The sequence below is a fragment of the Phoenix dactylifera genome, chromosome 14 (assembly GCF_051530095.1).
Source record: "Phoenix dactylifera cultivar Ajwa chromosome 14, Ajwa_hap1_PhDact_Kaust_v1.1, whole genome shotgun sequence".
In the NCBI taxonomy this organism is placed as follows: Eukaryota; Viridiplantae; Streptophyta; class Magnoliopsida; order Arecales; family Arecaceae; genus Phoenix; species Phoenix dactylifera.
In genome coordinates, this window is record NC_143203.1 from 2,911,547 (window position 1) to 2,972,494 (window position 60,948).

Here is a 60,948-nt window from a genome sequence, read left to right on the forward strand (position 1 = left end):
CATCCTGATAATAGGTTCCACCCAAATTTCTCATACAAGCAGAATGAACCTATTCAGCATCAAGGTGGTCCACCAGGTTTTCAGAACAACTTCCCCAGGATAGGTCCATCACAAATGAACCAACCATTGGTTCCATCTGTACCTCCTTATAATGCCCCTATCTCACAGCAACCTTTACAATTAGAAACCATGATGGCTAATATGATGAAACAACAATAAGATTTTATCAAGCAACAACAACAGACCAATACAGCCCAAGCCCAGACTAACCAATTCCATGCGCAAGCGATTGCAAAACTTGAGGTTAGTCTAAGCCAAATAGCAAACTCTCTAGGGGATAGAAAGAAAGGTGAACTACCTAGTCAACCAGTGCCTAACCCTAGTAGACAACAAAATCAAGGTCAGAGAGGTCAGTATCAAATCGATTATAATGAAAATCCGACCTATGAAGTCCAAGCAATTACTACTTTAAGGTCTGGCAAGCAAGTGGACAATAAAGTCCAACTTCCTGAACATGAAAAAGAAAATAAAAATGAATCCGATAAGAACCCTATTCAAAAGAGAGGTCAAGAACAGGATAAATCAGAAAAAAAAAGAAGAACCCATAGAAACATACAAACCTAAGGTTCCCTTTCCCAGTAGACTTCGGGACTCCAAGAAACAATCTAACTTTGATGAAATAATGGAAGTCTTTAAAACTATTCAAATAAATATACCTTTCCTCGATGCCATACGACAAATTCCCTCTTATACAAAATTCTTGAAAGACCTCACCATGGTCAAAAGAAAAACCAGCATTCCTAGGCAAGCTGTTATGGCTGCACAAGCCTCATCTCTCATTCAACAACAGATTGCCCTAAAATTCAAAGACCCTGGTTGCCCCACCATTGAAATAAAAATAGGAGAGACGATCATCCAGAGAGCCCTATTAGATTTAGGAGCCAGTGTGAACTTACTTCCCTACTATATGTACCAAAAGTTAGGTTTGGGGAAATTAAAACCCACAAATCTTACCCTTTCCTTAGCAGATAGGACAATGAAGTACCCCAAGGGGATTGTAGAGGCTGTAATAGTGAAGGTAAATGAGTTTTACTATCCTGTGGATTTCGTTATCCTTGAGACCGAACCTGTAATACATCCAGACATTCACACACTTATAATTTTAGGAAGACCTTTCTTAGCCACAGCAAATGCTGTGATCAATTGTCGAAATGGGATGCTGAAGTTATCTTTTGGCAACATGAAAGTCGAGCTTAATGTCTTTAACATAAGTAAACAACCACCAGACGATGAAGAAATCAATGAAGTTGACATGATTGAAAGTTTGGTTCAGAAGACTTTCTTTCAAACTTATAGTAAGGACCCTTTCGAAGCTTACCTTGCCCATTCCGATGAAGGGGTCGAGCATGCGCTCCCTAATTCTTTTCCCCTCATGAGCATAGATCGTCATCAGCCAACTGTTCTTCCTCGGACTCTTCCAAAACCATTCTTAGATAATGGTTAAAAAAAAATGAATCCACATTTTGTCTGGCTGAAGACATAAAACTTAGCGCTCTTGGGAGGCAACACAACATGTAAATATTATAAAAAAATCATAAAAAAATATAAATAAATAAATAAATTTACTAACATGCAGGTTTGGAGGTTTTTGGCCCCAATTGTCACTTTACCCACCCATATCAGGTAACTTCTCCTCTGTCCTATTACTGCTTTAAATCTTCTTTAACATTGAGGATAATGATAGATTTAGGTATGGGGGTGAGAATATTTTTGATTTTTATGCCAAAAAAAATTAAAATTAAAATTTTAAAAAAAGAAGTTCAAATTTTTAACTCAAACTCTAATCTTTTTGGCTGTACAAACTAGGAATTGCTTTGACAATAGCTTTGAGTTAAGGAATATGATAGCAGTTCTAGCTTAAGTTTTCGTCCCACCTATCTTCTGTTAACATGATACAAGATGATTTAGCACCAACACGTAAGCACATGAATAGTGGGGTATGTATACTTGCAACTAATATGAATACTTTTAATCTTTGGGATAATTTAAAGTTATATGTGTGATGAACACCCTAATCAAAAAAAAAAGAAAAAAAAAGATAAAATAAAATAAAAATAATGAGTTTATTTTAAGTCTTCTCACTGAGTAGCCGGGCCTCTTGCCTGGCAAGCAGCGAGTGCTCGCGTAAAAAGATGAGGATGATTGAGATTAAACTCTGAGTGACTAATTTGGCTTTGAAGCCTAGTTAACTTGAGTTATTAAGCCTGTTAGGGTGTCTCTACAACTAGTGCCCTGAGCCATCTGGATCGGAAGTCATTGGCCTAACACTCGCTACATGGGTCAGCTAGAAAACTTAATAAGGCTAGATATTGCACAAGTCATTCTTCTTAGCATTCAGTCAGATAAATAAAAAATAAAATAAATAAATAAATAAATATGGGGTATTTATTATCATTTAACTCTAGAAAGTCTTGAAAATTAGAGTGATCATGTTGGAAGTAAGTGAAAGCCACTCATTTATATGATACTATCTTGCACCTCACTACATTCTTGACTTGTTAGCAGATAGATGGGGAGTAATGGAACTTGAGTTAGAGTCTGCTTAAATATGATAGCAATAAATCTTTATTGTCCTTGCAATTCTAAGTTCATACAGTAATACTTGTTCAAATTTCGAGTTAAAAATTGGAAATCCCTGACTGATGAAGTTTGTGGGTAACTTCACTGCAAACCCTCACGAGATAACACTCGTCCACTAGGATAACCTAGGAGTTTAAAGGCTTGTTGCACGTGCTAAGTGCAATCGTGACTCCCTACGAAAATGGGTACATATATTAGTTTGTGTATTTAGCTTCAATTTATAAAAAAAAAGAAGGAAAAAGTCATAAGTTAGACTACATCTTTTTGTACCCTCATTTTATCGTTTGCTTGTTAATTGCTAGAGACTAGCAATAAGCTAGTTGGGGGGTGTGATGAGAGCACAAAAGTGCGACCTACATGTCACTAAAATTAGTGTTATTGCTAACGGATAATAATAAATTCACTAGATTAATATTATATTTGGGTTTGACACAGATTATCATAAATTAGAGATAAAATGCACATTGAGTACAAATTTGACTTCAGAAGGATCCCTTCCCAGATTCGACCCGGTTGAAGATCGGGTCGGGTCCGAGTCGGGGTTGGGTCCGAATCGGGTCCAATTTCTTTGTGCTTTTGGAAAAGAATTTTGGGCAAATCTAATTTGGCCATATCATAACTATGAGGTGCTGGGTGACCCATGACTTAAAAGACTTGCAATTGACCTCCAGTCAGAACAGATGACCCGTGACGAACTAAGTCCGTCCATCTACAAGCCAAATTTCATATCACACTATTTATTTTATCTATATGACTGATTGGACGGAACTTGGTGTCTCCCAGCTCCCATCTCAGGAGGGCAAAAGACATCCCAGCTCTTCCCGGATCCAAGCATCATCCCACAATCAGCCCCTCCTCCGCATTCTTCTCCTAGCAACCGTCCACGAAGCTTTCGCCCGTGATCCAGCTCCTTCCATCCGACGCAGCATCCACGTCTTCTTCCTCCCGTCGATCACGTTCCCAGCCGGCCGTGATCAGCGATCCAGCCTCCTCCCAGCGCCCGGATCTCTTCCGTGATCGGCTCCTCACAGCAGCATCTCCTCCGCCTCAGCCCGCATCTCCTTCCTTCCGCGATCGCACCAGCCTGACCCGAAGAAGCAAGGCCACGTCCTCCTCACAGCCGTGGCATCCATCCCAGCTCCTTCCACATCCTCCGCAATCCACCCAGCCGTCTGCACCCGTGATCCAAGCAACCCGGACGATCGCCTCCTCCCAGCGATCCCGCGTCCGTTACCTCCTCCCGGCGTTTTCATGGATGACGCGTCCGGATCCGCCCCACAGATCACGCTCGCCCGTTTCTCCTCCTCTCCATGTTGTGGCGTCTATAAATAGGGGAGAACGAAAGGAGGAGAGGCACACTGGAGGTGGTGGCCGGCGGGTCCAAGGAGGAGAAGGTGTGCTCGGCGGGTTCAAAAGAAAAACAGAGGAGGAGCTCTGTTTTGGGGAAGAAGAAAGAAAAAAAAAGAAGGGGAATGAGTATTTTATGTTCCACCATGAGAGAGAGAGGGAAAAGAGAAGTAATTTATTTTTTGTTTTCTTTTCTTTATTTTATTTGCAAAATAGAAGGAGTATTAGGCCTCTAATCTCCATTTTTATTGGTAATCAGTTTTTCTTTTTATGAAATCCATCAATTTTCTTTCATGCAATCCCTGTTCTAGATTCAAGTTAATTTCTATTTTTTTTAATGCAATCCTTTAATTTTTCTTTTATGCAATACATGTTTAAGTTTTAATTTAATATTCTATAATTTATTATATGCATTCTAGAATTCTTAATTTTAAGATAATCTTGGAATAAATCTTTGCAGTTCGATTGACGATTTTAATTTATATTATGTCTTTAGAAATCGACTCCTACTCTGCATCAAATTTCAATTACAAGTTTTCTTTCTTTCCTTTATTTATTTTCAAATAGAAAATATTCTCTAATAGACTGGAGAATCATTCCACATCCCCGAAGTAATGTTTTTCCTTTATCATTCAAAAATCGGTTTCAAATCCGAGTGGACGTTCTAATTTTTATGCAACTCCAATCGCCTTCCTGTGGATCGACCTCTTACGATCACTATTCTTTGAGTAGAGAAGGTAAGAGTAAAATTAAATTAAACTTTGTTTGTCGGTTCTAACAACGATCTGTTTAGCGTATTTTTAGGTAAACAGGAATCCGACAACAACGGTGATTGATCCGATCAGTGCACACATTGCTTTCCTTATGGATGGACGAGACTCGAGTCCACAGTGTGGCGACACTGAAGTAATAGTGCAGGTGCTTGTTAAGAACAAGAGTACTGAGCGTGACCAAAACAAGAAATCACTTGGATGTCTATCCACTCGTCAGTGACTTGCTTGATGTTGTAGTAGTGTGACTGGTCCTTTGACCTGCGATGCTTCGGCTACTTACAGTAAGATTATTGTAGTTTGACTGCACATATACATGGTCTCTAGCCATATGGGTCCATGCAGTGTAGATTGGCTGTAGTAGGTTCACTGTAGGAGTAGGGTATGCACCTATACTATCGACCTTGATAGATAAGGAGAGATCCTATATGATTTATAAGACTGAGTTCGTAAGACCTCGGCCGGGGCAGATTGTATAGTGGAGAAAGAGTTTTCCACTCTCGAGCTTAAGTCGAATGAATCTTGACATATGACAGACGATGGGGTTTGACGAGTTGTCCATGACCTCCGTCCTGTAGGGATCCACGATAGTAGGACTATATCACACGATAACTGCACCTAGAGGTTCATCATTCTATGGTGAGACTCACAGGGATTATTTTGATGATCGATAAACCCTAATGAGTAGAGTTAGAATCGTTCTGACCCATTGAAAGGAGTTTTCAATGACATTGTGATAGAGATCACAATATATCTCACTACCAGTCAGAATAGAACCTATGGGGTCACACACACTAGAAGTATTGACCGATCCGATGGTTGAAAAGTGATTATGAATCACGAGTAATCAATTCGATTGATAATAAATTGAAGAAGGAACAATGGAAATTAATTAATTGAACTTAAACACGAAACCTACTTGGAGTAGGATTTCTGGAGTCCTAATTGGATTAGGACTGGAAGTCCTACTTGGAGTAGGACTGGGATTCCTACTTGAAGTAGGATTCCTACAATCCTAATTAGATTAGAATTTTGAATTCAATTTGGATTTCTACTTAGAATAGGATTCCTAGAAGTCCTAATTGGATTAGGACTTCGGATTCAAATTAGAGTCCTAATTGGATTAGGACTAAAATTGAATAAATCCTAATTGGATTAGAATTTCTTAAGTCCTAATTAATTATTAATCTAATAAATTAACAAGGCTCCTAATTGGATTAGGATTGAAGAGTTCAATTGAGTCAAAATTGATTTAAGTTCTAATTGGATTAGGACTTACCTAGATTAGACCCAAAATTGGTTTACCCTTGGACTAAGCCTAATTAGATTAGGGCTTAGCCACATTAGGGCATCCTAATCCTCCTTAGAGGAGGATTAGGGCTAACCAAGAGGGAGGGGCGCAAAGGAGGATTAGGGCTAACCAAGAGGGAGGGGCTTGCGCCCCTCCCCTTTTTCCTCCTTGGTGCGGCAAGAAAAGAGGGGCCGGCGCCCCTCTTGGAAATAAGTCAAGGGCTCCTAACTTGTAGGAGCCCTTCATGCCTTTAAAAGGAGAAGTGGGCGGCACCCTAGGGCATTCATTGAAGCCCTATTCCTCTCCAACTTGTGGCCCCCTTCCTCCCTTTGGTCTTCAGCTGCAAGCAAGGAAGAACAAGAAGAAGGCCTTGGCGGCCTCCTCCCCTTCCCTTCCTTCTTCCAACGTAGGAAAAAGAAAAGGTTGTGTCTAGCCTTTGGTTCTTCTTCAAAGATCCTTTCTTCTTCTTCCTCCTTCCAAGCATAATCAAGAGTTGATTAAAAGGGAAGAAATCAGCCATCAAAAGAAGTCTCTGCAAGGAAGCTAGCACCTCGGGGAGACAAGAAAATCTTGATCGGTCCTCTACTTCGTGTGGATACCCGTAGAGGCCGGACGCTTGTGCGGCTTCAAGCGAACCCTCTTCCAAAACCACGATCATCAGGTTGCGGTGATCACCTACCCGCACAAAGGTGAAGATCTGATCTTCCTAATGTTTCAAAAGTATTTAATCCTTATCTAACTACGAACGGTTTTTGAACAACGTTCATGCAATGAACGGTTGATCCCGCACATGCCTCTTCTACTGCGTCTGAATTTTTAAAATTTTTTCTGCGGCATGGGCGGGTTCTAACAACTGTTAAATCAATCCTAAAGAAAACTCCTTATGAGCTTTTGAAAAACAAGGAACCAAATCTTTCATATTTTCATGTTTTTGGTTGCAAATATTTTGTTCTAAATAATGGTAAAGACAACTTGGGTAAGTTTGATTCCAAATCAGATGAAGCTATTTTTCTTGGATATTTTTCATCAAGCAAAGCATATAGAATATTCAACAAGAGAACTCTAGTCGTTGAAGAATCAATACATATTATTTTTGATGAATCTAATGATCTTTCTTCAAGAAAGGATGTAGACCTCGATGATGATGCAGGAGAACTCAACAAGAAAATCAAAGAGTTAACCCTAAAGGATGTTATTGCATCTAAAAATTCAGAACATGATAAGGATTAGGAAGAAGATGATCAAATGCATAAAGGTAAAACTAGCCTATCAAAAGAATGGAAGTATGCAACCAATCACCCTAGAGACTTAATAATTAGTAATCCTTCTTCACATGGCATTAGGACTAGATCGACTATTAGAGATGCTTGTAATCATCTTGCATTTGTCTCTCAAATAGAACCAAAATCTTTTGAAGAAGCTGAAAAAGATAACAATTGGTTAATGGCTATGCAAGAAGAATTAAATCAATTTGAAAGAAACAATATTTGGAATTTAGTTAAAAGACCTGAAAATATTTTTGTAATTGGAACAAAATGGGTTTTCAAAAATAAATCAAAAGAAGAAGGCATTGTAATTAGAAACAAAGCTAGATTAGTTGCCAAAAGATATAATCAAGAAGAAGAAATTGATTTTGATGAAACTTTTGCACTTGTAGCTAGACTTGAAGCTATTAGGCTATTACTTGAATTTGCATGCTTTATGGACTTCAAATTATTTTAAATGGATGTCAAAAGTGCATTTCTAAATAGTTTTATTATTGAAGAAGTTTATATAGAACAACCACCCGACTTTGAAAATCATGAACTTTTAGATCATATTTTTAAATTGAACAAAACACTTTATGGCTTAAAGCAAGCTCCTAGAGCTTGGTATGATAGATTAAGAGAAAATATTGATAAAACTCTGTTTATTAAAAAAAAATGTTGATATCTTAATTGTTCAAATATATGTTGATGACATTATATTTGATGCTACTAATGAAAGTTTATGTGAAGAATTTGCTAAGCTCATGCAAAGTGAGTTCGAGATGAGTTTCATGGGTAAACTCAACTTTTTTCTTGGACTCTAAATCAAGCAAACAAGAGATGGAAGCTTCATCTGCCAAAGCAAATATACAAAGAAAATCTTAAAGAAGTTTGGCAAGGAAGATTCAAAACCATTAGGTACTCCTATGAGCCTCTCTTGTAAATTAGAAAAAGATGAGCAAGATAAATCTTTTAATTCAAAGCTGTATAGATGAATGATTGGATCTTTACTTTATCTTACAGCATAAAGACCTGATATAATGCATAGTATTTGCATGTGTGCAAGATATCAAGTTAATCCTAAAGAATCACATTTTATTGCTGTTAAAAGAATTCTAAGATACTTGCTAGGAACTCAATATTTAGGTTTATGTATTCTAAAGCATCTACAATTGACTTAATTGGTTATTTAGATGTTGATTTTGCTGGTTGTAGATTAGATAGAAAAAGTACAAGTAGAACTTATCAATTTTTTGGAACAAATTTAATCTTTTAGTTTAGCAAGAAGCAAAATTCTGTAGCACTATCAACAGCTGAGGCTGAATACATTGCTGCTGGAAGTTGTTGTGCCCAAATCTTATGAATTAAACAACAACTTAAGGACTATGGCATAAAACAAAGTAAAATTTTCATAAGATGTGACAATACTAGTGTCATAAATCTAACTAAAAATCCTATATAACACTCAAGATCTAAACATATAGAAATCAGACATCATTTCATAAGAGATCATGTTCAAAATGGAGATATAAAAATGAAATTTATAAGTACTGATAAATAAATTGCAGATATTTTCACTAAACCTCTTAATGAAGAAGTCTTTTATAAATTTAGAGGAGAACTATGCATTTGTGATCCATTTTGATTGACTGATTATTAATGTTACATTGCATATTTTGATTGATTATTAATGATGGAATTTTGATTGATTTGATATGTGGTTTGCATTTGATTTTAAAATTTTATTTAAAAGTATTTTATCTCTTGAACTGTTTGAGGAGACGACTCATGTAAATGAGGAGTCGACTCATGTAGTAAGGGACGACTCTTTACTTTCATGAGTCGACTTCTGACCTACGTGAGACGACTCATAAATTAAATGAGTCGGCCAATGTGATACTATTTGAAATGCTTTTTAAAACGTTCTCTCTCTGAAATGTTGGAACTGAAACGTCTCCTTCCGTTTTAAAGCGTTTCCAATCTTCAAACCCCCTTTCAAACAAAAAAATCCTCCAAAACCTAGAAAACCTTTCTGAGGTCCTAATTGATCTTCCAATGGCAAGAAGAATGCAATTCACATCCGGACCAAAGAGAAAGAGTATGACTATTCAAACTGAGAGAAAAACAAAAGCTAGGGCAGATCGAATTGTGGATCCTCCTAGTCAAGAAACGCCGCCACCTCAACCAGATTCGACTCCTTCATCACCTCTGTCTTCAACTCTGAAGTAAGGATCTCTCTCCACCAGAACCGTCTCCATCGGAAAGAGAGTTGATTTCGAGTTTCTGGAGAAGGAGAACTTCCATTTAGGTCAAAATCTGAAGGAGATGGGGCGGGAATACTTGTGCTCATTAAACCTTCCAACTTATTCGGACTTAGTACGGGAGTTCTACAGCAACGCCAGATTTGGGCAAGGTCAGATCTCGTCCAAAGTCAAAGAGACTTCTCTCCAAATCTCAAAAGAAATATTAGGGATGCTCTTCGGATTCCAACTGGTGGAGAGTGGAGATCATATGGAAAATAGGAAAGAAGGAGTAAGTTCCATTCTGAACAAGGAAGTCACAGAAGATTGGACAGAAGTCTATGCCAATCAATGGAATGCTGAGATGCGTCTGCTGCACAAAATGCTATTCCCGAAGACTGGAAAATTTGACTGTCTCGGAGAGAGATATACTGATCATGCACCATGTCATTCAAGGATTACCACTGAACCTACCCTACATGATGATCAGATACATAGAAACTCAAGAACAAAGAAAGGGAGCTTCACTTCCTTATGGTATGGTATTGACACTAGTCTTTATTTACTTCAATGTGAATCTAGAAGAGGAGACCAAAAAGGAACTACTGAGTTCAGATGTCTACAATGACAAATCACTGAAGAGAATGAGATTTGTTAAAGCTGAGGCTAAATGGATTCATAAAAGAAAAGGATTTCAAGAGAAAAGTGGTCAAGAGACTCCAAGACCACTAAAAGAAAAAAGAATCCCTATTGAAGCCTCTCAGAAAGAACATAAAGTCAGTCAACCTCCTCCAATCCAAAGACCTTCAGATCTACCACTCAGACTTGAGAAATGGCAGCTGAAATTTATTGGTGACAACATCATTAAAGCACTGTTCAACTCTAGAGTCTGCTGGAATTCAATGATTGATCTCACTGATTTAGTAAAAGAAGTAAAAGTAGAGCTTCAAGGACTAAGGACACTTGCAGCCAATCAACAAAGAAGAATTACTGATATTGAAAAATACTTGAGGAAGTAAGAAAATTTTCTTCAAGATTCTCTGCAAGAGCTGAAAGAAGAACATTCTCACCTCTCTGCCTCTCTCTCTGCACTGCAAACAAAAATGGACAAGCTGATGGCAGACAAGAAGGAAGATCAGTCTGGACCTTCATCCTCTTCAAAACCTTAAACCTAGACTGAATCCATCCTTCACTGTTTTAAACGTTTCATTTTTTTTAAGTTGGTTTTCATACCTTTTTGGCACATTTGTATGATGATTGGCCGTATCAATTATATTTTGATTTATAGATGTGTACTTCACTCTTATTGCAATGAATACTTACCTTTCTTAAAATGGACATTTTTGTTGTTCTGATACATTAAATCTATACTGGTTCTGATACCTTTTCTCTTTAAGAAAATTATTAACCCTTGATTAATCTTTAATGCTTAAGATCCCCAAAAAAGGGGAGATGGAAATTATTTTCTTCCTTCCTTTTGTTGATGACAAAAAGGGAGAGATGGAAATGGAGAACGAAGAAGATGGAGATGGAGATGGCATTAACAATAAAATATAGGGGGAGATCACTATAATTGTCAACTAGTAAGAAAAGAAAAGAATTAATTAAAGAAGAAGGAAAAGAATCCTAAGAGAAGAAGAAGACAAAGAATTCTGCATAATTTAATTATTTGTAATTGATAGGGAAAGATTCTCTTCTCAACTTATTGAAATTTTGCATATATCTCTGAATGTCATATCTGTTCTGAGCTTCATTATAAAATTCTTATAATTGTTCTAAATCTTATTACAAAATATTTTTAGGCTCAATAGTTTTATCATCATCAAAAAGGAGGAGATTGTCAACCCTAAAGGATGAATTTTGATGATTACAAAATACTTGAGTTAATATTGTGTACTAATGATGTTGGCTTGACTGTAAAGTTCTATAAGTTAGAAAAAATCAGAAGAAATGAAGCACTGCAAAATCTTTATCCTTAACACTTCAAAAACACTTTATTGGATATATTTTAAAAGAAAAATTACCTTAATCCAATCCATGAAGATCAAAGAAAAAGTCTAAATAATTCTGTCTGAGGCACTTGAGTTGACCCCTGACAAAAAGGATAAGTTTGAGTCGACTCTGGCACGTTTTCTTCAAGTGGCACAGTCAATAGTTGACCCCCGCAAGACGTGAGTCGACCCTTGTGTAGTTCAAATTAAACAGAGGACTTTTACCGTCTGAGGCAAGATTTAATGAGTCGACCCTTGCCTCTAATGAGTCGACTTCCGACATTGAAGAGTTGACCCTTATGTTTGAAGAATCGACCCCAGCTCAGTCTCAGCGTTGGTCAGAAAGATTGTTTAATGAGTCGACCCTTGTATTTGAAGAGGCGACCCCTGAAGAAGATGAGTCGACCCTTATGTTTGAAGAGTCGACCCCAGCTGAGTCACAGCATTGGTTAGAAAGATTGTTTAATGAGTCGACCCTTGTGTTTGAAGAGGCGACCCTTAAGTTTAAAGAGTCGACCCTTTGAAGTTACAGCAGCAAGAGCCGTCTCAATATATTGAAGTGCCGACCCAGGATAAACATGAGTCGACCCCTGGACTGCATGAGTCGATCCCTGTACAGCTGGCACCACAATGGAAACCTTGTAACAAATTTTGTCCTTTTTTGTAACAGAAAAGATTCCTATCAGAATGGCAAGAAAGAAAATTGAATCCCTCTGAAGAACTGGTCTATAAATTCAAGAGAACCTTAGAAAGAAAATAGAACAAGGAAGATATACATTCAATTAAGAAAAGAAGATTCCACAAGAAGAAGAATCAAAAAGAGAAGAAAAAAGCAAAAAGTTCATCATCCTCACTGGCATTCTTCAGAAACTTGCTTCTATGAGGAAATCAGTCAAAGCTTCTCATCCATTGCATCAAGAAGAGTTGGTGCTTAGCATTGGAATTCTCATCAACGGCCAACCTCTTCATCGGCTTCTGCATTGCTTCTATTGATTCATACTATATTTCTTAAAGCTTTAGTTTTCTGGTTACAACAATCATTTATTTCGATTACTTATTGCTGTAACAGTTTCATCATCTAAAACTTGTAAAGGTACTTCCAAGCCTTAATTGGAAGTTGCTGAATCGGGAGAATTCAGCAAGAAAAAAGTTTTTGGTCGGTTTATTTGAAAACCAACTGGGTTGTTTGTGAGCCCGAAAAACAAACTGTGTAAAGGTTCTTTGTTGGTTGCTTGGGAAAACCAACTGGGTTGTTTGTGAGCCCGAAAAAACAAATGGTGATAGGTTTTCGGTTGGTTGCCTAGGAAAACCAACTGGATTTTTGATTGTGAGCCCGGAAAATAATCAAGCTGTAATTTACTAAATTATAGTGATGTCTCAAGCTTGGCTTGGAAAGTGGATGTAGGTGCTGGAAGTGCACCGAACCACTATAAATCTCTATGTTTGTGTGTGGCTTGTCTCTCTCTCTCTATACCGCATTCTTCTAACTGTTTTCCTCACCTTACTTACTACATTATTTGTGCTGGTTTAATTCCATTGCTAGCTCCCTGAGTCTACAAAAGTATTTTAGTGGGTTAATAAGTCATTTAGTTCATTATTTTTTAAAAGACCCAATTCACCCCGCCTCTTGGGCTGCGCCTCTGGGCAACACATAGCTTCTCCCTAAAAGTGTTTTCTTGACAATGTGAGTAAGCTCTTTTGGTTTTAATAAATTTTTTTTGGTGACCAAAATACCCGCCAACAAATCTCATAATTATATCTTATATTATATCATTTCATAATATATTATTATATTATAAATATAATATAACATAATATAATAGGAAATTAATAAATATTATATTATATTATGTGATTATAATAGCATAATATATTATATTATTGTAGTAATACATAAGATAACATATTATTGCAATCATAATATTATAATATACTATTAATAATATAACAACATAAAATATTAGATTATATTACATGATTATGTTATAATAATATTATATTATTATAATAGAAACATATAATATAATATAATTATATTACAATAATACAATCTAATATAATAATATTTAATAATGTATTATATTATACTATAATATAATATAATCTATTATTAGATTAGATTCTAATCCATTATATTATATTATATTGTTATATTATATTACAATATTACATATAATATTATATTATATATTATATCATAATTATAAAAATATTATATTATATTATATTGTAGTAATATTGTACTATTAATAATATATTATTGTATCATATTATATCATATTGTGTTATATTATGATGCTATAGTATTTCAATATCATATTATACTAAATTATAGCAATATTATACAAAATAATAATAATTTAATATGTGATAATATGTAATATAATATTATATTATACTTCGCTACATAATACTATGCGATATTTTTTATTATTATTTTATTATACGAAAAGTACTTTTTTAATTTAGTTATCAAATATATGTTAAAGCTTTATAATATTTTAATAATATAGTTATAAAATAGCAAATATTTTTTTATATAATTTTATTTTTAAAAATTTTACTCTCTTTTTTTTTGCTAAAGCGGGTGGATCATTCATGACGAGTACGGATGCATCCAATAAAATCAAAAAACAAAATACTTCTGAGTGCCAGGAGCAACTCTCCATCTTCAGCCCATAGGGTACTACCGGAGTGACTGGTTATATAAGCAATCATCCAGTCCGCAGCCCTGTTAGCTTCATGAAAAACATGCTTGGCCTAGAAGGCCCCTCCATCCCTCACTACTGCCTAGATATCTCAGAATAATGGGTGGACACAACCATTACCTCTAGGGCTCCCCCGGATCCAACTGATGACCCCGAGTCTCCTTTCAGGACAATGGAACTGGCCCGTAACACACACCGAGTGTGACGAAGACCCGCCCATGCGGCCCTCAGTTCCGCACCTGGAACCGATATATCAAAAAGTTGACTGGCCCCTGTAGCTACGACCCTAGCAGATGGGTCCCGAATAACAAAACCCGTGCCACCCCTCGAACCTCCGTCCAATACAGACCCATCGAAATTGACCTTGAGGAAACTCGGAGGTAAGGGCTCCTAGGTGAAAAACACCGTATGGGATACTGCCGAAGCAAAATAGAAACCCCAGATGTCCCGAGCTGTCAAGGTCCCTACATCAGGTATGATGTGACTGAGCTCCGCTGCCTGCACACGAGCACTCTCCACCACAAATCTTGGGGACGCAATGCGCTTGCCAAAGGTTCGCGCATTCCTAGCCAACCAGATCTGGTAAGACGTGCAAATCGCTCGAGCCGCCTCCTAGCGAAACAATGGGGACTTCGAACATCGACGCATGGCCTGTAAGAACTGGTCTCTCCGGCCCCGAACCTCCCGCGAGATCCCTGCCAGTCGCCAAGTCGCCCTAGCCCACGTGCACTGAAACAAGGCATGGTTCACCGTCTCGTCCACACCATAGTCCCCACATACTAGGGAAATCCTCAGTCCTCGACCACCTTTCAGAGGAATAGTGCTATCCTCGGGTGGAGTCCCAAGCGCCAGATTCAAGCGCAGTCTGGCCCAAGCTCGTACTGCTGCCAGAGAATGCAGGAGAGGTCGCCCATCCTGACGCTGGTCCTAGTAGAGGTGCTCCAGACCCACACGTCCGGACCTGCACACCTAGGTAACGGGAGGGAACAGACCCTCTCAGCCAGATGCTCCCCAAAAACTGGACCAGCCTAGACTCGTCCCAAGCAGCACCCCCGGGGCTAAGGAGATAACAGACCCACAGGTCCTCCGCTGCCTCAACACTAACCAAAGTCAGCCAATGCTGCAAGAGGAGGGCATCTACCCACAGGTCCTCAGCCACATCAATACTACGCCCATCACCTATCAACCATCTAGTGTGCATCAACGCTGTAGGCAGGTACTTCGCAATCCCTCGCAATAGAAAGAAACATCTCTGCCCGCGTGCTAGTGCCTCAGGGCCCACTCGCCTATAGCGAGCTACCATGGTCCGGCTCCAGAACCCCTGTGGCTCCAAAAGGAATCAAACTGCATGCCGGGCAATGAGCACCTCCCATCTCTCCAAGAGAAACAGAACTCCAAGGCCACCTTCATTAAATGGGAGGCAGATGCTCTCCCATACTACTAAATGTACCTCCTGACCACCACTATGTGAGCTCATAAAAAAGCCCTGAGTAGCCGTTCAATCTTCAATAGCACTATCCTTAGCACCACCGTATTTGCCATGAGATTGATGGGCATGGAACCAAATATAGATCTGATCAGCGTCAATTTATTCATCATAAATAGAGATCTAGCCCGCCATTCCTCCGGTCTGCTGTGGACCCATCAAACCAGCTCGTTTTAAAATAGCAACGACAATTCCAAACTCTGCCGAATAGCTACAATGTTGGTGGGAGTATATTAAAAATATTATTAGGATTCTATAGATTTTTTTTCCAACATTGCAACTGTACGATGGGTGGGAGTTTGCCCCAGGCGGGGGGCTGAGAAAAGTTCTCAGGCTTGATCCGAGCGTAACATGCAACGCGGGCGAAGAGCTTCCACGTGACACCGCCACGCTTCTTTTCTTCTCCTCTCCCAGCGGCGGCGCGCATATAGGCGCACCTCCGCCTCGGCAAGCGCACGTTAGCGCGCGAGAGCGCCCGTTGCTAAGAAGCATCCCCTCCCCCGCCCATGGCACCGCCGCTCCAGGACCTCCGGCGCCTCCTCCGCGGCGTCTCCCTCGTGGCCCTCGAGGCCGCCCGCCGGTCCCCAGCCCTCGAGGCCGCCCGCGCCGGCGACCTCGAAACCCTAATCTCCAGAACCCTCAAGAGCGCCGTGGTCTCCGGCACCGATATCGCCGGGCTCACCAGAGGGAGGCCCCATCGGGTTTCTGCCCCTCGGACCAAGGAGTCCATTGTTTACTTCTCCGACCAAGTTTCCAAGAAGGCCGGCGCGAGATCCGAGCCTCAGCAGGACGGTTCCAGGGAGGCTTCGGCGGTGGGGATCGAAGAGAAAGTTGTCACCTTGGAGGATTCCAAGGATGCCAAGGTTGGCGGCGAATTGAGGGATTTGGACGGAACTTGTGAGCAGAAAGATCAAATTTTGGACACTTCGAGGGGAAGAAACGATGGTGATGGTGGTGAAAATAATGTAGCAGTTGCTCCATTGAAGAGGAGACGGCCGCGGGAGAGAAGAGTCCCATCGACCCCTTTTAGCAGAGCTTTTGGGTGAGTCAAGCCATTCCCTCCATCCATATGGTAACCAATTAGCTATTCTTATACTTTCTTCTGTAACGTTAAACCTTGATTCAAATTCCCATTACAAGACGAAATCGATGATGTTTTCTAGATGAAGACAACTTCTAGAGCCTTCAAAAAGACTAATTTTGATTGGCAAATTGCTTCCTTTTGATAGCATTAGTGAGTTTTGCTCTTCGCTGGTTTTGCAGATTCTCCTGGGTAAATCTCCACTGAACGTGAGATTTACAGTTTCAGGTAGTCCCGCTGATAATATAATTCGTTTGTATAAATGTTCTTTTGACACTGCTCAAGGACCCATTTCTTTTTAAAATGTGAATCCTATTTATTCTGTGCTTGGAACTTGGACATTCCAGGGGATAAATCATCATCAGGAACGATATTTCACTTCATTGTGTATTAAGTTTGGTAAAAAATATAATCTTCATTATTGGATGTCATGAGCTCAGATGTATCTCTTTTTTCGTAATTCTGAAGGTTTGCTGGTCTGGGAGCTGGGCTTGCATGGGGTACAATCCAAGAATCAGCAAAGAGGATCGTCTTTGGTACGCCGAAATCAGATGAGAAGCAGCCTGTCCTTTCACCATTCTTATCGGAGCAAAATGCAGAACGTTTGGCGCTTGCACTGTGTAGAATGCGGGGGGCTGCTCTGAAATTGGGCCAGATGTTGAGCATCCAGGATGAGACCCTTGTGCCAGCACCGGTATTATTCGTTTCTCGGGCTTTTAGTTTAGTGCTATACTGCTATGCATTTTTGTTGTTGATACAAGCTAAATAATTTACTTGAGTTGATTTCTTGTGGACCATATTCTTTGGAAACTAAACAGCGTATTGAATCTTCTTGCATGTGTCTATGGTTTGGTATAATGGATTTGATGATATAACAAAATTGATACTTCAGATTCTTCTTCAAGTATAACAATATTATTGGAACAAGAACTGTGAGGAAACTCTCTATATCTAGCCAAAAGCTGTCACCATTGTCCATTAATGCATGGAATTATGTATACTGCGTTAAGTTTATCATAAGTGCTTTTATGGCATCTTTTTTCTTCTTTTTTTTTTTCTGATGCAGATTTTGGCAGCTTTAGAAATAGTTCGTCAAGGCGCTGATGTGATGCCAAAGAGCCAGCTCAATGATGTCTTGGATGCTGAACTGGGTCCTGATTGGTCATCTAAACTTAGGAGCTTTGATTATGAGCCATTGGCTGCTGCTAGTATTGGACAGGTCATTTCATTCCCAAGCCATCTAATGTTAACTATGTAGCTTATACTTATCTTTCTTCTTCTCTCGAAGTTATTCATTCCTTTTGCCATGTCACAAGATCAAAGAAAGCAATTCTTAAAAGGCTTAGTAATTACATCTCCAATTTCCAATCTGTTTAATCTAATTTTAACTGAATTTGGTTCAGTTGATTTATGTTTACTTTGATTTTGAAAGGCTGATTTACCTTCTTCCTTTCAGGTTCACCGGGCTGTTATGAAGGATGGTTTGGAGGTTGCTATGAAAATACAGTATCCTGGTGTTGCAGATAGCATTGAAAGCGATATTGAGAATGTTAGGCGGCTTCTAGATTATACAAATCTCATCCCAAAAGGGCTTTTTCTTGATAAAGCTATGAAGGTAAATTGATTCATTGTGATAGCATTTTTGATGTTGATTCCCTATAAAATTTTTAATTATTCTGAATTTAACTGATTGCTTTTCAACCATCTAAACATTCAACAATAAAATTTATGCTGCCCTTCCAAGTATTTAGCAACCATGAACACTCTTGTACTATTGTTCAAACACATTATTTACTTCGATTCTGCAAATAGTCTCAGATTTCTTTCATTTCCAATTTTAAAACCCAAATATCAATCTTTGTAGATCTCAATGCCTCAAGACATAATTCTAAAGAAGGAAAGAAACAAACTTTTGTGTTAAATTATAAAAATAATCATGGGTAATGTTGAACTTTTTACAGGTGGCAAAAGAGGAACTATCTCGAGAATGTGATTATGTGTTGGAAGCCACAAATCAAAAACGATTCCATGGGCTACTGTCTGGTTCAGAAGGATTCTATGTTCCTATGGTCTTTGATGAGATTTCAAGCAGAAGAGTTTTAACAACAGAGCTTGTAACAGGTAATAGACATCTGCTCTGTATCACTCTTCTTTTCTAAATAACTGAAAGTTTTGGAATCTTGATCTTATCCCAGTTTGCTAGTGTATTCTAGTGTATCCTGAGCCCGAGGTATGCTTGGCTGTAATATGAAAGATAATGTTCATTGTCTCTATCATTTATAGGATAGGTTTCTAAAAGTATTACATAAGTATTCTATTGACTTCTTTACTGTATTGATTACATTTATGATGAAGTGTACTATTATTGCTTCTTCTTGCTTTAATTCATTTTCTTGAGATTTTAAGGCACCAATTGCTTCAATGGGGGGTCATGGATTTGTGAGTTTGTTTGTTTGTTTTCCTAACAACTGCTTGTGATTGCACTTGGAAAGATAAACCCAGATTAAGCTGATTCTTGCAATGTTTTATTAAATAATATAAAATCACTAGTGCTAACTGAAGCATGGAAGCGTATATGAAGCTAGTAATATTGAATACTTTAAAAATGTATGGCAAGAGTTTGATTTCATACTAGATAAATCCTTGTTATTTGCACACGTTGTTAGGCTCCCCTTCTCAGAAACTATTGCTCTCTATATTTTCCATTTGGGAATTTAATCTCAATTTCTGTATATCTGCACTCTGCATTTTGGAAATTGGATCTAAGAGGCATTAAAATGCATGGGTAATTTGGAAGATTAAATTGAGTGACAGACTATTTTGAGTCTTTGTTAACCATCCCGTGAAGCATATTAATTTTGTATCACTTCCCCCGCATGCTAAAACTATGCTCCTTATCCCATTTATTAGTATTATTCTGACCAAGCATTTGGATCTTTCCTCAAACATTTTGGTTATTTCATTGTTGGACATATGTAATGGTTGAGTTCTCAAATGAAAACTGAGAATTGCATTTCTTTGAGTTTGAAGTGTACTTGTCTGGCTGAAGATGTATATTCCTTGGAAAAGCTTTGTAGGCTTTCTCGATGCTGAAATTTTGGTAGTCATGACAGGTTGCTTGTCTAGACTGGAGTAGTTCCTTAATTGAACTTTTCTCTTTGTGAAAAGACAAGTCATATTCCTCTCAAAGTTTTATTTATTTATTTTTTTATGTTAATAATTAATAAGAAAAATCATTATATGCTTGTGCAGCATTTTCATTATGGATAAAGGTCAAAAGTTTTGATAGACAATGCAGTTTTTCATGCTAACCAGTTTTTTTGACTTCCTGTTTTACTATGCTCAGGAATTCCAATTGATAAGGTGGCACTACTAAGTCAGGAAACTCGTAACTATGTTGGGAAAAAATTGCTTGAGCTGACTCTGAAGGAGTTATTTGTTTTCCGCTTCATGCAGGCATGATCTCGCCCTATTATATACTTATGTCCTTGAAATCAAATAAAAGCTTCAATCCCCTAGTGTGTTCTTCTGAGACTTAGACCTTGTTTGGCAAAGCTTTTGGTAAGCTAGAAAGTGCTTTTTGGCCCTTTAAAAGCACTTTTAGATGGTATAGTAGTATTTAGTAAAAAAATCAGAAAGTTGTTTTAACTTTATTGGATAGCTGAAAACATCTATTGGGGAAAAGCTCTATTTTGGAGCTTTTTCCCAAAAGTGCTTTTTGGCCAATATTGGAAAGCTGTTTTGTTTTTAATAAAAAAATTTTGATGACCAAAAAGCCCACCAACAAATCTCATGATTATATCTTATATTATATCATATCATATCATAATATATTATTATACTATAAATATAATATAATATAATAATAAATTAATAAAATATTATAATACATTATATTTTATTATTACATCATAATATAATAATATATTTTATTATTGTAGTAATAAATAATTATAACATAACCATAATATAACATATTACTACAATCATAATATTATATTATTATAACAATAATAATTATATTATGATAATATAATATAATATTATAATATACTATTAATAATATAACAAGATAATATATTATATTATATTATATGATTATATTATAATAATGTTATATTATATATAAAATATAATATAATATAATATAAAACTATTATATTATAATAATGCAATCTAATATAATCATATTTAATAATAATATGATATTATTACACTATAATATAATATAATCTATTATATTATAATCTATTATTAAATTAGATTCTAATTTGTTATATTATATTGTTATATTATATACAATATTACTATATAATATTATATTATATTATGTCATGTTCTAATAATAGTACATTACATTATATTATATTGTAGTAATATTGTACTATTAATAATACATTATTGTATCATATCATATCATATTATGTTATATTATTATGCTATAGTATTCAATATTATATTATACTATATTATAATAATATTATACAAAATAATAATGTTTAAATACGTAATAATATATAATATTATATTATATTATACTCCACTATGCAATGCTATGCAATATCTTTTATTGTCATTTTATCATACCAAAAGCACTTTCTCATTTTGATTACCAAACATATGTTAAAGCTTCACAATACTTTAGAAATATGGTTACCAAACAACAAGTAGCTTTTTATAAAAATTCTACTTCAAAAAGCTCTATTTTTCAAAAGCTCAACTTCTAAAAGTTCTAAAAGCTCTACTGCCAACAGCAATCCCAAACAGGACCTTAAATTGTTAAGACTATGTCCAAATGTTTTGGTCGTACATGCATGATACATGCATGAAACATATGCAAATGTCTGTGCATGCATGTGCATGTGGTGGTTTTGCAAGATATTCCAATGAATCAAGTTTTAGCTTATTATCCCTTTCTTAGGGTTATCAGTGAAAGATGTCCTCATTGAATAGTTATTTTGCACTTCCTCAAAAAGAGTTTTGCTATTCCTTTCCAAATAATGGCACAAAATTTATCATGGATGCCCCAACCTGATATCTGATATACAATTTCTTTTCTTTTTCTTCATATTTTTGGAGCATCATACTTTTATGTGATGTACATTTGGTTGTTATTGATAGTTCCATACTTGAAAGGGTGCTGATGCTGTAATAACTATCCTAAGATTGCAGAATTTGGCTTGTATGATTTTGTGCATCAGTTCAGTTAGTTTTTCAATTTTTTGGTTTACCTAGTTAATCTCTTATGTTCATCTTTATCCTGTGCATCTCTGTAATGATGTCCTAATTTTTTTCTCAGACGGATCCAAATTGGGGGAACTTCCTTTATGATGAGACTGCAAAAATGATTAATCTCATTGACTTTGGGGCAGCTCGTGAATACCCACAGCATTTTGTAGATGACTACCTGCGAATGGTATGCACTCTGCATTTTTCATGTAGTCACTTTCTGAGGTTTTCAAAGAGACTACTTCCTCACTAAATCTTTATGCAGGACTTTAAATCCTTATCTATCTGCAATTATAATTTTTAATGCTTTTTGTGGTTCCAAGCTATAACGAGATATCTGAAACTACAATAACATCAGAGATTGTAAAATGTATCAAAGATAATGCTAAAAAACATGTTTTGGATTGAAACTTTTCACTTTTCCAAAACATGTTGGAAACGTAGTATCTTGTAAAGAAACTTTTTCCTTCGGCTCTTGGTGCTAAAATTAATTTACCTTGAGTGAGCAGGTAATGGCTTGTGCAAATAATGATAGAGATGCCGTGATAGAAATGTCCCGTAGGCTAGGCTTCCTTACAGGTGAGGAATCAGAGGTTATGTTAGAGGCTCATGTCCAAGCTGGCTTTATTGTGGGGCTACCCTTCTCGAAACCAGGTGGCTATGACTTCCGTTTGACCAACATCGCTCAAAGCATCTCCAACCTCGGAGCAACGATGCTTAAGCACAGGCTTACTCCACCACCTGATGAGGCCTACAGTCTGCACAGAAAACTCTCCGGTGCATTCTTGGCTTGCATCAAACTCGGTGCTGTGGTGCCATGCAGAGAATTGTTGCTACAAGTTTACCAACGGTACCAATTCAGCGACGATGGTGCTGAGATTTTGTCCAGTTCAGTGTAATCTATAGTGATGTCTTATTCTTGACCAATACAATAATGTTGTGCTGCAGCGGGCAGATCAATTTTTCTGAGACCATTTTTTGATTTGGCATCAATATTGGCATCAACTTGGTGTATGGCCTACTCAGTCAAAATACTTTGTATAGGCTTGTGCATTCTTGATGCTTTTTGCCCGGAGTGCAATATTGGTGAAAACCTTGATTCTACCTTACCTATTTTTTAATTATATTTTTACAAATACATTTTTTTTTACAGAACACCCCAATTTTGTTTTAGAGTGCTCTCTCTTTTCCTATCCGCTTAGATAGGGATAAAAATTTTGGAGCAACAAAAAAATAAAATAAATTTGGATTAATCATGGTAAAAATTCTAAACTTACACGGCTTTTTCATTTTTATTCTAAACTTTAATTTAGGGCAGTCAGGTCATCGAACTTTTAAAATTTTATAATTGATACCCTGGTTATGACTTCGGTTAGGTGGTTCTGATATAGATGTTCATATACTATCATATGCTATCAAGAAGTTGTTGATGTGGTAAAAGTGACATGTAGGTGGATTTTACCTTGAACTTAGTTTCCCTTATTTTCACCTCTTTTTGGCTAGTGTTTCTACTACCCAATCTCATCTATGGCTTCGGCCGGCAACTAGAGATTGATAATGGTTGCAAGACAAGTAGAGAATGTGAGAAAGAGGAGAGGAAGAAGGGAACTGTCTCGTCTCAGATCTAAAGTCCATTTGAAAGAAATGGCATCGAGGAGAGTTAGAAGATCATCATGTGTCTCTAGTGTGCAGCATGGACTTAATGGAAAGCTATGAAGGTTCAGATCAATGCAAGTGTAGCTTTGTACCTAAAATATGGACTGCAGTGATGACAACTCTGGACAAAGGTTTAGGAAATGTATAAACTATCAGGTGAGTGTAATTGGTATCATTGTCTCTTAAATTATATTTTTGATTTTGTGGTTGTTAAATTGTGCTATTGATTGTGGGTTGTTTATTTGTGATGTTTGTCGGTATTTATTGGTGACAGAATGATTCCTATGGTGGGTATTTCCTATATATTGATCTTGAAATAAGGGTTGAGCAAAAGCAACTCTTCTTGAAAAGATGGATGGTGCTAGGGACTTGAAAGCCAGGATGAGAAGATCATCTATAATTTTTGGGAGGTATAAAGGATAAAGTTCTAGTCTGAAAGAATGTGGTAGAATTAAAAGGAGAGGCAATTAGTTTGTTAGAAGAGGCAAATGTTTTAAAAAGAGAAGCTACTGACATCAAAGTAGAGGCAGCAAGGATGAAGGCTAAATATGTTGTGTTGACGAGGGAGCTTGTAAAGCCTGATGCAAGGAGGAAGTTATATGTAATTGCAATCATGCTTGCATTGGTTGTGCGTAGAGAATGGGCATCAGGCCGTGCCGGGCCCGACCCAGGCCCACCGGGCCACAGACTAAACGGGCCGTGCCTGGCACGGCCCGCTTAACCTAAAAGCTAAGCCCGGCACGGCCCTAGGCCCGTGGGGTAGCGGGCCATGTCGGGCCCGGCACGGGCCGTGCCAAGCACGAGACGGGCCGTGCTCTCCAAAAAAAAAAATAGTCGTTATGGGTGGCCCATAACGGCTATTTGTGGCTTTTTACCCATTTTGCCTCTCTCAACAGCTATAAAACGGCTAATTTGAGGGGTATTTTGGGAAAAAAAATTGGAGTCCTATAAATACCCCTTTCCTCCCTCATTCTCACCACACCAAACCAACTCTTCTCTTCTTCTCTACTACTACTATTTCTCTCTTCTAGCAATATTTAGCAAGTGCTCTAGGCTTCTAGCAATTTAATTTTTAGTTTTTAGTAAGTGTTCAAGTGCTACACAAGAGAAGGTTCTTGTTCAAGTGTTCAAATGTCATTTATCAAACTGCATGTTTATATAATATTAATGATAAAATTATGTCTATTACTTTTGATAATATATTTAATAATAATTTTGCTGTTACATTATTAAAGGACTCATTGCATCCCATGTTAAATGGAAATTTATTGCATATTAGATGTGCATGTCATATCTTAAATTTTTCTGTTCAAGCTGGCATGGGCATGATTCAAGATGTCATTTCAAAAATTAGAAATGCAGTTTCTTTTATTCATGCTTCAAGATCAAGACTTCAAGAATTTAAGGAACTATGTATAAATCATGGTAAACGTTTTAAAAAATTTAAACTTGATGTAATTACTCGTTGGAACTCAACATATAGCATGATACATGATGCATACCCATATAAAAACTTATTAAGTGCATATATTAATGATCGTAGATTAGGCTTTACATTGACTGAAATTGATTGGAATAAAGAAAAAAATTTGGAAGATTTTTTTGTTAGTTTTTATAATGCTACTAATGTTCTTTCTGGTATTTATTATCCAACTTCATATTCATTTTTACAACAAGCATATATGATTAGTCAAAAATTTGCAGAACGTAGATATGATAATGTTTTAATGCCTATTATTGAACAAATGGAATCTAAATAGAATGAGTATTGGGACAAGATATGTCCTATGCATAACTTAGCTGCTGTATTTAATCTAAGAGTTAAATTGAATGGCGTACTAATTTTACTTGATGCATATTGTGAAAATATGATTCAAGATCCTGACATGCTAAAATTTAGGAAACACAACTTCTTTATGATATTTATGCCATATATGATGAAAAAAATTCATGGATCTAGATTCTCCGTACAAAGCTCTATTTCTTCTTCTAGTAGTTCTCGTTCGTCATCTATTTTTTCATTCATTGCACAGAGAAAACACACACATGCTTCAAATTCATCTTCAACTTCTTCATCTTTAAGTAATGAACTAGAATTTTATTTACGAAATGATCTTCAGTCTGCATATGATGAAAATCAAATAGAGAGTCTAGATGTATTATCTTGGTGTTAAAAATCAATATCCTGTTATGTCTGCCATTGCACACGATATTTTAGCTGTGCCGATGTCCACAGTAGCATCGGAATCCGCTTTTAGTGCAGGTCGGCGTGTTCTTGATGAAAAGAGAAGTAGGATGACTGGCGAAACGGTTGAGATGCTTCTCTGCTTCAAAGATTGGTTGGATGCTGAGGCAAGATTTCAAGATAAAGGTGGACATGATACAACATCCTCTGATGATGATGATACAAACACTACTGAATAGTGAATACTGATTATTAGTAAGATTTTGATCATTTATTTTTATTTCTTAATTTTTTATAATTGTACATTTTTATTTTTTTAATTGTTAAAGTGAGTCATCTCTATTTTTTCTCCGTTCTTATTGTATTCTGGAGGTCAGACCAAACTTCCCTTCATGTACCATTTTGATTTAAATTAATAAACTGGTAGAGGGGTCTATGCCAAACCTCCCACCATTAAGGTGGCTTTATATTAATAAATTCTTAGTTCCCAACATTTATTAATTTATTAAAAAAAATTTATAAATAAAAAATTTTATTTTCATTTATTTTAAGGGGGATGAGCCGTGCCTGGCCCGGCCCAGGCCCTTGTGGGTCGTGCCGGGCCCGATTCAGGCCCGGCCCAGGCCCTTGTGGGCCGTGCCGGGCCCGATTCAGGCCCTTATGGGCCGTTGCGGGCCCGGTTCAGGCCCTTATGGGCCATTCCGGGCTGGCCCGCGGGCCGTGCCGTACTTGGCCCACGAATCGTGCCAGCCCAGACCCTTATGGGCCATGCCGGGCTCGGCCCGCGGGCCAGAAATCCTTAACCCAGCCCGGCCCCCTTTTATGAGCCGTGCCTAGCACGGCCCGTTACTGTAGCAAGCGGGCCGTGCCTGGCACGACCCGCTTTGTGCTGGGCCATGGGCGGCCCGGCCCAATGCCCACCTCTAGTTGTGCGAATACATTTGTGATTATGTAATGCAAAGTTATATGTGATTGCAATCATGCTTTCATTGGTTGTGTGAATACATTTGTGATTATATAATGCTTTTGAAAGTGATGGCCATACGGAGAATAAGCTAATGTAATAGGCTTCTGGAAATTGCCTATGTAATAAATGTTATGTATATTGTTAAATACAAATGCTTCATGTTTGATATTTGCATCTTTGGTTAAGCTCTATTAACCTTTAACTTGTACTCCATCAATAATATAAACCGGTTTATGTAAAGGTTTGAAATCACCTTTATATTCAAACTTGCAATTTGCCACCCAAACAGGTGTACATTGTTTGAAACTTTAAATAGGTTGACATTGTCTGAAATTTTGAACTGATGCTCCTTTTGGTCCTTATTGGATAGGTTTACATTGAACATGTTTACGTTGAATAGGCTGTGACTTACACTGATGGTCCTCATTGCATCTTAAATGGTCAAACGTTAAACACTTTGATCCTAATTTGATGTTTGAGTGTTAACATGAATGCATCAATGTTAAGGATAAAATTTTCAAAAGAAGGAAAGAATGTCATTTCACTAGATCAGATAGGTGCACTCTTTCAAAAGATGGTAATAAATCCTCTTTTGGTATTAGAGAGAATGAACCTGAGCGTTTATGCACTTGAGCACAAGTGCCATTGTCTGAAAGGTTGATCCCGAGCATTAGTGCTATTGAAACCAAAGCATTCATATACATTATCTGAAACATTGAACCTTAGCAACCTGAACAAGTTGAAAATTTTCGGAACATTGAGCAACAACAAACATCGAACTTATAAAACATTGATTATCTGAACATTGAACCTAAGCAAGTGCCATTTATGTACACCGAGACTTCTCGTACAAATGCCATTTATGTACACTAAGCTCTGATAATAGTTTACATAAATTTGAACCTAAGCAACGATTTCCATCTACTAACATTGAACTTACAAAACAAAATAACACAATAACTCTTGATGCACAATTTGAACATGAACACAATTTACACCTGAACAACAACCGCTATTGAACTTATAAAATAATATAATAGTAAAGCCTATCTTGATGGGGACATCAGAGCTACTCGCTTGTCGGGTTACCTCCGCACGCGTTGCGACGATCGCAGCGGAAAGACGCGCACGGGGTCGTTCATCTCATGAACGTCCCGAGGAACGTAGATTTCAAAAAACAATTCCGAGTTTTCTAACTTAGAAGATCATAAAATCTGAAGGAAAGGATTAAATTAATTGCTTGATTATTTTTCAGATCTACAAAACTTATAAAGATCAAATCTTCACCTTGTGCGGGTAGATGAACGCCGCAAATTAATGATCGTTGATTTGTTGAAAGGTTCGCTTAAAGCCGCACATGCGTCCGGCCTCCACGGGTATCCACACGAAGATCTTGGTCAATTAAGATCGTGATCTCACCGGGGTGCTACCTCCCTTGCAGAAATCCCTCTTTGATGGTTGGAACTCTTCCAAGCAATCAACTCTTGATTGCTTTCAAGAGGAGAAAGAAGGAGAAGGAAGAAACACTTTCTTCTTTTTCTTTTCATGGAAGAAGAAGGAGGGAAGAGAGGAACACCTTCCTCTCTATGCTTCTTTCCATGCGGCTAATGAAGAGGAGGAAGAAGGAGAACCATGCTTGCTGCCCCCATCTTTGGCCCTTGCGGATGGAACAAGGAAGAAGGGGAGAGGCCGCCATCATGAAAAGAAGAGTCTTAATCCCAAGGGCGGCCGGCCCCCTTTTTATTTCTTTTTATCTAGATACCCTAGGCGTGGCCTCCTCCTTAAAATTAGGAGGAGCCACGCCCCAACCGGGTCTCGCGTCTCGAACACCCGGGACGCGCGTCCCGGCCATCCGGGACGTGGATCCTGGGGCCTCCTTTGATTGGATGCTGAAATTCTCCTCTAAGGAGGATTAGGTGATCCAATCCTTATCCATATTAGTCCTAATCTAATTAGAACCCAATTGGATCATGACTCAATTAAACTCTTCAATCCTAATCTAATTAGGAGTCATCTTCATCTATTAGACCAATAATTAATTAGGACTCTAGGAGTCCTAATCCAATTTGGACTCATATAATTTTAGTCCTAATCCAATTAGAACTTTAGGAATCCTACCCCAAGTAGGACTCTAATAATTTGAAGTCCTAATCCAATTAGAACTCTAGGTGTCCTACTCCAAGTAGAACTCTTGAACCTTATCATATAAGATCGAGCCCAATTAATTAAGTCCAATTGATTCAATCAAATTGCAATCCAATTGCAATTAATTCCTTCTTCAACTCACTAACTCTTAGTGGGTTAAACTAATTATCAATCAAATTGACAATTGCAAACTATTGTGATTCTAAATCACAATCCAACCATTAGATCAATCAGATCCTCTATTATGTGTGATCCCATAGGTTCTATTTTGTCTAGTAGTGAGATATATTGTGATTCTTATCACAATATCATTGAAACTTCTTTCAACGGGTTGGAACAATTCCAACTCTTTTCATTCGGGTTCACTGATCACTAAGTGAATGCCTTTGAGTCTCACCATCCACCAGTGACACCTAACAGCATGTAGTGGCAACCTAGCAGAATGAAATGATGAACCTCTAGGTGTAGTTAGCATATGATACAGTCCCTCTGTTGCCCAAGGAGACAACCCAAGAGGGGGGATGAATTGGGTTTTGATTAAATATTGCCCAATTAAAAATTACTCTCTTCTTCTCTACTATTGTTCACTCTGGCTATTTAAGTGATTCTATTCGAAAAATAGCCGTTAGAGAGGAGATTAGAGCCGTTCTGACCCGTCTGCACATTCTGACAATGTATCCGTTGGGATCGGAGTCGACTCGTGCGATCTGGAGTCGACTCGGCTGTTGCTGGAGTCGACTCGCGTTATACTGGAGACAACTCGACCATTGCTCCAAATTTGAATTAAAGTGAATACCTTGTCCTGGAGTCGACTCGCCAACAGCTGGAGACGACTTGGACACTTAGGAGACGACTCGTTCTCAAAAATCCAGAGAACCCATTTTTTGATTTTCTTCCTCGAGTCGACTCGGGTTAACTTGGAGTCGACTCGGCTGACTTGAGAGACGACTCGAGATCTTCGGGAGACGTCTCGCTCTCAGAGACCGAAAAATTGATTCCTTATCTTTTTGAACTGATCTGCCTCGGAGTCGACTCGGGCCTTGCTGGAATCGACTCGGCTAACTTGGAAGTCGACTCTGGAACACCTGGAGTCGACTCGTTCACAGGATCTCCGAAACTGACTCTCTGCCTTTTTGTCAGCTTTTTCTTGGAGTCGACTCGGGACCATCTGGAGTCGACTCATCTATCACCGGAGTTGACTCGCAACCTTTTGGAGTCGACTCGCTCTCAGGGCCGAAAATCCATCATTCTGTCTTTTTGTCTATTCTCAGTCGGAGTCGACTCGTAGAGTCCCGAAGTTGACTCGAGCTTGTGTCAGAAACTTGCAAGCATGCCGAGTCGACTCGCAGAGTTCAGGAGTCGACTTGTGATGCAGACTATGGTTCAAATAGAGTTCAATACTTAACCAAAATACTCTGAACCAAAACTCAAGGCACTTAGACAGAAATTTATAAAGATTTACCTGAAACACCAGATTGAATTCATTAGAATAATATAAGACATACTCAAATGCTTTGAGCTCATCAAAATCAATTAGGGAATACTCAATCACTCCACAGTCTCCCCCTTTTTGATGATGACAAAACATTGAGTATTTTTAAAGTGAATTACTCATTCAAGGAATAATTCAAGGTAAAGTTTTGAAATAAATTCAAATGTCTAGTCATTTAATGTATTCAAAATTGAAAGGTATGAGTCAGTAAACTCTGAAATTAAAGCTCCTCCTTTCATTTGGAATTATATAAGCCTTCAAATCATACAATCAATTGTTTGGCTTATATGTCTTTAATGAGTTAGCTTTCTTAGAATTTCAGATTCTTTCCCTCAACATGTGCATTCAATTTTGTTTGAACTTTGTTCAAGTTTTCTGGATTATCTTTTATTGTTTTAAACTTGAACTTAAGTTCTTAATTATAGAAGAGAAAATCTGATAATTTGTTCTTGAATATGATCCGACTAATCTCCGAATACCCCTTGAATAGACTCTGGAGATTACTTCTTGAGGAGCCCCAACGGAGGAATAAAAAACCTCGAGGTATCGAATCCACTAAGAACAAATCACATTTTGCTTAAGTGTTTTCTTGTTTAGTGATTTTCTTTACTTACCAAAAGAACAAATCACATTTTGCTTAAGTGTTTTCTTGTTTAGTGATTTTCTTTACTTACCAAAAATACCATATTTTCTTTCCCTTTTTGTCATCATAACAAAAGGTGAAGTACCAAGAAGTCATAAAAGAAACATAGTAAATGAAACAAAAGGACATGCATTTTCATTCACTGTAAACTTGAATACATAAGAGATGTTCAGAAAGTACATCTACAGTAAAGAGATACATAGTATTAAAACACAAAATGCATACAACCAACAAAAGACACAAAATGCAGCAAATACAAAATCATCCTCTAGGGGAGGGAGGACGAGGGCGAGCACTCCTCTGCACAGTACGTCGTCCACGCTGATAAGGCTGTGAAGAAGTCGAGCTCGTCCTCGAAGATGAAGGCTGTGACGGACCAGGTGCGGAGGCTCTAGCCAGAGGAGCAGAAGGCCTGGGAGGAGAAGGCTGAGGCGTTGGCGCGCCAGCACCAAAGCGGACCTCCAAACCAAGTAGGAGCCTCTCCAATGCATCGGTCAAAGTACCAAATTTTGACCACTGCAGCTCATAAAAAACTGCCAGCTGAGAGCAAATCTCAGCTGTGGAAGCTTCCATCTTCCCCTTCAGGATTGCGACCTCCTTTGCAAACTCGGAGATGTCGAGTTGCTCAGGCTACGCCAATCTTGACACACGGGCAAGGATGCCCTTGATCCGCTCAATGGTGCTTTCCTGATGACTGAGCTGGCTCCTCTCAACTGACTTGACACTCTCCTCAATAGCGTCAATCCGATGGTGCAGCCTCTCAAAAGCATACTTACACCGGGTAGTCACCTCACTAGCAATCCTTCCTACCAAGGAATCGATCAACTCAGTGCTCAGCTGTGGTAAGGAAGGACCAGCGGTGGAGGAGGGATGATCAGAGGGAGCAGACGGTGGCACAGTGGATGAAGGGCCAGCAGTGGATGGGAAGGTGGAAGGATCAGTGGAGGTATCCGGATCACGATCAGAAGTGGGAGAGTGAGGAGCAATGGGGTCAGATGGTATATCAGAAGAATTCTTCCTAACCCATGTACCCTCAACTTTATGGAATCCCATTTGGTGGAGAGTCCCCTCGTTCATATAGTCAGTGTAACGAAGTGAACGCGAGGGTTCCCCCTCAAGGATAGGGACCTCAAACTTCCTAAAGATCAGAGTGAAGAGCATACCATATGGAAGACTCAATCTTGGTTTTTCTAAGGGATCACAATTATGACTGTAAATGAGTTTAAGAAAATTGAGAGGGACGTCATGTAGGATGTGGAACATAATAGCAAGGTCTTTCTCAGAAATAAAATCAAACCTTCCCATTTTTAGGAAGAGGGTGCGAGAAATAATGCTAAGAATAAGTCGCATCTCAGCGGAGAGCTGATTTGTGAAGACCTCTTCAAGAGGGGACTGGGGTACTCTCCCTAGAATGGCCGTAAGAGCCTCGGATTTATCAGAGGGGTGAGTAAGGGCGATACCCTCCTGAGAGAGGTTGAGGACTCAGGCAATGAGGTCCTCCAAAATGCAAATAGAGACTTTGGCTACCCTCCCTTGAAGACCGCCGCCACCTCGTGTGACGGTGCCATAAAATTTCCGGACTAACCTAGGGTATGTGGGAAGATCAAGGGAACAAAAAAAATCTAGACCTTGACTCCTAAGACGATGCCCTACGGTAAACCCTTCTTGGGAGAGGAAGTCAAAATCGACTTTCCTTCCGGTTGAGACGACTCTCCCGGCATATGAGCATGAGGAAACCGACCGAGGTGGAGAGGGAACCGGAGGAGGTGATCTTACCGGTTCGTTCCTCACCTTGGATCGTCTCTCGGCGCCGCTTGCAACGAGAGGTCTCTTCCGGCGAGACACAGTGGCTTTCTTAGGATACATCCCGACCTACCCAAGGAGGGAGAGACGTGAAACGGGAGGGAAATAGGAGGAAAAATGAAGGGAGGAGGCTGAGACGACCGTGGGAGACGACTCGAGGGGTTTTGGGACAGTGACGGCCGAAGAGAGGATTTGGTAAAATATCAGTTCGTTTAGGGTTAAAAGACGAATTTCCGACCTCGAGTCGACTCCTGAAAATTCGCGAGTCGACTCGTGCACGAGTCGACTCTCAGAATCATCCGAGTCGACTCGAACTCTGGCACAAACCAAAGTCTCAGTCAGAACCGTGCCAAAAAAGAGAGAAATGGTAATCTTTAGAGCTTAAGGAATGATTTGATGATCATAGGCATGTGATGCTATATAAAACATGAATTAGTAATCAAAATCAATGAACGAGAGAAAAGAATCAAAAAAATGGATCAATCACTCCTAAGCCTCTTCTAAGTATACAAAATCGATCTTTACTCAAGGATTTTGTGAAGATATCAGCAAGTTGATCATCAGTACAAACAAACTCAAGCATCACATCACCATTTAACACATGATCTCTTATGAAGTGATGTCTTATCTCAATGTGTTTAGTTCTTGAGTGCTGAATTGGATTTTTAATTAGATTTATGGCACTTGTATTATCACAGTTTATGGGAATCTTATTTTGCTTAATGTTATAATCTTCAAGTTGTTGCTTAATCCACATAATTTGAGCACAACAACTTCCGGCGGTAATATATTCGGCTTCCGCCGTAGATAGTGCAACCAAGTTTTATTTCTTGCTAAACCATAAGATTAAGTTTTCTCCTAAGAATTGACATGATCCGCTGGTGCTTTTTCTATCAAGTTTACAACCAGCAAAGTCGAAATCAGTGTACCCTATTAAGTTTATGCTTGATTATTTAGAGTACCATAAACCTATATTTTTTGTTCCTATTAGATACTTAAAAATTCTTTTAACTGCAATTAGGTGTGATTCTTTAGGATTAGATTGATACCTAGCATACATGCATACACTAAACATGATATCAGATCTACTTGTTGTAAGATATAATAATGAACCGATCATACCTCTATACTAGGGGTGGCAATCGGATCAGGTCGGGTCATAAACGGATCGGGTCACATGCAGGTTGGGTTAAAAAATCATAAATCTGAATCCGATCTGTTTATTAAACAGGCCAGAAATTACAACCTGAACCTGACCTGTTTATTAAACAGGTAACCCGACCTGATCCATTTAACCTGTTTAATAAACAGGTAACCTCTATACTAGGGGTGGCAATCGGATCGGGTCGGGTCATAAATGGATCGGGTCACATGCAGGTTGGGTTAGAAAATCATAAACCTGAATCCGATCTGTTTATTAAACAGGTCAGAAATTACAACCTGAACCTGACCTGTTTATTAAACAGGTAACCCGACCTGATCCGTTTAACCTGTTTAATAAACAGGTAACCTGTTTACCCAACCCGACCCGACCTGTTTAACCTGTTTGCCCAACCTGATCCGTTTAACCTGTTTAGACCTGTTTAACCTGTCCAACCCAACTTGTTTAACCTGTCCAACCCGACTTGTATAGACCTGTTTAAATCCGTTTAACTTGTTTAGACCTGTTTAACCTGTTTAACCCGTTTAACCTGTTTAACCTGCCAACAGTTAAACGGGTTAAACAGTTTAAACGGGTCAGACATATAAAACCCGTATCCGACCTAATTAATAAACAGGTTAAACGGGTCGACCTGTTTACGATCCGAACCTGTTTAGGCCAAACTCAAATCTGTTTATGGCGGGTCGAATACGGATCGAGTTAGCGGGTCGGATCATATTTTGCCACCCCTACTCTATACAGCTTTTGATCTACTGACTTACCTGACTCATTTTTGTCTAGTTTGCATGATGAGCTCATAGGGATGCTGATTGACTTATTTCCATCCATATCAAATTTCTTTAGCATCTCCTTGATGTACTTAGCTTGATTGATGAAAATTTCTTCCTTAGACTGTTTGATTTGAAGTCCGAGGAAGTAGTTCAGCTCTTCCATCATGCTCATCTCAAATTCACTTTACATTAATTCAACAAACTCTTCGCAAAGACGATTGTTAGTAGCACCGAAAATAATATCATTTACATAAATCTGCACTTAACATATCTTTGCTTTTCTTTTTCAAAAACAAGGTTGTATCAACATTTCCTCTAGAAAATTCATGATCTAATAGAAATTTGCTAAGTCTTTCATACCATACTCTAGGGGCTTGTTTTAGACCATAAAGTACTTTATTTAATTTGTAAACATGGTTAGAATATTGATGATTTTCAAAACCAGGAGGTTGTTATACATAAACCTCCTCATTAATATACCCATTTAAGAAGGCACTCTTTACATCCATTTGAAATAACTTGAAATCTTTATAACATGCAAATACTAATAATAATCTAATTGCCTCAAGTCTAGCCACAGGAGCAAAGGTCTCATCAAAGTCTATACCTTCTTCTTGATTATAGCCCTTTGCTACTAGTCTAGCCTTGTTCCTAATCACAACTCCATTTTCATCAAGCTTATTTTTGTACACCCATTTAGTTCCAATTATTGAGTATTCAGAGGATCTTTCAACTAAGTTCCATACATTATTTCTTGCAAATTGATTAAGTTCCTCTTGCATAGCATTTATCCAATTTACATCATTTTCAGCTTCTTCAATGTTTTTAGGTTCTAAATGTGATACAAATGCAAGATGATTATTTAAGTTCCTAAGAGAAGCTTTAGTTCTAACAGGTTGAGATGGATCATCTAACATTAACTCTTTAGGATGATCGTAAGCATATCTCCAAGCTTTTGTAAGCCCATGATCAGCAATTACCTCTTGGCTTGTTGAAGTCTCTTTAATTTGCTTCGGTTCATCCTCTTGCAAGGTTATGTCTTCCATCTTTTCTTCAAGTATCCCTGCATCATCATCAAAAGCTACTCTTTTACTAGAGGAAGCATCATTAGTCTCATCAAAAATAATATGAATAGATTCTTCAACAACAAGAGTTCTTTTGTTGAAGACTCTATATGCCCTACTTGATGTAGAGTATCCCAAAAAGATACCTTCATCAGATTTGGAATCAAATTTGCCTAAGTTATCTTTACCATTATTATGAATGAAACACCTACAACAAAAAAAAATAAGTAGTTTACTTTGGATTTTCTATCTTTCCAAAGTTCATAAGGTGTTTTCTTTATAATTAGTCTCAACAAAACTCTATTTAGAATATAACATGATGTGTTAATAGCTTCAGCCAAAAAATACTTTGGAAGATCACTTTCACACAACATGGTCCTGGCCATTTCTTCTAGGATTCTATTCTTACTTTCTACCACTTCATTTTGTTGTGGAGTCCTATGTGTAGAAAAATTATGAGTTATGCCATTTTTACTACAAAATTTTTTAAAGAGATGATTTTTAAATTCTGTTTCATGATCACTCCTAATAGCTATAACTGAAGTATTTTTTACATTAGTTACTTCCTTATAGAATTTCTTAAACACTGAAAATGCTTCATCTTTATGAGCTAAAAACATGATCCATGTGTATCTAGAAAAATCATCTACTATCACTAGACTATACTTCTTTCCACCAAGGCTTGTGGTCCTAGTTGGTCCAAAGAGGTCCATGTGAAGTAGCTCAAGAGGTCTAGTAGTAGAAACACAGTTTATAGATTTAAAAGAACTTCTAGATTGTTTGCCAAATTGACATGCTCTACAAATTTTATTTTTCTCAAATTTCAGCTTTGGCAAACCAATCACAGAATCTCTTTTAATTAATTTAGACAGTGTATCCATGCTTGCATGACCTAATTTATGATGCCATAACCAACTTGCCTCATTGAGCTTAGTATCATTAGCTACTAAGCAGCGGCTATTTTTAGCAAGATCATTAAGATCTACTACATACACATTGCCACGTATTAGTCCTTTGAAAACTAAGCTATTGTCAATTGAATTGGTTATGATGCATACCAATGACTTAAACAAAACATCAAAACCTCTATCACATAATTGACTAACGCTAAGTAAATTATGCTTAAGACCATCTACAAACCGAACATTATCAACAATGGTTGAAGGTGTGATTTGTATTTTACCGATACCAATGATGTGACCTTGGTTATTGTCTCCAAAAGTCACCACACCTTCTTTCTTAGATTCTAGGGTGAAGAATTGCTCATTGTCATCCGTCATGTATCTTAAGCAGCCACTATCCAAGTACCAACGATGTTTATTGAGCTTGGCTGCAAGACACTCCTATTCACAAAGAAATCAAGCAACCGTAGGTACCCAAGTTCTCTTAGATCCTTCATGATTAGTTAATATGGTTCCTTTTGGAATCCAAACTCTTGTTAATTTTATTTTAGTTTCTATTTTTTTGTAGTTACATACATTAACTTTATGTCCTACTCTACCACAGCAAAAGCAAGTTATATTTTTGGATTTGCTTTCTCCGGCTTTCACAAAGAAGTTTTTGAGTAATTTTTGCTTATTCTTTGGTTTGTACCCTAGGCCGGCTTTGTTAAACACAGCTCTTTGATTATTTAGTATCATTTGTAGTTTTTCTGAACTATAGGTAATTTTTTCAACTATAGGCTTGTATTGTTCAACTTCTTTAGTTAATTTCAAGTTTTCTTCATTCAATAATTTAACATTATTAATTGAATTATCTTTTAAAGTCTGATTACTGTTTTTAAGTTTAGAAATTTTCTTAGTTAATCTTTCTTGATCTTTAATTAAAGTTTCAGTTTTTTGAGTTAGTAATTGGTTGCTTGTTTTAAGTTGTAAATTTTTTTTGATAATAGTGTCCTTATCCTTAATCAATTTATCAGTTTTATGAATGTAAGATTGATTATATAGCTTCAATTCTTTGTTTTTAAAGGTTATTGTCCTATATTCATCTATTAGCTCATTAAAAGCATCATACACTTCTTCAAATGTGAAATCCAAATGAGTTTCAGACATTACCTCATTTTCGTTGGCCATAAAGTAGAAATTGGCCTTTTCCTCTTGTTCCTCTTCCGATGATGATGAAGACTTATCGGAGTCAGTCCAAGTGGTGAGAAGGGCTTTCTTCTTCTTGTGCTTGTTGACTTTCTTTAGCAAGGGGCATCGGCTCTGAAATGATTCGGCTTCTTGCATTCGTAATATCCAATTCCCTCACTTTTCTTTTCTTTACGTTTTTCCTTATGGAAGGAACTCGAGAAAAATCTCTTCTTGTGAAAGGACTTCTTCCTATTGATGAATCTTCTAAATTTTCGCACAAGAAGAGCCTCTTCTTCATCTTCCTCATTGTCTTCTTCTTCACTACTGCTACTGCAAGAAAGATCTTTGTTAGAAGAAGTAGACTTGAGGGCAATTACCTTTTTCTTATGGAAGGATTCTTCTTCGCTGTGTTGTTTCATTGCGAGCTCATGCATCATTAGAGATCCAAGAAGCTCCTCGAGTGGCAGCGTGTTCAAATCTTTTGCTTCTTGGATTGCTGTGACCTAGGCCTCCCATGATCTTGGTAAAGAGCGAAGAATCTTCCTAACAAGATCACTGTTAGTATAACTTTTGCCAAGGCTTTTTAAACCGTTGACAATATCAGTAAATCTAATGAACATACAAGTGATGGTTTCATTAGATTCCATTTTAAATAGTTCATATTTATGAACTAGCATGTTGATTTTAAATTCTTTGACTTGATTTGTGCCCTCGTGGGTCACTTCAAGTCTATCCCATATTTTTTTTGTAGAAATACAAGTAGAGATTCTATTGAATTCATTTGGGTCTAAGGCACAATATAGTACGTTCATTGCCTTAGCATTAAGTTGAGCTTTTCTTCTATCAAATTCATCCCAATCTTTTTCAAGCTTGGGAATGGACACGTTTTCTACCGTGTGTGTTGGAATGTGTGGTCCATTTACTATGATGCTCCATACATCATAGTCTTGGGCTTGGATGAAGATTCTCATCCTAGCCTTCCAATAAGTATAATTTGTACCATTGAATAATGGTGGCCTATTGGTGGATTGTCCTTCACTAAGGAAAAATCCAAATGGGGTTGTCATCTTAATCTTTTACTCTTTTTAAAGATTGGAACACTAATCGATATGAGAGCACCTGCTCTGATACCACTTGTTGCCCAAGGAGACAACCCAAGAGGGGGGTGAATTGGATTTTGATTAAATATTGACCAATTAAAAATTATGTGAATGATTAACTAAATCTATTGCAAGTGAATTAGTTAGATCACTAGATGCAATGAGTGAAGAGAGAGAAAGAGACAAGGACCAATACAAACACAGAGAGATTTATAGTGGTTCGGAGCCAACTCTTACTCCTACGTCCACTTTCCAAGCCGTACTTGGGAGTTCACTATAATCACTAGGATTACAGCCGGTTGTTTTGCAAGCTCACAACCAAATTTGTTGTTTTCACGAGATCACAATGAACTCGGTCGGTTTTGACAGGCTTACCGACTAGAACCACTCGATTGTTTTTCCGGATTTACAATCAAACCCAGTTGGTTTTTTCCAGTTCACCAACCACAATCTTACACGGTTGGTTTTATCTTTGGCTTACCAACAAACCTTACAACTCTTGATTCAATCCCAGTACAAAAGCAAGAGTTTAAAGTTCACAAGTAAAGCTTTTGAAAAACAAATATTAAACAATATAAACAAGATTGAGTTAGAAGCCCTCAAACAGATTTAAGATGAGGAAGTGGGGCTTCTCGATTTCTGAGTCTCCTCTTGAATGAGCCGAAGGATGGAGGACAGTAGGTAGAGCTTTGAATGCGAAGGAAGCCCTTTTGGTTTGAGTTGAATGCACTTCTCCCTTCTTTTGCTTTGATTCGCTCTTCAGATGCTTTTGGTAGTTGAAACCCTTTAATGCTCAAGTGGAATTACTCTCTTCTTGTCTACTACTGTTCACTCTAGCTATTTAAGTGATTCCATTCAAAAAATAGCCGTTAGAGAGAAGATTAGAGCCGTTCTGACCCGTCTGCACATTCTGAAAATGTATCCATTGGGATCGGAGTCGACTCACGCGATCTGGAGTCGACTCGGCTGTTGCTGGAGTCGACTCGCGCTATACTGGAAATGACTCGACCACTGCTCCAAATTTGAATTAAAGTGAATGCCTTGTCCTGGAGTCGACTCAGACCAAACTGGAGTCGACTCGCCAACAGCTGGAGATGACTTGGACACTTAGGAGACTCGGGCCCATTTTCTGATTTTCTTCCTCGAGTCGATTCGGGTTAACTTGGAGTTGACTCGGCTGACTTGAGAGATGACTCGAGATCTTCGGAAGACGTCTCGCTTTCAGAGACTGAAAAATTGATTCTCTGTCTTTTTGAACTGATCTGCCTCGGAGTCGACTCGGGCCTTGCTGGAGTCGACTCTGGAACATCTGGAGTCGACTCGTTCACAGGGTCTCCGAAACTGACTCTCTGCCTTTCTGTCAGCTTTTCCTTGGAGTCGACTCGGGACCATCTGGAGTCGACTCGCCTAGCACCGGAGTCGACTCGGAATCTTTTGGAGTCGACTCGCTCTCAAGGCCAAAAATCCATCGTTCTCTCTTTCTATCTATTCTCAGTCGGAGTCGACACGCAGAGTTCCGGAGTCGACTCGCAGAGTTCCGGAGTCGACTCGAGCTTGTGTCAGAAACTTGCAAGCATGCCGGAGTCGACTCGCAGAGTTCAGGAGTCAACTCGTGATGCAGACTTTGGTTTAAATAGAGTTCAATACTTAACCAAACTACTCTGAACCAAACCTCAAGGCACTTAGACATAAATTCATAAAGATTTACCTGAAATACTAGATTGAATTCATTAGAACAACATATGACATACTCAAATACTTTGAGCTCATCAAAATCAATTAGGGTATACTCAATCACTCCACACCCTCTATTGTGGATCCCGACAGGATGGAGGTCATGGATAACTCGTCAAACCTCATCATCTGTCATATGTAAAATTTATTCGACTCCAGTTCGAGATTGAAAAACGCTTTTTACAGAAACTACCTTGGCCAAGGATTTACGAACTCAGTATTATAAATCACATAGGATCTCTCCTAATCTATCAAGGTCGATAGATTCCATCTAGATGCACCCGTACTCCTACAATGAACCTACTGCAGCCAATCTGTACTACAATGACCCAAATGGATAGGGCCCATACTTATGTACTCGTCAAACTACAGCAACCTCACTGTGAATAGCCGAGGCATCGCAGGTCAAAGGACCAGTCATACAACTGCAGCATCAAGTAAGTCACTGACGAGTGGATAAACATCTAAGTGACTACTTGCTTTGGTCATGCTCAGTACCCTTATTCTCTAACAAGCACTTGCACAATCACTTCAGTGTCCCCCCACTATGGACTCAAGACTCATCCATCTAACTAAGTGATATGTGCCCTAATCTCAGCGAATCGATCACCGTCCCTCGTGATGGATCCATCGACCAGGAGCAATTCAGGAATTAATCACCAATGAAACATGCCTCAAATTCTCAACTCTTGAGAATATGCGTCATCATCTTATTAATTCTTTGGACGATTTATGGACATATAAGAACATGAATGAAAAAAATGCCCATCCTAATAAATTCATTATTAGGTCAAGTACAAATTTATGTCTCAGAATAAAATAATGTGTCGGCCAAATTGGCTTCTAGGGCATACTTCCAACAATCTCCCACTTGCACTAAAGCCAATCAGCCATAAATCTAAACCCCATCTTCTCAAGATGTGCTTCAATTTTCTGCTGACTTAGCTGCTTAGTGAATGAGTCTACCACGTTGACTGTGGAATCTACTCTCTGTACCTCTACTTATTTCTTTTCGAGGCAGTCACGTATCAGGTTAAACTGCCGCTCTATGTGCTTAAACTTCTGGTGAGATCTTGGCTCCTTAGCTAGTGCTATGGTGCCATTATTATCGCTGTATAGTATTATGGCATCTGATGACATTACACCTAATTTTGCAATAAACTTCTTGATCTAGAAGGTTTCCACTGCATCCTTAGAGGCGGCGATACATTCAGTTTCCAAGGTAGAATCTGTAATGATCGCTTGTTTGGAACTTTTCTAAATTACCGAACCACCATTGCACATATTCTAATGTAGACTTTCTATCATCAATATGTGTGTATCCTTCTACCTTTAACTCTGTTCTTCTCCTAAAGATCAAGATCATGTCCTCAGTTCTTCTCAATTACTTAACACTATTCTTCACAGCTATCCAGTGCTCGTGGCCTAGATTTGACTGATATATGCTCGTGACACTCACAGCATATGCTATATCAAGTTGTGTACATAGCATGATATTGATGTGGGAATTTATTTCACACATTTTCTTAGTCTTAATTATTTTGTTTTAGAGTGTTTTGTATGTTCTTAGCTCATTTGTCTAGAATTTAGGTGTCTTTTATATTTATTTAATTCTTGAAAATTCTTGGTATTTTGCAGGTGTTTAATTATTGAATTCGGTTGAAATTGGGCTGGTCTAGTCAACCCAAAATACTATTCGGTTTTTGGGTTCTAACTAGAGCTACTGACCTCCATTTCATATGTTATTTAGCTTGCTGGAAAGATAAGATGTAGACCTAAAACTTTTATGAAGATCACAAAACCAAGTTCTGCCATTTTGAAGTCCAAAACTTAGCTGAAACGGAGAAGTCCGCATCTATCTAGAATTTTACGGCGGCCCAGACCCTATTTCAGTTTTCAGCTTGTATCTGGAGTTATATAAGTCAGAATAATGCAACCCAGGTGCGTTGAAAATCTGAGAACGAGATCTAAAACTTTCGTGAAGGGTCCAACTCCAAAGTATATCATTTTGGTGCTCTAAATCCAGCTGGGAGTCGAGTCTAAAAATCAGCCTAGAATTCCGGATTTCAGCTAGCAGATAGGGAGGAAATCTGTTTTAAAATTCAAAAAAAAGGAAATTCCGAGAAGAGGAGGGGGGCCAGCAGATACGAAGAGGAGGACAAGCAGATTAAAAAAAATGAAGAGAATCTGAAATTTCGAGAGGAGGAAAAGTTAGAAATTTCGAGAGGAAGAAAAAACTGGAATTCTGAAAGAAAGAACGGAACGGAGGATTTTTGCAAATACAGAGTTCTTTTCCTTTCTCTTATATATATATATATATATATATATATATATATATATATATATATATATATATATATATATATATATATATATATATATATATATTTATTTATTTATTTATTTATTTATTTGCTGAATTGTTATTAAGAATATTGAATGCGAATTTATGTTTGAGAAATAATTGGATTGATTTATTAGTTATAATTTGCTAGTTTTCTTATCCTAGGGCTAGGACGTAGTCATTGAATTTTTGATATGAATTGAGTATGGTTGTATTGAATATCTTTTGTTAATTGCAATTTGATGATTTTAGTTTTCATTCTTGTAATTTACTGGCCATGAATTGCATGCTTAAGATGTTGAATGAAGTAACGAAAGTTGAAGTTCAATATTAGTTGGTGAATTTATCAAACATTGGTAGTGTAGTTTAGAAATAAATGCACACCCTTGTGACCTACAATCAAGAATTTCACAGATCATAATGAATTTATATTAATTTCTATGATCACGAAAGTAGACATAAGATTAATATAGGTATAGGTGTTATGCCTTGAAAGAGGATATCATATAAAAAAAAGAGATTCGGTCATTGTAATTAGCAGAATATTAACAATCAGATTTAAATTCATTGAAGAAATTCAATTGATGAAATCCAAGCCCTAGGAACCTTTCATATTTGATTTTTCAGGTCAAGAAATTGCAATCAGTCACATCAATTTGGGGTCATCTAAATAATATAGAAAATTTATAAATTGGTACTTGAATCGCCTCCTTGTGGAAACGATACTCTTTTTGCCCTATTCTACTTGTCATGAACCATGCACTTGTGGTAGAGTCTAGGGACTATCAAGTTTTTTGCGCCGTTGCTGGGGAGGATTGTTTTTAATATCAATACAAATAATTTCCTGCATTAATTTAAACTGTTTTGTTCTTTTTGTTAATTTACATTTTCTATATTTAGTGTATGCCACGAAACTGTGAGTTAATTGAGCCTTTTGATTCAGAAATTGAGAGAACCCTACGAGCATTAAGGAAACAATAAAGATTAGAGCTAAAGCAAAAACAAGTAGTAGCCATGGCAGATAATCAAGATAACCAGAATAAAAAATTGTTGAGTGACTATGCCGTGCCGAATATCAATGGTGCTCAACCTAGTATTGTGAGACCTACAGTCAATGCTAATAATTTTGAGATTAAGCCTGGTCTCATCCAGATGGTGCAGCAGGAGCAGTTTGGTGGAGGAACTGCTGAGGATCCACATGCACACCTTGCCAATTTTTGGAGATTTGTGATACAATCAAGATGAATGGAGTTAGTGATGATGCTATTCGACTCCGACTTTTTTCATTTTCTCTTAAGGATAAAGCCAAGGCCTGGTTGAATTCCAAAGCGCCTAACTCTTTCACCACCTAGAATGCCTTTTCACAAGCTTTTCTGAGTAAGTATTTTTCTCCAGGTAAGACCGCCAAACTTAGAAATGATATTACTAGTTTTGCTCAGTTTGATGATGAATCTTTGTATGAAGCCTGGGAGAGGTTTAAGGATTTGCAGAGGAAGTGTCCACATCATGGTCTTCCTGACTGGCTGATTGTACAGACTTTCTATAATGGATTAACACATTCAGTAAGAATTACCATAGATGCAGCTGCAGGAGGTACTTTAATGAGTAAGTCAACAGAAGAGGCATATGAGTTGTTAGAAGAAATGGCCTCTAACAATTATCAGTGGTCTAATGAAAGAGGTATGCCTAAGAAAGTTTCAGGTATGTATGATGTAGATGGCATAAACATGTTGAATGCCAAGATTGATTCTCTAGTAAAAATGTTCGATAAGCTGGGTAATGTGAATTCCATTTCTAGTCCTGTATTGAGTTGTGATTGCTATGGAGGAGTTCACATGAGTTCTGATTGTATGCAGGTTCAATTTGTGTCTAATTATAACAGGCAGCAGCAACAAAACAATCCTTATTCCAACACATACAACCCAGGCTGGAGGAATCATCCCAACTTTTCATGGAAAGATCAAGGTAACCAAGGTAGCAATTCTAGATCTCTCCATCCTCCAGGTTTCCAACCAAGACCATCCCAACCAGAAAATAAGCAATCTTGGGAGATAACTATTGAGAAGTTAGCCTATGCGAGTTCAGAGAGATTTGAGAGACTGGAAGCAAAGGTTGACCAGTTGGTGAGTTCCAATAGAAATGTGGAGATGCAATTGGGGCAGTTAACCAATTCCATCAATTCTCATGGACAGGATAATTTGCCTAGTAAGACAGAGGTCAATCCGAAGGAGCATTGCAAGGCAGTCACCTTGAGAAGTGGTAAGCAACTTGGTCAGGTAAGTGGTGAGACTATAGTTGGTGATGAAGTAGACTATGAAAAGGTGAGCAAGAAGGTCAGTGAAGAAGTTGAGGACCTAGCCAAGACACCATCCCCACTACCACCAGTCGAACCTTATGTTCCTCCCATTTCTTTTCCTCAAAGGCTTAAGCAGAATAAAATTGATCAACAGTTTGAGAAAATTTTGAAAGTGTTTAGGTAGCTTCACATTAATATTCCTTTTGCAAACGCCTTAGCACAAATTCCTGCATATTCAAAATTTTTAAAGGAGATCATGTCTAAGAAGAGGAAATTGGAAGATTTCGAGACTATTGCCTTAACGAAGGAATGTAGTGCCATTATCCAGAATAAGCTTCCACCAAAGCTAAGAGATCCAGAAAGTTTTTCTATTCCTTGTACTATAGGTGATGTTGATTTTTCTAGAGCTTTGTGTGATTTAGGTGCTTGTGTTTTACTAATACCTTTATCTATATCTAGAAAGCTTGGATTGAAGGAGTTGAAGCCTACTACCATCTCTTTGCAGCTAGCTGATCAATCAGTCAAATATCCTTTGGGTGTTCTTGAGAATATGCTGATCAAGGTAAAGAAGTTTATCATTTCAGTTGATTTTATTATTTTGGAGATGGAAGAAGACACCGAGATCCCTATCATTTTAGGCCGGCCCTTTCTAGCCACAGCTGGAGCTATCATAGATGTTAAGAATGGTAGGTTGACTTTGAAAGTTGGTGAAGAAGAGGTAGAGTTTAATTTATTTGAAGCTACTAAATATCCTTCTTTTACTAATCATGTTTTTCAAGTTGATGTTGTAGATGAGTTAACCAGAGAGATTTTTAGGGCTGAAAATACTAAAGAACCTCTTGAGACTTGTTTAGTGAGTGCAGGGACAAGTAAAGATGATAATCTAGAGGTTGCTAAAGTGGCGTGTGCATTAGAGGTTACATATCCTAAGCCAAAGAAGAGAGGTATTTATTTTGAGGATATCGGCAAAGGTAAGCTACCCCCTCCCCCTTCTAATGTGCAAGCACCAGTTCTGGAGTTGAAGCCATTACCCTCACATCTCAGGTATGCATTTTTAGGTGAAATAATACTTTGCATATGATTGTGAGTGCTTCTTTGTCTGATGAGCAACTTGACAAATTGATACGTATTTTGAGATTGAGAAAAAAAGCCATAGGATGGACTATATCAGACCTTAGAGGAATTAGCCCTTCATTGTGTATGCATAGAATTTTAATGGAGGATAACCATAAACCTATTGTTGAAAATCAGAGACGGTTAAATCCTAACATGAAAGAAGTAGTTAGGGCTGAAGTTCTTAAATGGTTAGATGAAGGGATTATTTATCCTATATCTGATAGTTCATGGATTAGTCCAGTGCAGGTAGTACCTAAAAAGGGTGGAATGACTGTGGTGCATAATAAAAATAATGAATTAATTCACACTACGACAGTAACTAGGTGGAGAGTCTGCATAGATTATAGGAAACTTAATAGTGTTACCCGTAAGGATCATTTTTCTTTACCTTTTCTTGATTAGGTGCTTGAGAGACTTGCTGGGTATGCGTATTACTGTTTTTTAGATGGTTATTCAGGGTATAACCAGATTTCTATATCCCTCGAAGATCAAGAAAAGACCACCTTCACTTGTTCTTATGGTACTTTTGCATTCCGTAGGATGCCTTGTGGTTTGTGTAATGCACCTGCTACATTCCAACGTTGCATGATGGCTATTTTCTCTGATTTGTTGAAAAGATCATGGAGATTTTCATGGATGATTTTTCTGTTTTTGGATCTTCTTTTGATAGTTATTTAGATAACTTATCTTGAGTTTTGCAGCGCTGTGAGGAGACCAATTTGGTCTTGAATTGGGAGAAATGTCATTTTATGGTGTAGGAAGGTATTGTTTTAGGCCACAAAATTTCAGCAAGAGGCCTTGAGGTGGACCGAGCAAAAATAGAAATTATTGAAAAATTGCCACCACCTACAAATGTTAAGGAAGTTAGAAGTTTTCTTGGTCACACAGGATTTTACTGGCATTTTATTAAGGATTTCTCTAAAATTTCTAAACCTCTTTGTAATCTGTTGAATAAGGATGTTGTGTTTGAATTTGATAAGGACTGTTTGAATGCTTTTAACAGGTTAAAGCAAGAGTTGGTGTCAGCACCAATTATGGCAGGCCCAGATTGGAGTTTGCCTTTTGAGCTAATATGTGATGCTAGTGATTTCGCTTTGGGCGTTGTTCTTGGCCAGAGAAAAGACAGAAAGTTGCATGTTATATATTATGCTAGTAGAGTTTTAAATAATGCACAGTTGAATTATGCAACTACTGAAAAAGAATTGCTTGCTGTTGTGTTTGCTTTTGACAAGTTTCGATCTTATCTTGTAGGTTCCAAGGTGATCGTATATACGGACCATTCAGCAATCAAGTATTTGCTGAAAAAGAAAGATGCCAAACCGCGCTTGATTCGGTGGGTGCTGTTGCTTCAAGAATTTGATCTTGAGATTCGAGACAAGAGAGGCATGGAGAATGTGGTGGCAGATCACTTGTCTAGATTAGAAGGGCAGTCAAGAGCAGATGAGGTGCCCATTAATGAAAGCTTTCCAGATGAGCAGTTGTTGGCAGTTTCAGTCATCCCCTGCTATGCTGATTTGGTGAACTATTTGGTGAGTGGCATTGTTCCTCCTGATTTGAGCTATCATCAGAAGAAAAAATTTTTGTGGGATGTGAAGCATTATTTTTGGGAAGAACCGCTACTCTATAAACACTGTGCAGATGGGATGATTAGAAGATGTGTGCCCCAAGATGAGATGCAGGATATACTTGACCATTGCCATTTTTTGGAGTGTGGTGGACATTTCAGTACCTCTAAGATAGTTGCAAAGGTATGGCAGTCTGGTTTTTACTGGCCGACCATGTATCAAGATACTAGACAATATGTGAGCATGTGTGATAGATGTCAGAGGGTTGGCAACATTTCAAAAAAGAATGAGATGCCCTTAACCAATATCCTGGAGGTTGAACTGTTTGATTTATGGAGAATTGATTTCATAGGCCCATTTTCTTCTTCCTTCAACAATCAGTACATTCTGGTAGTAGTGGATTATATGTCTAAATGGGTTGAAGCTACTGCAACTCTGACTAATGACTCTCGGGTGGTGATGAGATTTGTGAAGAAAAATATTTTTTCAAGATTTGGTGTGCCGAGAGCTATTATTAGTGATGAAGGCTCCCATTTTTGTAACCGGTCATTTGAGATTTTGTTGAAGAAATATGGGGTTACTCATAAGGTGGCACTTGCCTATCATCCCCAAACAAATGGGCAAGTGAAACTCGCAAATAGGGAATTGAAGCAAATTTTGGAGAAAACTGTGAGCAGTTCAAGAAAGGATTGGGCGAATAAGTTAGATGATGCACTTTGGGCCTATAGGACAGCTTTCAAGACACCTTTGGGTATGTCTCCTTACAGACTTGTCTTTGGAAAGTCTTGTCACTTACTAGTTGAATTGGAACACAGGGCCTATTGGGCAATCAAGGAGTTGAACATGGATTTGAAAGCTGCGGGAGAAAAAAGATTATTACAGTTGAGTGAGTTGGAGGAGTTTAGGTTGGATGCTTATGAAAATACTCGAATTTACAAGAAAAAGACAAAGCATTGGCATGACAAACATCTTCAGATTAGAAATTTCGAAATTGGGCAGCAAGTATTACTCTTCAACTCAAGACTTAAGTTATTTCCAGTCAAGCTTCGTTTTAGGTGGTCTGGCCTATTCACGGTAACGAAAGTGTATCCATATGGTGCTGTTGAGGTGCGTAGTGAGGTCACCGGTGTATTCAAGGTTAATGGGCAGCGTTTGAAGCCTTATCTTGCTAGTAATGCGGTTCCTAAAGGAGTGATTTACTCTTTGAAGAATCCTACCTATGGTTGATGGTGTGGAAGTCAAGCTAATGACTGTAAACAAGCGCTTCTTGGGAGGCAACCCAACCACAAAAAAAAAAATTCCTTTCTTTTGTCTTTTGTTATATATTTTAATTGTTGTTTTTATTTAAGTCTTTGAATAATTATTTGTTGTGACCCCTTTCTTTTTGGTTGTGTTGTGTAGGTGCAGAAAAATCAAGCAAGAAGCTAGTTCGTGTTCAATTCAGTCAAACATTCATTGTATTCAGCCTTGCCAAAAGGGGAGTTTAGTCTTCCATTTTTCTTTGCTTTCACATTGAGGACAATGTGAAAATTAAGTTTGGAGGAGTGGATATTTGATTATGCTGAATGCTGGTGCAAGTTATGTTTGTTTGAGAAAGAAAATTTTTTCGAAATTCTGGTTTGTTCACTTTCATGCAAGTTAATTGATGATCATATCCATGTCTTCCAAACCAAATTTTTATGTGAAAGATTAGGAGAAATGAACATGAATTTGCACTTGTGTGAGACTTATCTAGGATCAACATTACACTTTTGGGTTCTTTATTGTGTTTAAGCATTGAATTATGATTTAGGATAGGCAATATCTTATAAAGCAAGAGAAAGCATATTTGTTTTCCTTTGGGATTATTGAAGTACATCTTTCCTTGCAAAGTTGTATAAGTTGTGTGATTATGCATAAAAGATGAGTGTGATGCTTTTCTTGTGATTATCCCCTTTGATCTAGTCCTAAACAGGGTTAAAGTAAATAGAGTGCTAATGATTAGACAGTCGAATAAATAAATGTGTACAAAGTTCTATCTACTCCAATGTTTTGAGTTGCTTAGTAACTAGAGGTATTCATCACCAATGTTTACTTTTACGTCAAACGGCAACTTGAAATATGAGTAAGCAAAAGCACTTTAAGTGTGTGACTTGTTGAGTAATCGGGTGCATCTATCACAAATGCTTGTATTCACGTCAAAAGGCAAGTGACAACTTAAAGACAAAGAATAATTGGTAAAAAAAAAAACTCTCTAGTTTGCTACCTTGTTTGTAGTAGTGAGAAGGGGTGATTGCAGGTTGAGTTGTTACATGATTCAATTGTGTTGGTCGCATGATAAATATGATTAAGTTTAGAATTATATATGGATATTTGATCTAGAGAATGTGAGTATGCTTAGTTTTCCTTTATTTGCTATTGTTTATGTATTAAGTTGAAGATTTGATGTTTGCATGATAGGTCCTTTGGGTGGGATGAGTTGAGCCTGACTATGGTTATTGTTCTTTGTTTTTATGGTTTTTCTTTTGCTTGAGGACAAGCAAACATTCAAGTTTGGGGGTATTTGATGTAAAAATTTATTTCACATATTTTCTTAGTCTTAATTATTTTATTTTAGAGTGTTTTTTATGTTCTTAGCTCATTTGTCTAGAATTTAGGTGTCTTTTACATTTATTTAATTCTTGAAAATTCTTGGTATTTTGCAAGTGTTTAATTATTGAATTCGGTTGAAATTGGGCTGGTCTAATCAACCCAAAATACTGTTCGGTTTTTGGGTTCTAACTGGAGCTACTGACCTCCGTTTTATATGTTATTTAGCTTGCTGGAAAGATAAGATGTAGACCTAAAACTTTTATGAAGATCACAAAACCAAGTTATGCCGTTTTGAAGTCCAAAACTTAGCTGAAACAGAGAAGTCCGCATCTATCCAGAATTTTACTGCGGCCCAGACCCTGTTTCGGTTTTCAGCTTGTATCTGGAGTTATATAAGTCAGAATAATGCAAACACAGGTGCGTTGGAAATCTGAGAACGAGATCTAAAACTTTTGTGAAGGGTCCAACTCCAAAGTATATCATTTTGGTGCTCTAAATCCAGCTGGGAGTCGAGTCTAAGAATCAGCCTAGAATTCCAGATTTCAGCTAGCAGATAGGGAGGAAATCTGTTTTAAAATTCAAAAAAAAGGAAATTCCAAGAAGAGGAGGGGGGCTAGCAGATACGAAGAGGAGGACAAACAGATAAAAAAAAATGAAGAGAATCTGAAATTCCGAGAGGAGGAAAAGCTAGAAATTTCGAGAGGAAGAAAAAGCTGAAATTCTGGGAGAAAGAACGGAACGGAGGATTTTTGCAAATACAGAGTTCTTTTCCTTTCTCTTATATATATATATATATTTATTTTTATTTTATTTGCTGAATTGTTAAGAATGTTGAACGCGAATTTATGTTTGAGAAATAATTGGATTGATTTATTAGTTATGATTTGCTAGTTTTCTTATCCTAGGGCTAGGACGTAGTCATTGAATTTTTGATATGAATTGAGTATGGTTGTATTGAATATCTTTTGTTAATTGCAATTTGATGATTTCGGTTTTCATTCTTACAATTTACTGGCCATGAATTGCATGCTTAAGATGTTGAATGAAGTAACGAAAGTTGAAGTTCAATATTAGTTGGTGAATTTATCAAACATTGGTGGTGTAGTTTAGAAATAAATGCACACCCTTGTGACCTACAATCAAGAATTTCACAGATCATAATAAATTTATATTAATTTCTATGATCACGAAAGTAGACATAGGATTAATATAGGTATAGATGTTATGCCTTGAAAGAGGATTTCCCATAAAAAAAAGGGATTCGGTCATTGTAATTAGCAGAATATTAACAATCAGATTTAAATTCATTAAAGAAATTCAATTGATGAAATCCAAGCCCTAGGAACCTTTCATATTTGATTTTTCAGGTCAAGAAATTGCAGTCAGTCACATCAATTTGGGGTCGTCTAAATAATATAGAAAATTTATAAATTGGTACTTGAATCGCCTCCTTGTGGAAACGATACTCTTTTTGCCATATTCTACTTGTCATGACCCATGCACTTGTGGTAGAGTTTAGGGACTATCATGTATACATGAGGCTTCCTATAGCCGAAGCATAAAGGATCTTGCTCATCCGCTGAATCTCTTCAGATATGTTGGGGCACATCTTCTTGGAGAGATTTATTCCATGCCTAAGGGGTAATAATCCTCTTTTAGAGGTTTCCATGCCGAACCTCTTCAGCACTTCTTCTATGTACATATTCTGTGATAGGACAAGTATCCTCTTAGATCTATCTCTATAGACCTTAATTTTCAAAATATAGAATGCTTTCCTAAGGTCTTTCATAGAGAATTCCTTAGACAACCATACCTTGACCTTAGTTAGCATGGGAATATCATTCCCAACAAGAAGGATATCATCCGCGTACAATATGAGAAATACAATAGCCCTCCCACTAACCTTCTTATAAACACATGGTTCATCTTCGTTTTTGATGAAATCAAACGATTTGATTACATCGTTGAAATGAGTTTTTCAACTCCGAGATGCTTGCTTTAGTCCATAGATGGACCTTTGCAGCTTACAGACCTTGTGATCACTATCACAATATCATGATATGCAGCAACAACAAGCAATATTTGAATACACTTCAGCATGGCTACAGGTGAAAAGGTATCCTGATAGTCAATGCTTTCGCACTGACTATAACCTTTCGCCACTAGCCTTGCTTTATAGGTCTCTACCTTGCCATCCGAACTTAATTTTCTCTTGTAGATCCATTTACACCCAATAGGTATTATACCTTCTAGTGGATCTACTAAGGTTCAGACTTGGTTGGAATACATGGAGTCCATCTCTGACTTCATTACTTCCAGCCATCTCTCGGAATCGATGTCAAACATCGCCTCATTGTAGGTATCGGGATCCGTACCTTGATCCCTATCTTCCATGAGGAACATTTCCTCTACATCCTCTGTAAGCATACCTAAGTACCTTTTAGAAGGATGGAAGATCATACTAGATCTACGAGGTGGAGGAGGTACTGCATGTATTGGCTCAATATGAATAGGTTCTATGGCACAATGACTCGTTGCTCTTCAGAGACTTTCTCTTCGAGCTCAATTTTTCTTCCACTACCTCTATCAAGAAAAAACTATTTTTCATGAAGATAGCATGTCGGCTTACAAACACTTTGTGATCCTGTGGGACGAAAAATCATATCCTAATGACTCTCAAGGATATCCATTAAAACGAGCACTAATTGTCCTATCCTCCAACTTGTCCGCCTATTGTCGCTTGACTTAGGTCGGACATCCCCAAATATTAAGATAACCAAGATTCGGCTTCTTACCATGCCATATCTCTCATATGGTGTGGTAGGTACGGACTTTAGAGGGAACTCTATTTAATAAGTAAATAGCTGAAAATAGGGCATCTCTCTAAAAAAATAAGGATAAATCAGTGAAGCTCGTCATGGATCTGACCATATCCAATAGGGTCTAATTTCTCCTCTCTGACACCCCATTGAGCTGAGCTGTACTAGGAGGGGTCCATTATGAAACTATACCATTCTCCTTGAGATAATCACGAAACTCTCCATTAAGGTGTTCACCTCCTCGATCCGATCGAAGAATCTTAATGAGTTTTCCTATTTATTTTTCTACTTTATATCTGAACTCTTTGAACTTTTCAAAAGTTTTAAATTTGTGTCTTATACACATATCCATACCGTGAGTAATCATTGGTAAATGAAGTAAAAATTACAATCCCTAGCCTGCACATCGAATGGGCAACACACATCAGTGTGTACTAGGATAAGTATTTCAGTGGACCTTTCTTATGTCCTACAAAGGGTAATTTGGCCATCTTTCCTTGAAGACAGGATTCACAAATTGGATATGACTCGAAAATCAATGAGCCTAAAAGTCTATGTTTCTCCAATTTGTTTATTCTGTCTTCTCCTATATAGCCTAGCCTGAGGTGTCATAAATACTTTTGATTTATCTCATCTTTAGATCTTTTGAATCCTATGGTACTCACTAGTTGCTCAGATACATTTGCAAATACATCAATATGTATGTGATTGAGATTGTCAATCATAAAACCACTTGTAACCAATTTATTTCTCAAATAATGGAACTGTAGTCTTATAAAAATCTTCATGTGCTAAACAAGATACAGAAATCAAATTTCTGCTAACAACAGGTAACAGTCCCTAAGTATTCTTTTAATAATGAGCATATTTGACATACCTTCAGAAGGTATGTCACCCTTCTTGCTCTTTGTGCTTTCATGTATGTAAGACAGTTCTTCTTCCAATGGCCGTTCCATGATGTAATAGAAATGCTTTTCCTTGCAATCGGCCTTTTTCTTGTAACTTTCTTACTTGGCCTTTTCTCAGTCTTCTGTTTCTTCGTAGGCTTCTTCTTCTTCCAGGTAGACTCTCTCTTGGAAGTAGAAGCCAACTCGACAGCGAGAACGATGCCCCTTGAACTCTTCAAGGTCCTTAAGGCAATTACCAATTTATTTAACAATTTTATTTTGGTGCATACAGACTTGTTCATATGATAGTTTACTATAAACTATTTATATGAAGTTGGAAGGGTTTGTAGGATCAAATCTGTTTGCACTTCCTTATGCATGGTCATGCCGAACTTCTCAAGCTCCTCTTAGTCCTTTATCATGGTCAAACTATGATCATGGACAGACTGCCCTTCGCGCATCTTTCAAACCAAGCTGCGCAACTCTGTTCAGCATACAACTGTTGCAGGTGATTCAATATGTCCCTGACAGTCTTCATATTCTCATGCTGGCATTAAAGTTCATTGGATATTGATGCCATTATGTAGGACCTAACTTTATTGTCATTGTTCGTCCACTTATCATGCGTCTTACGCTGATTAGTGATCGGATGGACTGGTAACACCGAAATTTTATGGTCTAGCACACACCCTAATTTCACACAATTCAAAACTATTTTGAAATTGCAGAGCTAGTCTTTATAATTGGGTTTGGTCAAACGGTTGTTCTATAGGATATTAGTAAAGAACTTAGAGGCTGACTTTATAATCCTCAGAGAGTAAAGATTCTAATTACAATTTTGTACTTGAACTCTATTTGTTTTAGGGTTTTTTAAAACAAACACCTTCCACTATTTTTTCGAATCTCTTACACTCCTCCGGTAGAGAAACGGAAACTTGCGACTTTAGGTTTCAAGTAGGGTGCTACGGTCCTACCAATTTACATCCCACCTCCCCTAACAGTTATTGGTGACATATAAATAATGAGTGTACAACTCTTTGTACAATGCTTCTCAAGCAAATTGTAGCCAACTTGTTTTCCAAGTCATAAGGACCTCACGTAACAGTTATTGACCCCGTTCCTTGGTTAAGTCAGACCCACCATATATTCTGCAGAAATAAAGCCGTCATTGAGTCCTCACCTAACAGTTATTGGAGCCCAACCTCATCTTTACCCCCACTACATCTTATGTCAATAGAAAGGTCCAGTCCCCCGATGCAACTTGCCCACTATATCCAGCCGAGACAAATCAACGCCGGAAAGATCTTAGCAGTTCTACTACGGTAGAAGACCTCTAGACTTAATATTGGGTAATCTAGTTTTAGTGTTTCCAACTTTGAGCTATTCATAGGAGGTAATCGATCAATTGGCCAGGTAAGCAGGTGGGAGGCTCCCCTTACTCAGAGAGTAAGGTCCTAATTAAGTAACCACATTTAATGCTTTCCTAGATACCAATTAGATCAATTAATCAAATATGGCTAGCTCAATGTATCGTTCACTCTCGACTGATTGAGGAGATTTTAATCGATTTAGGTTTCGATTAGGATTTATATCTTATGTAAATATGAAACTCCTTTCATATGTTATGCGTTTATATCTTATGTAAATGACATATTTGTTTAGGTTTACATCCTATGTGAATATGAAACCCTTTCATATGTTATGTGTTTACATCTTATGTAAATGACATATTAGTTTAGGTTTACATCTTATGTAAATGACCTAACCTATTTGGGTTTTTATTTACATCCCATATAAAGATTGCTTAACATTTATATGTATACATCTCATGCATATACAATTTCCTTTTAAGCATTGGCCTAAACAATATTATCTTTTAATTATCATGAATCCCTGATTTGATCATATCTTATTCATCTTATGCATATATAATTTTCTTTTTAAGCATAGGCATAAACAGAAAAATATATTTTTATGATCATGAATCCATGATTGATTCTTATCACATGCATCTCATGCATACAATTAATTGCTTGATTATTTTTCAGATCTACAAAACTTGTAAAGATCAAATCTTCACCTTATGCAGGTAGATAAACGTCACAAACTGATGATCGTGGATTTGTTGGAAGGTTCACTTGAAGCCGCACACGCGTCCAGCATCTACGGGTATCCACACAAAGATCTTGCTCGATCAAGGTCGTGATCTCACCGGGGTGCTAGCTCCCTTGCAGAGATCCCTCTTTGATGGTTGGAACTCCTCCAAGCAATCAACTCTTAATTGCTTTCAAGAGGAGAAAGAAGGAGAAGGAAGAAACACTTTCTTCTTTTTCTTTTCATGGAAGAAGAAGGAGGAAAGACAGGAACACCTTACTCTCTATGCTTTCTTCCATGCGGCTAATGAAGAGGAGGAAGAAGAAGAACCATGCTTGCTACCCCCTTTCTTTGGCCCTTGCGGATGGAACAAGGAAGAAGGGGAGAGGCCCCCATCATGAAAAGAAGAGTCTTAATCCCAAGGGGGGCCGACCCCCTTTTTATTTCTTTTCATCTAGATGCCCTAGGCATGGCCTCCTCTTTAAAATTAGGAGGAGCCACGCCCCAACCGGGTCTCATGTCCCAGCCATCCGGGACGTGCGTCCCGGCCATCCGGGATGTGGATCCCGAGAGCACGCCCCACTTGATCAAATCAAGTGCAGCGTGGGGCCTCCTTTGATTGGATGCTGAAATCCTCCTCTAAGGAGGATTAGGTGAATCCAATCCTTATCCATATTAGTCCTAATCTAATTAGGACCCAATTGGAACATGACTCAATTGAACTCTTCAATCCTAATCCAATTAGGAGTCATCTTCATCTATTAGAGCAATAATTAATTAGGACTCTAGGAGTCCTAATCCAATTAGGACTCATATAATTTTAGTCCTAATCCAATTAGGATTTTAGGAATCCTACCCTAAGTAGGACTCTAACAATTTGAAATCCTAATCTAATTAGAACTCTAGGAGTCCTACTTTAAGTAGGACTCTTGAACCTTATCATATAAGATCGAGCCCAATTAATTAAGTCCAATTGATTCAATCAAATTGCAATTAATTTCTTTTTCAACTCACTAACTCTTAGTGGGTTAAACTAATTATCAATCAAATTGACAATTACAAACTATTATGATTCCAAATCACAATCCAACCATTAGATCAATCAGATCCTCTATTGTGTGTGACCCCATAGATTCTATTCTGTCTGGTAGTGAGATATATTATGATCCCTATTACAATATCATTGAAACTCTTTTCAACGGATTGGAACAATTCCAACTCTTCTCATTTGGGTTCACTGATCATCAAGTGAATGCCTTTGAGTCTCACCATCCACCAGTGACACCTAGCAATATATAGTGGCAACCCAGCAGAATGAAATGATGAACCTCTAGGTGTAGTTAGTGTATGATACAGTCCCTCTATCATGGATTTCGACAGGATGGAGGTCATAGATAACTCGTCAAACTCCATCATCTGTCATATGTAAAATTTATTCGACTGCAGTTCGAGATTGAAAAACTCTTTTTCCAAAAACTACCTTGGCCAAGAATTTATGAACTCAGTCTCATAAATCACATAGGATCTCTTCTAATATATCAAGATCGATAGATTCTATCTAGATGTACCCCTACTCCTACAATGAACATACTGCAGCCAATCTGCACTACAAGGATCCAAATGGATATGGCCCATGTTTATGTGCTCGTCAAACTACAGCAACCTCACTGTAAATAGCCAAGACATCGCAGGTGATAAGTGCTAAATAATGAATAAATTTATCTATTTTACACAACACTTATTATTATTTTTATGCACATATTTTAAATTTAAACATAGAAAAATATGTTTCCATTCATCATTGCATTTTAATAAATTATTAGAGGTAATTCGAGTCTGATTTAATTATTTTGGTCAAGTCTAATGTTTGCAGGTCGAGTTGAACTCATTTGGGATAATTTCTGAACCCAAATTGCACGCACCCCGCAAATCAAGACCCTCTCAGATTTATCCTAACTTCCTTGTTTCTTTCTCACATTTGGCTCAACAAAACTTCCCTGTGTCACATCTTAGTCACCTAATTTCCTTTCCACACATGTTCCCAGCTGAATAGGATCACATCCCCTGTATCAAACTCCCGAGATTCACTTCCCAGCTGTCCACTAGTCATTTTTTCCATATCATCTTCATTTAAAAATTCAACATCTTCATCTCCCACGGATAAGAATCCCAACTCATCTCCCTTTCATCCCATTGTGCATACCATTCGGACCCAAGAACAGAGCAAAGTCCCAGCGTCATCTTCTCCCGCGACCATGGTCCACTCCATCCGCAAATCCCTCCCTAACTCCCATGTCTCCGTCTTCATCCTCATCCTCCTGAATCATCTGCGATCGAGCTTCATCTCCCAGCCATCAGCCGAGATCCTCTCAACTTCATAAAGTCTTCTCCGCATCCTTTCAATATCCCACAGAGTAGCTCACGAATTAGAAGCTCCCATCTGCATCCCCTGCTCCCAGCTCATCTTATCTTCATCACAGATCAAGCCAGCCAAGTCCCAGCATTTGGATTAACCTCACACCTTCATTTTCTGATTTTCAGCTAATGTCCGAGCTTCCTAACGCCGTGGATCATCCCCTAGATTTCCTATTTCGAATCAAGATAGCTTATATCCCATGGTTATAAGCCCCAAATCCAGCAGGACTTCATCTTTCGGATCAGCTCCCCAGCATCCCAGCCGTCCACCGCATTCAAGCTTCTCCCCTGCTTCAAATAAGTCCCAAACTCCCTCCCATTCGCAGTTGTCCAGCAAATCCCTGCCATCCGAGCTCCAAGGATCAGCATCCCATGCTCTCCACGTTCCTTCCACGTCATCCTCCCAAGCCTTACACAATCCATTTCTTCCCCTGTTTCGGAAACAGAACAGAGTTCATTCCGTGGATCGTGTCCCAGCATCCATCCACCATCCGCATAGATTTGATTCCATCCTCCCAGCTGCTCACCCATGGATCTAACTCAAAAGTCTTCCGGATCACTCCCAAACGGCATCAGCTCTCATCAACGGAATAGAGATCTTCTCCCGGATGAACTCCAATCTCAGCAAATCTCCAAGATATCCCACGATCAGCTCTCACAAGCATTCCGTGTTCTTATCTCCCTTGCTTCGGAACAGGGGAAGGGGGGGCAGCCTATAAAAGGAGTCAAGATGTGAAGGGAAGGAGGCATTCTTCTCACCCATTCTTTCTCACCCAATCCCATCCATCATTCTTTTATTCGGAGGAGTTCCACGGGAGACAGAAGGGAGGAGAGAACCAGAGAGGGGAGGAAGCAAAGAAGGGCCGATTGAGATGGAAGCTCTTGGCATTGGCGCTGCCACTTTTCAATTCTCCATGGAAGGCCTAGCTCTGCACTAGGGCCGGATGTAGCCTGGATGTAGCCTTAACAAAGGGGCAAGAGTTTTGTATTTTTAATTTCTATTTTTGGATTTGTATAAACTTATTGTTTTTAATGAATGTTTCCTTTTATCTCATGTTTAATTTCTGTAATTTTAAATGTGAAGTTTCTACAACCGTTTTTCATGATCACTAAATTAATATAAAATCATCCATGCTTAGGGAAGATGCAGTGTCCTGCCACCTTAGTTTAGGATAGACATTTTATGCCAACCAAAGATGGAGGTTCCTATATTACTTTTGTGAAACTTTATTTGAATGCTTATTAGGCTTGTAGCCAATTTGCATATTAATCCAAGAATAAATTAAAATACAATTAATCCTTGTTGCTTTGTTAGTGGTGAATTTCATGCCCTAAGCTCCCTGAAATTGATATCATTTTAATTGCATTTCTCATTAAATTGCTTAGCATAATATTCTTCACAAACTCCCCTTTACAAAGTTTTAAAAAAACAACTGTACTCCAATTTCTGTGGATCGATATCCGTAATCATTATCCTACGAGATACGTGCTATTGCATGGTCTTAAAATTGACTATCAGCAGGTCAAAGGATCAGTCATACAACTGCAGCATCAAGTAAGTCACTGACTAGTGGATAAACATCCAAGTGACTACTTGCTTTGGTCATGCTCAGTACCCTTATTCTCTAACAAGCACTTGCACAATCACTTTAGTATCTCCACACTATGGACTCAAGACTCATCCATCTGACTAAGTGATCTGTGCACTAATCTCAGCGGATCGATCACCGTCCCTCGTGATGGATCCATCGATCAGGAGCAATTCAAGAATTAATCACCAATGACACATGCCTCAAATTTTCAACTTTTGAGAATATCGTCATCATCTTATTAATTTCTTGGACGATTCATGGACAAATAAGAACATGAATGAAAAGAATGCCCATCCTAATAAATTCATTATTAGGTTAAGTACAAATTTATGTCCTAGAACAAAATAATGCATCAGCCAAATTGGCTTCTAAGGCATACTTCTAACATCGCTCGCATTCGCGCCAGGGATTGACATCATTATGATT

General features: G+C 37.9%; 1 protein-coding gene and 1 non-coding gene across 5 annotated transcripts; one reads left to right on the plus strand and one right to left on the minus strand.

Moving 5' to 3' along the window:
* The first annotated feature begins 15,988 nt into the window (after positions 1-15,988).
* Positions 15,989-49,587, plus strand: ABC1 (ABC transporter 1). Of its 4 annotated transcripts, none has more exons than XM_089927176.1 (8): positions 15,989-16,762; positions 17,270-17,495; positions 17,868-18,020; positions 18,258-18,416; positions 18,763-18,922; positions 20,148-20,257; positions 22,101-22,217; positions 49,546-49,587. In XM_089927176.1, exons 1-8 carry the CDS (start codon positions 16,227-16,229, stop codon positions 49,570-49,572), a joined length of 1,488 nt encoding a protein of 495 aa, XP_089783302.1. In that variant the 5' UTR covers positions 15,989-16,226; the 3' UTR covers positions 49,573-49,587. The 4 variants fall into 4 exon arrangements, with proteins under 4 accessions (XP_089783302.1, XP_089783303.1, XP_089783301.1 ...); XM_089927177.1 differs by lacking the exon at positions 49,546-49,587 and adding an exon at positions 47,831-49,378; XM_089927175.1 differs by lacking the exon at positions 49,546-49,587 and adding an exon at positions 23,534-26,348.
* On the minus strand, positions 44,574-44,680 carry LOC149751295 (small nucleolar RNA R71). Its single transcript, XR_016398404.1, has one exon. It is a non-coding gene; the product is annotated as a small nucleolar RNA R71 (small nucleolar RNA).
* Positions 49,588-60,948: the final 11,361 nt, after the last annotated feature.

Coding starts and splice junctions, on each gene's coding strand:
- ABC1 (XM_008779194.6), top strand. CDS start 16,227: ATGGCACCGCCGCTCCAGGACCTCCGGCGCCTCCTCCGCGGCGTCTCC. Junction 16,763..17,269: donor CCTTTTAGCAGAGCTTTTGG/GTGAGTCAAGCC, acceptor GTAATTCTGAAG/GTTTGCTGGTCTGGGAGCTG. Junction 18,923..20,147: donor AACAACAGAGCTTGTAACAG/GTAATAGACATC, acceptor TACTATGCTCAG/GAATTCCAATTGATAAGGTG.